At 39.6% G+C, this 60,948-nt stretch overlaps 3 protein-coding genes across 5 annotated transcripts; 1 reads left to right on the top strand and 2 right to left on the bottom strand.

Annotated features, from left to right (window-relative positions):
- The first annotated feature begins 2,423 nt into the window (after nucleotides 1–2,423).
- Nucleotides 2,424–4,241, top strand: fzd5 (frizzled class receptor 5). The gene has a single exon (XM_053328027.1). It carries the CDS (start codon nucleotides 2,424–2,426, stop codon nucleotides 4,152–4,154), a length of 1,731 nt encoding a protein of 576 aa, XP_053184002.1. The 3' UTR covers nucleotides 4,155–4,241.
- A 6,472-nt stretch (nucleotides 4,242–10,713) lies between these two features.
- Nucleotides 10,714–23,058, bottom strand: ccnyl1 (cyclin Y-like 1). The gene is made up of 10 exons (XM_053328028.1): nucleotides 22,069–23,058; nucleotides 18,683–18,757; nucleotides 18,333–18,376; nucleotides 17,184–17,284; nucleotides 16,838–16,873; nucleotides 16,706–16,757; nucleotides 15,584–15,703; nucleotides 14,623–14,789; nucleotides 11,287–11,449; nucleotides 10,714–10,961 (listed from the first exon to the last, which is right to left on the bottom strand). The coding sequence occupies exons 1-10, from the start codon at nucleotides 22,229–22,231 to the stop codon at nucleotides 10,845–10,847; spliced, it is 1,038 nt and encodes a 345-aa protein (XP_053184003.1). The 5' UTR covers nucleotides 22,232–23,058; the 3' UTR covers nucleotides 10,714–10,844.
- A 5,087-nt stretch (nucleotides 23,059–28,145) lies between these two features.
- creb1b (cAMP responsive element binding protein 1b) lies at nucleotides 28,146–31,324 on the bottom strand. 3 transcript variants are annotated; one of them, XM_053328373.1, is made up of 7 exons: nucleotides 31,215–31,324; nucleotides 30,914–31,088; nucleotides 30,719–30,819; nucleotides 29,651–29,805; nucleotides 29,362–29,547; nucleotides 28,478–28,631; nucleotides 28,146–28,290 (listed from the first exon to the last, which is right to left on the bottom strand). In XM_053328373.1, the coding sequence occupies exons 1-7, from the start codon at nucleotides 31,322–31,324 to the stop codon at nucleotides 28,146–28,148; spliced, it is 1,026 nt and encodes a 341-aa protein (XP_053184348.1). The 3 variants fall into 3 exon arrangements, with proteins under 3 accessions (XP_053184348.1, XP_053184347.1, XP_053184349.1); XM_053328372.1 differs by having other exon boundaries at nucleotides 30,719–30,867; nucleotides 30,914–31,060; nucleotides 31,220–31,324; XM_053328374.1 differs by having other exon boundaries at nucleotides 30,914–31,060; nucleotides 31,220–31,324.
- Nucleotides 31,325–60,948: the final 29,624 nt, after the last annotated feature.

Raw genomic sequence — 60,948 nt, 5'->3', positions numbered from 1 at the left:
TGGTAGTGACATCAAAATTGGGGACAGCATTTTTTACATCAAATTTCCTGAATTACAAATTAAATGTAAAATATTTTATTGGACTTAACTTTCAAAAAGATCTACTGAGAAACACCAATGGAAAAAATTGGCAAAAATGATTTCAGTATGATTTCCACTCATTGAACTGTAAGGGTTAGGGTTGGGGACAATAGAAAGTACCCCAAAATAATGATTTTATATTAAACTGACTGCTATCTCAAATATTATTTTGGGTTTCAATAGATATTAGTAGGATCTTTGTTATCATCTAAGATTTATAAACTTCAATGCTTTTTAAATGTGTTTTTTTGTTGGGGGACAACAGTTCGATTCGGTAGAAAAGGCCCGTAAAGGAAACAGAATTCAAAAAGGTTTCAGTGTGGAAATGAAAAGCAGCTTCTGTTTTTAATAATCTTGTCTGTTGTCCTTCGTGTGACTTTGCTGTGGCAAAACTTTACTAGCTGCTCTGTGGATGAGCTCTGACTGGCTTTCACCTGACATCACATCACATGGCAGCGATGAGACAAAAAGGACAAGAAGAATGATTTGTGTTTTTGTCGCTCAGTCTTCAATAGAAAGTGTGTGTGTGTGTGTGTGTGTGTGTGTGTGTGTGTGTGTGTGTGTGTGTGTGTGTGTTGCATGACATATACCTTTTAATAACATATCCTGTTCAGCTGATCACTGAAGACACAATCTGACTGTAGGAGGAAGTGATCAGAGTTAAGTCAGAGAAATTTATATTACACAATAAACTAATGCACTGCTAATTCAAATTGACACTGACCAGGAACCAGGAGGAGTACAGAACACATTACTACATTACACACTGTGCCTACTTGTATGTGTGTGTGTGTGTGTGTGTGTGGGGGGGGTCACAGTGGGCGGGGAGAACCTTATCCATCATCTACTACCTTTAAGCTCTCCTGGTAAACTCCTACCTCTTAATGCAGGAAGTCATAAATACAACTTGCTGATGCGTTCAGGTGCAGTTAGTAGAATTCATTCCATCTACATGTCTTCAGGGTTAAGTGTGTGTATATAAATGATAAAACCAGATCAGAGCTGGGAATTTTTAGTATTACACCAAACTGAAATTATTATTATAGTTATTATTATTATGTAGAATGTACTCTATTAGATTAATGGATTATTAATAGTGCTTTAATGTAGCTGAACTCTTACATGCTCTCTAATCTCTATATCAGTGCATCATATTACATAAGGTCATGAATTGTAATGAGGTGGAAGAATAAAGCAGCAAAAAATGGTTTTACTCAAATAAAGTACCTCAAAACAGTTTTTCACACAATACTTGATTACTTTCTACAAATATACATAATCACAATCAGTGATGTGTTCAGGTGTTGTGATGTAACTCAACTGAAACTGTTATTTTCTACTTGCCTTTTGATTTCCTTTTTTAATGTTGTAATTCTGTTTAAGTCTGCTTTAACTAATTAGATTTTCTCATCCTTCTTCTTTTCCTCCTATAAATCACTCTGAATTGTTTGATAGGAATAAATATGCCAATGTCTAATAATGAATCACTGAGAATTAAACTTAGAAATAAATATTTTCTCTTCGTTTCTTCTTCTCCTTCCTTCATTTTCCTTCTCATCCTCACTTGTCTATAGGTCGCTTATACTATTCGCGTCGTGTGTGTATGTGTGTGCTGATGGAGTCACTGACATGTCCGACGGCCCGTGAACGCAACCGCAGTGTGTGTGTGTATGAGGAGGTGCTGCAGCTTCAGACGGACCTCACTCAGTCCCGGGGCTCCGTGAAGGCTGCAGCCGCACCTGAAACAACACGGGACGAGTTTTTACCGTGAATGATGCTCCGCTTTATTTCAGTGTTTGATTTAATTTCCTCCCAGCGGCAGAGGACGAGACTGTTGATCAACTTTAATTTCACATTACTGACGGAATAAACCGACCTGAGCTGCAAACGTCAAGTGGATTTTATACATCGGGGAAATATTTGGAACTGTGATTTCTTGCTTTCACACATCTCCTCCAGCCCAGGACTTATTCCACCTGTTTTTCCTCTCCTCTCAGTCTCATGATGACACTTTTTCTATCTGTTTCGAACTGTGTGGAGCAAACTTGAGTTGGTTAAAAATGTTCCAGGGTCGTTAAATTTATTGGACGGTGACTGCCGGAGATGAACTTTCTCCACAATGATTGCAGAGAGCTGGTGAATGATTGACAGCAGAGGCCCTGCGGACTTTACATTGATGGCTGGATTTCTAACGTCAGTCCTGTTTGAATGATTAAGAGGAAGGAACCAGCTGGAGACAATGACACTTGATCTATAGTCTAAAGATTTACACTTTATTTATCCAGTTTGTATGACTCCATGTTAATATTTTTAGAACAGCTTTAATTATTATTATTATCTAAATGGCATCTACGGTGGGGCACGCGGGGCCCCTCGTGCTGCTCCTGCTCCTCTGCGCTCCTGGTTTCACATCAGGAGCCTCCAAGGACCTGGTCTGTGAGCCTATCACTGTGCCCATGTGTAGAGGTATCGGCTACAACCTGACTTACATGCCCAACCAGTTCAACCACGACACCCAGGAGGAGGTGGGGTTGGAGGTGCATCAGTTTTGGCCTCTGGTCCGAATCCGCTGCTCTCCTGATCTCCTCTTCTTCCTGTGCAGCATGTACACCCCCATCTGTCTGCCGGACTACCGCAAGCCGCTGCCCCCCTGTCGATCTGTGTGCGAACGGGCCAAAAGAGGCTGCTCCCCTCTCATGAGCCAGTACGGGTTCGAGTGGCCTGAGAGGATGAGCTGCGAACAGCTGCCCCAGCTGGGTGACGAGACCCTGTGCATGGACCAGAACAGCAGCGAGGCCACCACCCTGGCTCCACCGTTCCCCAAGCCCACCCCAAAAGGCCGGACCAGACCTCCCAGCCCACCTCAGTGTGACAGGGAGTGTCGATGTCGAGACCCTCTTGTCCCCATCAAGAGGGAGTCCCATGCTCTGTACGGACGGGTCCACACCGGCCCCTTACCCAACTGCGCCCAGCCCTGCCACCAGCCCTACTTCTCAGCAGATGAGCGGGCCTTCACCAGCTCTTGGGTGGGACTTTGGTCGGTGTTGTGCTTCATCTCCACCCTGACCACCGTCGCCACTTTCCTCATTGATATGGAGCGCTTCAAGTATCCAGAGAGACCCATCATCTTCCTGGCTGCCTGCTACCTCTTCGTATCTTTGGGGTACATCATCCGGCTGGTGGCGGGTCATGAGCGGGTAGCTTGTGGTGCCAGCAGCAGCAGCATCAGTAACGATCATCTCCACATCCTTTACGACACCACCGGCCCCGCTCTCTGCACCCTGGTCTTCTTGTTGGTCTACTTCTTCGGCATGGCCAGCTCCATTTGGTGGGTGGTGCTGTCCTTCACCTGGTTCCTGGCTGCGGGGATGAAGTGGGGCAGCGAAGCCATCGCAGGCTACTCTCAGTACTTCCACCTGGCCGCCTGGCTCATCCCAAGCGTCAAGTCCATCGTGGTCCTGGCTCTCAGCGCTGTGGACGGGGATCCTGTGGCTGGCATTTGCTACGTTGGGAACCAGAACTTGGAGAACCTGAGAGGGTTCGTCCTGGCTCCTCTTGTGGTGTACCTCTTCACCGGTACGCTCTTCTTACTCGCGGGATTCGTCTCTCTCTTCCGCATCAGAAGCATCATCAAGCAAGGTGGAACCAAGACGGACAAACTGGAGCGCCTTATGATCCGGATTGGACTCTTCACGGTGCTCTACACGGTTCCCGCCACCATCGTAGTGGCCTGCCTGGTGTACGAGCAGCACTACCGGCCCGGCTGGGAGCGTGCCTTGGCCTGCTCCTGCCTGTCTGAGCGCGAGCGTTCAGGCTTGGGTCCAGATTACGCCGTGTTCATGCTCAAATACTTCATGTACCTGGTAGTGGGCATCACCTCAGGAGTTTGGATCTGGTCTGGTAAAACCCTGGAGTCCTGGAGGAGGTTTGTTGCTCGCTGCTGCCCCTGTTGGTCGCAGAAAGCCACTGCGCCACCCTCCATGTACAGCGAGGCCAGTACTGCTTTGACTGGGCATACTGGGAGCGGGCTGACACCAGGGATCTACCACAAAGCTGCTCCATCACATATATGAACTAAAAGAAGAGTGTGCAGTCACATCTGTGCATGTTTTAATATGGCCTGAAGCATCCAAACAAGACAAGTGTGTGAACACCTTGCTGCTCTGAATGTCAGCTCTCATAAAAAAGTACTGTGACACACAAATGGGACCAAAAGATTCAGAAAAAGGAAAAATGGAAAAACAGAGTGTGATCTTTGTGAAAACTGACTGCCACTATTTGATTCAGAGAGTGACCCGGATCCATAACGGAATCCCAAATATTTCTTCCTATCTGATTATCATGAGCACTGAAAGAGAGAAAGAAAAAAACATATTTATTTATGTATATATTTGTATAAATGTACTGTTAAAAAAAAAGGAAAATGAGGTGTATAGTGTGATATGTTTAGTTTGGAAGTCACTGCCGCAAAGTTAAGTGTGAGACGCCAGAGAGACACATGTCGTCTGATTTGAAGTGTGTAAACTTGTACATATAATGTGCTGTTTCACGTGAGAGAGAGAGAGTGTGTGTGTGTATGTGTGTGTGTTAATTACAAACTGAAGCAGGCCTGAGAAATCTTTATTTGTTTTATCGGTTATCAATCCAAACGAAAACCAGCTCAGTCACACCTGAAGTCACAGTGTGTATGTGTGTGTGTGTTTGTGTTACTATTGTGTTTCTCTGTCAGTGTTCATGTTGTGTGAATTAACAGACAGGATGGAGGCTGATGTTGGCCTTTAGCACCACCTGCTGGTTCACAGTGACGCTGCTCACTTCCTGTCCTCCACATAAAGGCCCCGCAAATCAAACGACCACAGACGAACAACTAGAAGATTTGACACCAGACTCATGATTACATAATGATTAAATATCTAGCAGGTATTCTTGAGTTTTCCCAATTTTTTTAATGAATTCTGCTTTGGACTCAGATACCAGCTTATGGACCTCCTGGAGGTCCCTGAACCTCATTTTGAGAATCATTGCTCTATTTCTCTATTGATTTCACACCATTGACTCATGAATCAGTACCAATTTTATGATCAACTTATTCCAATTTCAATGATTTGAAATTATATATTTGCTGCTTTTCTCAGCTTTTATCCAGTTAATTGAATCACTTTAAGGGTTGGACTGCTGAGCACAAGCTATTTGAGGACTGTATCAAACATATATATATATATATATATATATATATATATATATATATATATTTACCTTTAATGTCATTTTCATACATTGTCATTTTAATGACTTCAAGCTGAAAACAATGCTGAAATATGAAGTGAAGTATTTGAGAAGGAAAAACCTGCTCATCATTTTAAAACATCAAATATTTGCTGGTTCCACCTTCAAAAATGTGACTCTCTTTTAATATAATTTGAACATTTTATAGACTAAAGAAAGTAAATAATCGTACAAACTGGGCTGTGTGGTCTGATGTGGAGAGTGTGTTTTTTGTGGTGTTGACATCATGAATTTAAGGAACCTCTTCTCTTCTTACAGAGGCCTTATCATTTAGGGTTTCTGCTGCCTTAACTCTCAAACTATTTCTTTAAGTTGGGTGCCAATATGTTGAAAATGAATCATATTTAATGTTAGATTTCCTTCTTTCTCCTGCCCTGCTGTGACGCTGTGCTCTCATTCAATGTCGTTGGCCAATTGTGTTGTTTAGACTACTGTGTTCCACATACTAGATGATACCTCTAATTTATTAGCCTGATTTATGTATGAGTGAGTGATTGTGTGTGTGTGTGTGTGTGTGTGTGTGTGGTGATGGATGATGTTTAGTTTAGGTTGATCCTTTAAAGAGTAAATCTGCTTACACGCTGATAGATTTCCTCAGAAGGATTCAGACAATGTTGTAGATTTTGATTCATAATTGTGGAATTAAAACTTTAAAATTTTGCCTTGACTTTGGTGCATGTGTCATGTATGTGTGTATCTGTCAAGATTGTTCATGCCTGTTTTAGACAAATTGAGCGAGCATCTTCCAGTTATTTCTTTTTTTAGTCTGAAATTCCTGCTCAGTGGAAACACAAAGAGGGAATTCTGTACTTTAACCACGGCATCTACACATTTTTAAATACACATTTAATGACTGTTAAGACCTTTTTAAAAACTCTTTCAGGAAAAAATACCATTGCAGCTTCTTGTATTAAAATTGCTCAGCAAACAGTTGTGGAGGAAGTAATTTAGATCCTTTAGATCCTTTACTTGTGTAAAAATACTAATGTCACTGCTGTAATAGTATAGTATTGTATTGTATAGTATAGTATATGGACTGTACTTATATAGCGCCTTTCTAGTCTTTACGACCACTCAAAGCACTTTACATCACAACTCATTCACCCATTCACACACATTCCTGCATTGTATAGTATGGCATAGTATAGTATAGTAAAGTATAGTATAGTATTGTATAGTATGGCATAGAATAGTATAGTATAGTATAGTATATTATAGTATGGCTTAGTATAGTATAGTATAGTATGGTATAGTATAGTATAGTATGGCTTAGTATAGTATAGTATGGTATAGTATAGTATAGTATGGCTTAGTATAGTATAGTATTGTATAGTATGGCATAGAATAGTATAGTATGGCTTAGTATAGTATAGTATAGTTAGATTTTATTCATCACATAAATAAATAAGAACAAATAATATAATAATACAACTGAACAAATATAATTACACTCAAATTTAACACATTAACTCCTACACTTCCAGACATGTTAAGACATTATCAAAAACTACATTTAAGACATTTAAAGCTAAACTAATGTTAGGAAATATCACATATATATATTCACTAACAGAGACAGCTGAAGTTACATATAAACTTGTGAAACAGTTAAACTCTATGTCACTTACACTAGAATCTCATTAAAAAGCACTCTCTTAATAGTCAGTATGATGAGGAGGCAGCTGTTAAATAAGCACCTGACTAGAGTTTCTAGTACAGTGAAGGTTTAAGTGTCCAGTGATATTTCACATTGGTGTATTGTGAAGAAATGACACACTTTGTTCTTTAATGTCAGCAGTGTGACTCGTTCTCCTCCAGTGTTGCTGCTCTCTAGTCGTATGACATCACAGCGGTGGCTTGATTGTAGTCTGGTTCTCCATCTTTACACCGCCTCATACACCAGTATACAGTGAAACATGGCACACACACACACTGGCTGCACAAATCACTCCTTCTTTATCTTTATAATTAGCTTTAAGTTACAACTACACTTCTGAACTGTGATAACAGGTCGGCACTGACTGGTGACTGTAATCTACACATCTATTAAAAGGCTAAGCATTATTTTGGGATATTTTTATATTCACACATCCAATGATCTCAGATACAGGTGTGCTGGAGAGTGTTGCTTCAGTCTTGAGAAAAGAAGAAGCTAGAGTGTTTCTATAATGCTTCCTTCTTCTAACAGTATGTATAGAGAAACAAGGCAGCATCATAATCTACATTTTAAATGTTGTGTTCAACACCTGAGACAAAGGAACATATACTAATGTCTATTTACATTAATAGTATTATTTATGAGTGACATTAGCCTTGCAGCTTTTATAAATCATTAAGTCATGTGATCATATGAACGACTCGTATCTTGTGCATCGTCTATTTGATCTCAGCAGGAGTTTCATCAATGTTATCACCTTTCTGACACAACAGTGAATGACTGATGAAAACTGAAAGGCTGTTTTTATTCATTACACATTATTTCTATAAATATTCTTTCCTTTACCTTATGGCTCTATTAAATGTGACAGGTTGAACACGTCACTGTCAATTATTAAGAGACGCTCACACCTGTGCACACACACACAATAGGATCTTTATCTATTTATGATCAATAGATGGTTGTACTGAACAGGAGCAGAGAGCAGGATCTAGCAGGAGGGAAATGTGTGGACTAGAGCCTGACATATGGATTTTTGGGGCTGATACCAATATAAGGGAATAAAAAAAATCTCATATAAATATATTGGCAGATAATCTTATATACACAAAATATATAGCCTAAACACTTTTTTTTCCAAATCACCAGACATTTGTGACAAAGATATGTAATGCCATTATATTTTTAAGTGATTTTTTAAATAAAATGACAGTGCACTTAAATGTGTATATTAAACTTGAATTAGGAAAAAGGATCACGTATACAAAAATGCTGCCTTTATATTAAAGAAAGGCACATATTGGACAGCATTAGGGCTGCTCGATTATGGAAAAAATCATAATCACGATTATTTGGGTCAAAATTGAAATCACGATTATTGAAACGATTTTTTTAACTTTAGAAACATGCTGCATTTCTTATCCATTCGGCTTAATTAATTTTCTCTCCCAGCAGCAGCCTTTTATCTGCCGCTAACACACGCTAACACACAGCAGAAAATGTGCAGAGATATTAGAGCTGAGCGAGTTACCATGACGACAGTTCACACATCACTTCCTGGTTTTTAATAATTAGTCAGTAAACTCAGCTTCGTCTGACGCAGGCTGGAAACTCTGCACTTTTATTTACAGTTAAAAGATTTCGCCGTGTGTTTCAGCTTCTGTCAAGCTAACTGTGCTGCGGCGGCTTCCCGTTTAAGCTTTTCAAAATAAAACCTTTGTTATTGAGCGCTATCTCATTATTATTAAAAATCGTTTCCCCTCGATTTTATTAGTTTTGAGATCGTTTGGCCCCTAAATCGTAATCATGATCAAATGTCAATTATTTGAGCAGCCTTAGACAGCATAAACACTGATACTGATATATCTGTGATTGAGTGATATATTGGTCAAACTCTAGTGTGGACATTATGAGAATTCAGCACTCTCATATTGAACAGTAGAATATAAACTGATATTATTTAAAGCAATATACATAAAATTATCTATCACAGTACAGGTTATTTAACTACTGTGACATCCACATAAATATCATGATATAATCCTTTTCCATACGTTATTATAAATATACTGCGCTAATTCAGCTAATGATAAACCCAACAAATCAAAGTGATTCATATTGATGCTAAAACTCATTGATTTGCAACACTGCCACTGTAGTGTGTAAAATGCTAATATTCTAATATCTACACTCAAGTACAGTAATGCTAAGATGTTAGTTTCCATTAGAATGAGTTTCTAAGTGAGTATAAAGGGAATTGTTTAGTCATGGTGGTGTGACGCCCAGAATCCTGACACGTTTATTTAGTGGATGACGGCCTAAACATCTGGCACACTCAACACTAAACATCTGTTCTTTGTGTTAGTGATGAGGCGGCTCAAACCTGACCGTACACTGCTGCTACTGTTTAGTTTAACATCATCATCATCATCATCCATCATTATCATCATCGTCATCTCACACAATAACCACAACAGAACTCTGTTACATGATTAGTGTTTATTTAAAATACTCCATCTGCAAATGGTTTTCAATTAAAAACAAGAGAAATTTCACAGCTAGTAGCCTACATAGTAAGCAAAAAGGAGAGGAGTATCCATCAGTCTCTTTTTTCTCCTTTTTTTTTTTTACTCCCCTCAATATCTATGTAGTGTGTTCGAAAAGCTCTGGTCGGGGGGGTTGGGGCGCCTGGGACGAGCACAGGTGTAGTAATCTGTTGAGGAGGATTTGAGGGGACGATACTGTGTGTGAGGCTGAACCACATGGACCCCGAACCTACATTACATCCTCCTAACTGTATCAATACTGATCCACTATCTGTGACTTGGCTCCTTTCTGATCACCTGAAGAGAATTTGAAAAAGTCAAAGTGAATCCAGACTGGTGCTCCTGATTCCCTGATGGACTGTCACAGACGATGGCCGACTGGCAAAAGTCTTCAGCCAAAAAGTCTGTTTAAATACTCCAAAGTGTAACACCTTATTATGTGAGACGTGATGTAATAATCCATCCAAGTCTAAACGCCAACAGAATCCGACACCACAGATATTAACAGTAAACAAGTCTGATTTACACTCTCAAAAGTAAAGTTTGGTATTAACTCTAATTTACAAGGAGGTGTGATGTGTTTGTTGACATGATGAGTCTGGTAATATTCTATATCTCTATTATTGTCTACAAACCCAATGAAAAGACCAATATCAGAACCGTTCCTGTCTATGAAACCTTCATTTACTCATATATGCTTCTTTGCCATGATTTGACATTTTCCTTTATCACCATGGATACATTAATCCACCACTGATGGATGATCCTAAACAAACAACAAGCAACAGCAGCCTCCATTCTGTTGTGTTAGCTACAGTGCAAGATGTTGGTTTTGGTCTTTCCATGAGATTTGTTTTGTTGAGAAAACACATCAGCCTCATCTTTTCATGCTGTCATTAAAAAACAATCCAAATTCCTCCTTCAAAAGATCAGATACGTTAGAACCATTCCTAGTTGATACTCTCTCTATGGAGATAAGGGACATGTTAAGTATAAATAGGGAATTTTGTAAAAACAAGAGTTGCATGGTCACATTTTTAAGTTTACACCTTAATCTTCAAGTTTCGGTTGACAAAATCCTGTGATGTCAATTAGTGTTTTGGGCCGGTTTTACAGTAGAGGTTCACGCTTGAATCCTGCGTGACGGTGGGGGAGAGGGGATGGGGGGGCCGTGCTGACCCTCTGAGGCGGCCGCGTTGGTCTGCGGCTGGCTGTGTGGAGTAGCTGGGCTTTGGAAGTCGGGGGGGGGGGGGGGGCCGTGGCAGCAGTCTGGCCTATGAGAGCACAGCGTTGGAGTGTCGTATACCTATCAGGTTGTCTGCGCTGAGGGATCGTCTCATCGCTGCTCGACTCAGGTCCTTATACTTGTCTTCACATAGTCTGGAAATGGCCTGAAACAAAACAAATGCAAACTCAGATTCAGTCCATGGAGACCCTTTCTAAAATAAACACGGGTCAATAAATGAGTTTATTTCTTGTCAAGTCTTAAAATCCACATTGTAAAGTGAATATTTTTGAGATGTGGACTGCTGAAATGGACCAAAACAACAGTGATCCCCAAACAACTCATCCATTCATTGAGAAAATATTCAACAGAATTATTCATCAATAATGAATGAAAAGATAGTAGTGTCCCTCATGTGAAGTAGCCACTAGCTTCTCATCTATGTATGTAAACAGCTGCATGATGAGTAAACAAAGGCAGGGTTAGCTCACCTCTAGTTTCTGGGCACGCTGGTTGTTGAGGGGCTCCAGAGGAAAGCTGAGGTTGTTGTCGTCGGCCAGCTGCCTCAGATCAAAGTAGTACTTGGCGTACACGCTGGCTGGCACGTTGATGTTGAACTGGAGGAGCTCTAGGAAGTGGCGCTCCATCTCATTCCTGGGAGGTAGGAAAAATACCTGAGGGTTAATCCAGACAGCCAAAACTTCCTGACGGAGTCCTGACTCTGCTCAAAAACCTACTGCTGATGACAGATTCTTCGGGGGACTTTGATCCTCCGCTGCACTCATCTTGCAATCATAAGAATTGATGCAAATTCAACCATTATGTGCAAGAGCTTGTCATTTTGACACTGCAATCATTCTGAAAAAATACTGTTTAATTTACGCCTTACATACTGTTCAGGGTCACATTTGACCCACTCTTTACATATTAGAGCTGTAAAAACTTCTTTTAGCCAGACTGTTCCTACACACATTTTATATATGTACTTATTTGATGTGTATTTATTAATAAAAATTCAAAAATCAGCATTCAAACATGTTGTTGTATTCATCATACACATCTATTAAATGTTCTCCTGGAACATAAAATAATGATTGTGAATGTCTTTTTTCACACAAGGAAGAATCAATCATGTATTAATGATGGTGTAGACCTTATTATGAGTCAGAATATGAACAGTATGCAAAGGGTTAAAGAATGTTTGCAAACGTCAGCCATATCTACTCTTTCACATTAAAAACAATGAATTCAGACGAGCCGAGGTCAAACTAAAATCAACCATCCAGCTGTTTGAACTCCACAGATGCAAATCTGTGGAAAACATTTCTTCTTGTCTGTCTCCCTGCTTTCCTGATTGGTCATGAGAATCAGAGCACAACAGGTGATGTGATCTTGTATTACCTGTTAGTGAAAACTCTTCCAAGGTAAGAGCCATACCTCCCTCTCCCCCCCCCCCCTCTCTCTCTCGCTCACACAAACACACTTCCTGCATGTACACCCGGCTGGAGTGTGGCAGCTCATCTTCTCTTGACTACAACCTCCATCATCCTTCCTCATCATCACAGCCATGAGAAAAACTAAAGGGGGAGGTGGTCGCCAAGGAGACCGCATCCAGGATGCTTTGTTGGTCAGCAAAGGTGCTGCAAGTGTGTGAGTGTGTGTGTGTGATATCTGGTCTCCCGGGGCAACTAATGGAGTGGGCGAGAGCCAGGGGCCATTATGTAGAAGCAGTGAGAGCACTTGAGACCCTCCCCTCCATTTCTCTCTGTTTCTCTCTCTCTCTACCTTTCTTTCCATCCCATCCCTCGCTCCAGACCCGACCGGGCTCACAAAGACACTTCAATGACGGCAATGAAAACAGAGCAGGGAGAGTGGAGGTCAGACATATGAGAGGGGGGAAAGAGAGAGAACACACATGCAGGCAGAGCACGTACCTTTCCAAATCACAAAAAAACAAGGAGGCACTTTCAACCTCTTACACACACACACACACACACACACAAACGTGTTTAGGTCATTTCTGGGGACATTACATAGACTTACATTCATTTCCTGGAGAATTAACCATAACCTGTACCACTCACCTGAAAATCTACATTTTACCAACTGGAGACACTCTGTTTTGGTCTCCAATTAACTGGCTTTTAGTGTGAACTGTGTCCTTGAAAGTAGCTTATGGCAGCCACACGCAGGAGAAAACAATAGGAAATAAAGTCTGGGTGCTCTGAGTGCAGCTCTTCACTGGTTTATAGATGGAGTGACAGCACAGATGATACAGCTTCCTCTGTCTGCTTTAAGTGCATCTTTGTTGTTACATTTTTTCATTAGGGGTCAAACAATATAATGCTGTACTGTGACATGTGTCGTCTTTGTTAGGGATCTTTCTTTTTCTCCACTTGGAGCATCTCGGAGTGCAAAGACTCAGAGCTGCTAGATTTAGAAGATGAAATCGGAACAAAAATGAAGTTCTCTTATCCTTGCATTAGGCATTTCCTGGAGTATTCAAGGTGTGTGCAGGACATGTAAGGCTGAGATAGGGATTCTTTTTGAATAGGGATGTCCCGATATGACTTTTTCACTTCCGATACGATACCGATATTGTAGCCTTGAGTATTGGCCGATACCGATATCAATACGATACGATATAGGCACGAATCATACATATATTTATTCCTTATTTTGTTGTGTGGAATGTTAGAAAAGGCTTGATAAAGTGATGTTACTGTTACTGATGTTGTAGTGATATAACAGAAAACAATAGTCAGCAACAGTAGGTATAGGAAAAACTGACCCATTTATTATTAACCAATTGGTTACATAAATTTTAACCTTCAACATAAATAAAAGAGTATTACCTCAACAAATCCAATAAAAACAAAATGTTATATTTAAAGTGCAAAATAACCACTGGTTACCAACATCATTATACAATTGAATAGAATAAATTAAATTTTAAAGTGCAAACAATTCAAGTTCACTCCAGTTATTTTTTTTTACTGTCAGCATATGTTGGAAACAACTGTGGGCAGGGACAAAAACAACAACAACAACACAATATTGTCCACTGTCCAACTGCTCTAAGTTAAGAGTTCACACAGCTCCAGTTTCACTGACTGACTGTGCCCAAAACAATGTAGTAATTACTCTTAGTCTTCACTGAAGAATAGAGTGTAAACACAATAAACATATCACTCTAATAACAAGAGCATAAAACAAATAATAATCAGTCAGTGCTGACTACCCTTACTACTCCTCCTCCTCCTCCACTTTCTGCAGTCCGAGCATAATGTGGAGATTTTTTTTTAAGAAGATAAGCATTTCAGCATGCTGTGCTGTCAGCCTGCTCCTGTGCTCCTCAATGATAATTGACGCTGTGCTGAAGAGTCTTTCACTCTCCACACTCGTGCGCCTGACAAATGTTGCATTTAGCTGCAACGTCTTTGTCCGAGTTTACAGTAAAATACTTCCACACAGCCGACATCACTACACCTTGCTGCAGGCACACACGTTGTCGTTGTTGTGATCACGTGGGCTGTGCATGCTGGATCAGAGACGCTCTTCTTCCGCGGCCGGCACCAACGTTAATTAAGGGGCATAACCGCTACCTACTGTGTTGGAGAGTGATCAAACCAGAGTCACCTATTATTATAGAAGTGCTGGAGCGGTAAATGGACAGCTTATATCGGAGCGTTTATATCGGAGTTTTTAGATTCAGTCCGATAAAATCCGATATTCACTTTTTTGGCTGATATCGGACTGATTTCCGATATCAATATCGGATCGGGACATCCCTATTTTTGAATCTTTTAGTTTGTGCGTTAACTCACATGTCCTCCACTGTGATGTCTTTGAGGATCTGGCAGTAGTCGACGTTCCACACGGCCTGGTCGTCCCACACTTTGGAGGCCAGCAGGATGGCTCCCAGGACGATGCGCTTCCAGTTGGAGGGGCAGATATCCAGCTCGGCGTAGGTCAGCAGGCGCTCCAGGTACACCTTTGATTGGAGCAGGTGTTTGAAAAGTTGAAGAGATTTTAGAAGTTTGATATTATAACACTACAGATGTGTTTCATTTGCCTTCAGTTTCTTAGTGTTGCAGTGCTGCAGAGCTTTTTATTCATGTGTTAGTGTGAATATGAAGAATGATTTGGGTGCATTTTTATCAGCAAACGACAGTGTTAAAAAGTAGCAGCTTCTCATTTTTAGCAGCGCTGACTGTCGCTTCTCTCAAGTTTATTATAAACGTGACAAAATGAATTAACATTACCTTCCTGAGTGAGGTCATGACTGACAAAAATTAGACTTGTCCGTTGTTCAATTCTTCTGCAGTCAAGATACATATTTTATTAACATTACGTATCATATCAAATGTGACCTGACCACTATGTAAGGGTTAAGGATGGACATGACTATAAAATACCTTGTTAATTATCTACATTACAACAGGAGCAAAAGTCCAGTTTATCCTAGACTACTTCCTGCATCATTTATCAGAAACTTCATCTTCACAGGCAGCACTGTTACTTTGACTGTTGATATTTGAGAGTGATGGTTCTCTGCATGACTCAGAGTGTTTAACTATTCCTCTGCTCTTCAGTAACAATGAGTGACATCCAGCATGTGTCCTGATCATCACCTGTCACAGTGAGTCTGTGTAGCTTTACTGCCCTCTAGTGACCAGGTTTCTCACTTCCTAAAAACTGATCTAATATTGAACTTTTTATTCTCAGAAGGGCAAACGTTTGGTGTGAATAGCTTTTAATGAAAGAAAAAACAAAAGAGAGACTTACGAGAGTGACAATGGCACATTCAGCAGTGAGCTGAGCAGCACTGAAGAGTGTTCTAACGAAGCGGTAGATCAGTTTGTGTTCTGGGTCTACGCGGGAGTAGTCGTCTGGCACTGGCTCTCTCTGCAGGACCAACACACAACAGCTGATGAGTCTGATGTCATGACGTCATCTTTAAGTATATGAACAGCAACATGAAGAAGAGCCTGTTTGATTATGTCATTAAAATCCACTGATGGTGAATTAAAATTACATTTGCACCATTTTTTTAACCAAAAATAACACTGAATGCTCCTGAAAAAGGCAAAATGGATAAAATATTCAATATTTTATCACCTACAGTGTATTTAAGTGGACTTATACTAATAATGATAAATGTTTCCTGATCTCCATGATCCTCCAGATTAAATGTAATATTTAGAACAATTGTATTCCATTAGCTTTATTTCATATAAAAGTTATAATGTAAGATCATGCCAAACTAGTTGCTATGGTGATTTATTGACTATTTAGTGTTTTTAAGTAAGTTGAATTATTTGGTACAAAGTTTTTATGGTTACACCACTTAGACATTTTTACAATAATCCTCTAATATATTCTCTCAAAACGGATTAAAAGCAGAAATTTGATGCTGAGTCCACAAAAAAAGAATGAGTGCAAGTTATTCATCATTCATTTTCACATTTTAACCCTTTAAATTTAAACTAAACCACATGGACATTAAAAAGCTCACTGACCCATAAACAAGACCAAAAGCTGCAAGTAGTAATGTTTATTTGATCTATGTGCTACTTCATCCCAAATGTCCCTCTTAACCCTCATTATTGTCTTCTTCAGTTTGGAGCCTCCAGACTGAGCTATGAGAGTCTTCATATTAGTCATGTGTCCTTATCAGACGTCTACAACTGAATGGAAATTTCATTTATAAAGTCTGTCAGAGAGGAGGATACAGGATTATTGGTTGCTTTTACACCTTTTACACAGACATGGAAATAATAATAATAAACTATTACTATATAAACTGTTGGTTAGGAGAAGTGACTTTCTGTCCATGTGTCTTGCTGCTGGAAGCCAGATAAGGAGCCTTTGTGACAGTTGTTGTAAACCTAAAATCATCATACTCACTGATAAGGGGTGCAATTTCTCATCAAAGATGTCCAATGACTTGTCAGAGTCCCTAAACAGCACACAATGCATTTGTCAACACATTATACAAATGATAACAACACTATTATAATAGATGAAGAGCTCATTTACCTGTTTTTGATGTGGTAGTATATTGCTAAAGTGACACTGGAGAAAAGAACAAAATACTTTATTAGTTTTTGTTATATTAGTAGTAGTCTGTGTGTGTGTGTGTGTGTGTGTGTGTGTCTGTGTGTGTGTGTGTGTGTGTCTGTGTGTGTGTGTGTGACTAAATATTTGCAGATTTTCCTCCAGATAATCCTCATAAAAATCTGTTTATCCACACTGAGTCAAATATTAGAGCAGGCTGTGCTACATTAAGCTCTGGATTATCTGTGTTAGTCACGCATCCACTAATTACTGCAGCGCTCCATCATGATGCTAACAGTCAGATGTTTACGAGCGCGTTGTCTCTCACCACTTGATTGTGCTTTTGAGGTTGGGCTGGCTGACGGTGCTGTCGTCTATGAAGATGGTGGAACAGGAGCTGTACTTCTTTGACAGTGGACCAGGAGATACCTTTAAATGTAGAAAACACACATAGTTAATAACCTGAACTGACCACAGGACTGTGGAGGCAGCATGGTAGAATTTATTATATATGTAGCACATAGCTTTAGTGGTGTGCGTTTACTCTGAATGCTCAGGTTGTCAATATAACTGGTATAATTTCATTTAAATGAGGTCTATTGACCATCACTTTCCTTTAATATGTGTAAAAGCTGTGGGAAGTTGGAATGAAGTTGGATAAAAAGGTGCAACACAGAATTAGGTGATGATTTCTACCTTATGCTTTATAAACAGTCAAACCAGACTGGAGGAAAAACATTGCACAGTTGACAAGAAGACAAGAAGAGGTTTAAGCTACTTTTACTAAGTGCTTCTCCATCTTCTGTTGGTTGTTTTGTTGTTGTTGTTTTAACATTGCCATTATGACCCTTTAAATGTGACGCACTTAGTGTATGTAATTGAATTTGTTGTAATGCACTTTGAGCTGCGTTTATTGTATGAAAGCTGCTATACAAGTAACGTTATTTATCATCACAACCATCATCTAGAAAACCTGCTATATCACAACATACTTATGTAAATATTATTATTAATATTATTATTATCATCATATATCATTAGAAAATCAGCTTTTTCATAACATACATTATTATTATTATTGTTATTCTTAGTAGTAGGAGTAGTCATAGTAGTGTTATTATTAGTAGTATTATTATCATCATCATCATCATCATAGCTTATCTAGAAAATCTGCTATATCACTACATACATTTGTAATTATTATTATTTTTTATTATTGTTACTATCATTATTCTTAACCTTTATTTTACCTGTAAAGACCATAGAGAAGGAATCCTCATTTACAAGAAATAACAATGCATAACTATATCAGGTAGATAAATAAAACTATTGAATCAAAGTAAACATAAGATTATTGTGTTAAAGACATCTGCAACCAATGAAAGAGGTCTTTGAGCAGTATAAAGCTGCATATCTTGTGATAGAGGACTTCCTCATGTGATGCAGTGAATGGAATGAGTTTAGATTCAATACTTACATGACTGATATGGTTTATGTGGTTGCTTTTCCTCTTGTCTCGTACTGTGAAAGGAAGAAAAACATGTTTAGCACAGCTGAGATACAAATGCTCAACGTACAGTACAGTACATGCTTTCATTAACAATGACTAGACAATGTACATTTACAGCAACATTACAGGCTGAGCAAACTCCATCAAACTCTACATTACAGTGAGTAGTGATGTTTTAATACCACTGCTAGAATTCCATAGAAAATAACACAGAAAATGATTCCAATTCATACAGTTAAGTGTATATTGTTGTATCGATCCTGTAAATCCTGAGTGTCAGATGTGTGTGTTAATATGACTGATGGACTGCTGCTCACCGTCTGTCTGGGACTTGCTGAGGAAGATGGTGCTGGCTCTGGCGTGGTCTGAGGGGTTGGACTCCTGGGCCAGCTCTGAGGAAGCAGGAAGTGGGTTAGCTGACTTTCCTAATATTTTCATTATACTTCATTATCAGGTTCAGAGCTGCTGCAACCTCCTGTCTCACGCTTGAAGTCATGATCTTCTTATATGAACACTTTTGGATGTGTTTTATACAAACAGTTTGAGCCTATAAGATTTCTCCAGCCAACAGGCAGCTATTTAAAACCCATGTAATTAAAATATTCATAGTTTTAATCCAGTGCTCCTGTGGTAATTATTCATTTATCTCATTATATCACTATCAGAGTATTTCTGGCTTTGTTTGATGACTCATCCTGTGCTCAGGGGTCTTTACAAAAAGTAATCATGGTTATATAAAATCACACCACACACAGACAGGAGGTGTGTGTTTGGCACCAACCTCAAAGTGACAGCCACTTTTTAATGGTCCAGATTTGATGGAAATCCCTCTGGAAGTGTACACCGCTCACATATTGTGTTTCACTGTTAAATACAGAGCCTTTAAGACTTCTCTGACAACTACTTTTTACACAATTATCATATTTCAACACTGGTACTGCTTCCTGTGTCTAACTACTGAAACAGCTGTGTAAAACTGGTGGAGTTGACTTTTGAATGAAGGGGTTTATTATGAAAAACTGGCAGAAAAATTTGTATAAACTTACAATTATTTTGGCTGGAAAAAGGTTACAGTTCATCACTTTTTTTTTTAAAAACAGGAATCATTTGGCAGGGTTTTATTTCTAGATCAGAGGTGTGAAACATACGGAGTTGAAGAAAGTATGATGGCAGGTTACAGGAGCATGGTCAGCTGTGAGGAGGTCATGTAAAATACTGCTTCAGAGGTTTTTCTAGCCTGACCACAATACAGTTCTATATAATATATAAAACAATGGCTACATATTGTCGACAGTTGATGACTTTTCCTAAAGTGGCCGAAAATGCAATGAAAAAATATTATACTTTTATATAGGTGCTACACATGTTATTCCATTGATGTTGTTCTGGGTCAAATTATCTCTGTATCTATTGACATGTATGTTAGTGAAGTGAATAGTTCATAGTTTTAATAAGATAGTAGTTTTTATGATGTAGCAGTGAAGACTGATGGTTCTAATGGTTATACAATAAAGTTCTGCTCATTTTACCTTTACATGAAATACATTTCCATCATTATTGCTATGTTATATTTTCATGTCTTAGGTAAAATAGGACATGATATTGTGTGATAGGAGCTGTTTTTGGTGTAAAAGCTAAAAAATACACTCTCTCTGCTCTCTGAAACATGAATCAAGGTTTAATCACATTTATTGATCAGTCAGATCGACTATTGATGCTTTATAAACACATCTGTGCTTCAACATAGTATAGACACTTTCTATGGAGGAGATTTTTAGACTGGAACATATTGCAAAGATGTAGAATATGAACAGTATGTAAGGCTTAAAACATCTCAGGCTATTCATCTGTTTTGTAAATAGATTATTTATTATAGTAAAGTTATAGTATATATTATTTATAGGTTATTATGCAATGGTTTCACTCTTCTGGCCCACTTCAGATCAAATTGGGCTTGAACACACCTCTGATCAGGACACAGAGGTCATGTTGTGTATGATATTTACATTGTAGACTCATTGGTTTTTAGCATGTGAACCACTTCTAGATGTTAAGATAATTCCAGACAGAGCTTTACATTGAAGATCACACTTGTTCATAAATGAAAGAACTGTTACATAAAACACGAGGGATTAGGAGATGGCAGCATGTGTGAAGTGACGACAGCCAGAAGAGACACAAGGAATGTAAGGAAGGACTGCTGGACTGATTCTGACCCTCACCCTGCCAACAGCTGGCCTCACACACACACACACACACACACACACACACACACACACACACACACACACACACACACACACACACACTAGGGCCCACCACAACATGAGTGGAATGAACAGTGTGTGCGTCTGAGAGTCTGAGGAGTGGCGACACAAGGGCTGAGAGTCCAACGCTGAGCTTCAGCCTTTATCACAGAGAATGATTTGAGATGCTTTCACCATCAGAGCTCTGTCTTACTGAGGTCATTTCCTCTTGTTCATACTGACCGCTACAAGACCCCTTCCTAATCTGTTTCCAATGAAAGTGATGGGGCAACACATCCACAGTCCACCTTTAAAACACAGCATTGCGCTTAGTGAAAAAAGTGTGTTCAAAAGTTAATCTGAGGTTTATATGAGTTAAGTGGGTATCTTCCCTCTTTGTGTTACTCTCTCTTCACTGAAGCTCAGCAAGGATAGACTATGACACAAACCCACACTGTAACCTATACACTGATATACACTATTAACCCTTACATACTGTTCACGGTCAAATTTGACCCATTTAACATTTGAGAGCTGTAAAAACACCATATACACTTATTTTAGCTGGGTTTTTCCTAATGTGACCCACAGTATACAGAAATAAAATGCAGAATTATTAATAGTTTTGTGCAGCTACACATTTTTATATATGCAAATCTACAAGTTTGAACTGTGCTTATTAAACAAAATCTAAAATCATCATTCAAAGACGTTGTTGTATTCATCATATTCTGTAAAATGTTCTCCTGGATCATACAATAGTGATTGTGAATGTCTTTGAATTAAACATGAATTTATGAATGTGAATTGGTGTAGAGACTAATTATGAGTCAGAATATGAACAGTATGTGAGAGTTAAATAAACTCTAGGCTGTTAAGAAAAGAAATTGACAATAATAATAAAAGGGGAATGTTTTTATTGTTCTATTTCAGCGTGGTTAATAAGAGTGCCAACGATGATGAGCGGCTTGTTTTCATTGTTCGTTTCCGACTTGGTAATGTGACGCCAGTGGAATCAATATGATGCAGTGCCCAGCTTAAGAGTGCCAAGAATGTCCTCATCATGGGTGCACTGCTGGCAGTAAACACGCCTGGCAACTTGGCAAGACTTAAAAAGAGGGCATCTGTGTGTGAGTGTGTCTTCTTTAAAGTCCTGACATAGGGCTTTAACATTATATTGTTATTTATTACAATAGAGATCTGCACTCTATGTGTTTAGGTTAGCCACATTAGTGGTGTGGTCCCATATCCAGGCAAGTATAAGGGCGTGTGTGTAAATAAGCAGTAAGTATTTTCTGATCTGTTGAAGTTGTGTATTTAGGAATCATATGAAGCTCACTCGTCACTATGACAGCGCCTTCTCCCTATTAACAAACAATATGGGTGTGTCCAAATACAGGAAACCCTAATGATGTTTCAGGTGATAATAGGAGGCAGGTATCAAGTAATACACGTACCATCAGGGACTTCTCTGTCGCTTATATGTTGCAGGTAGGGCGCGGTGTTATCGTCGCTCACTTCGGTGCTGGTCTGGAGCTCCTCCAGCCGCTCTGCCGGTTGCCTCGAAGGAAGTTTGGGGCTCGACTCGGGAGAGACGCAGCATGACACCGTGTTGCCCATCCCAAACGCCGGTGTACGCTTAACGCTATTGCAGCTAAGTCCAAGTAGTGCAAATATGTGTGGCTAGCTGAAGTTAGCTGCACCCAGCTTTTTAAACATTACCGAGGCTATGTGGTACTGTTAGCACAACACTATGTTTGCGTGCTAGATCGCCGCCGTCCAGCGACTCCCAGGAACCGCATTCCTGTCCATTTGTGGGTCTGCAGAGATTTAACAGTCACACAAGAGTTCGCCCCCAACAAGCTTAATTTGCTATGTTGTATAAAAATCAGCGTTGTCTCGTCTAATATTCGACGTGTTCTTGCATCGACATCAGCAACCAGTACTTGGTTAAAAAGCAGGGGGTTGCCAATTCGTTCATTCATTCATTACGCTAGAGTTTCGCTGCTAGGTAGCTAACTAGCATTTTAGCATACTAGCTAACTAGTTAGCATGTCTCTTTAACTTTTTTATACTAAGTTACACATTCATTTCCACCTTTCGGTATAAATTAAACACAAATGATGCTATACAAATAAATACGTTACGACTTCCAAACGTCAAATCCTGGTGAATACATTGTACGAGACTTTCCAAACAATCCCACTGATGTCCTCGTCTACTCAGTTCGGTGTGTCGCCAAATCTAGCCCGAGGCTTCTGCGGCCTTCAGTAGACAACCACGATTTAAAAAAAAGGATATGAGAGACAGACAAATCCGTCACTGGGTGCAAAAAATAAGGTTATAATGGCGAGGCCCTCTTCTGGTTTCTCTTCAGGCAAGAAACTCTAATAACCTGTCCGGTCTCTCCCATTAGTGCATCCACCCCGTCTGACTTCTACCGTAGGTGCTTCTCCCCACAACCGCCATCTGTTACCGGAGCTCACATTCAACACTAGCTGGCACAGGGATGTTGTAACCCCGCCCACTTATGGATTCCATTCACTCCAATTGGCGGAGAAATCAAAACAATGAATTTCTTTAGTCGCTCATTGGTTGAAGGAGCCGTCTGTAAGAGAAGATTTAAACCGATGAAATGTATTTACAACGCTGCTATTTTCGTATCGTCACTGATCCGCACCCTTTTTTGACAGTGAAAACTGAATCCCGCCCCTTTGCCTGTCAATCAACGTATCCCATCTCATTCAAGAAACAGTGAGAGGAAGGAATGACACTTCACATTTTCGTCTCTGATTTAAATTTGTTCAAAAATTATGCTGAAAACATTATTACGGTGGAGGATTAAGGCATAATGAGAACAAAATTAAGATCTGAGTTTCAAATCAGAGTTATGGCTTTAAAGTCAGCACTCAAATAAATTTTTTCACAAGTGGTCCTAATCCTCTTCCATACATAACATATTTGTTTTCAAGTGTTTCAGAAAGAAAAACTGTAAGAAAGCAGTGGTAGAAATATTGTATATAGATCCTATGATAGTTGTTACAACATTTGAGGTCAAAATGTTTCTGTAACTGGTGGGGGAATAAAAATAAATAGATAAATAAAGCAAAAATGCAAAATATTTTCTAGCTCCAGCTTCATAAATGTCCAAATTTGCAGTTATTCTCTATTATTACTGCAAATTTAGTACCCATGTCTATGTTTGGGACAGTTCGTCAAACAAAGAAAAAGAAAGAAACTTGAGAAACATCACCTTGGATTATGTAAAATGGAGTTGGGGCCTTTTTTCTTTATCGTGCCTTTCTTTTTAAAGGCTAATTTTATCATTTCCTGTCATTCCCTGTCATGTATGACGAGTAACATACAATAAAAAAAACACTTAACAATCTTCAAGAGCAGTTTATTGCGTCATAGCAAGTGTTTACAAAAGAGTGATGCAATGTCAGAGTTACAGCACTTCCAAATAATGAGCTGGTTTTGTTTTACATGGTGACAAAAGTTGAAACAAACAGTATATTAACGCATCGTATGGTGACCTCGTCCCCACAAGATACAAGATACAATACATGGCATCTTTAAATCCATAACTTGTAAAAGTGGCAATATAGAAACTCATCACATGAAAAGTTAGAAAAAGATTATTATTGTTCTAGAAATTCTATATATGTACTTTTACACACATGAATATCAATCTGGTTCATGCACAAATGAGGGCTGTGGCATAGAAACTATTCTGGCACAAATGAAAAAACACTGTTGGTATTGTTGGTAAAATCACATCACATAGTTGAGCTCACTATATCAAATCAACATAAATAGATTATTACTAGATTCTTTTTTCAGCACCAGTACAGTATGTGTAAGTTAAAAAAAAGGTGACACCTCCCCTCCCCAACCAAACAATAAAATTTAAATTTTCATCTTGGTAACTTGGGGATCATAATGACATCGGTATCAAGAGTTTCGGGTGCTACTCCGCCCTATACACATTTTTTTCCAAAGTAGTGATTCTATATCAGATTGACAGCTTCCTGTCCCTCTCCTATGTACAACATGTCTACATTGACTTCTCCAAACCACACAGTGACAGGTAAGAGGAGAACAGGGATGACATGTACAGTACATGTTAATGTGTTGTGACCAAAGCTGTCTGAAGTATGAGGTGCTGTGCAGTTTCTTAAGCCTACTCAACCTTAAGACATGTTTAATCCTCCATACTTTACAAATACAAACAGTATGTATACTGTACAACATGACAAAGAGCTACCACAAACTGATGTCTGCTGATATCAATACAAAAGAAACAAAACACATCTTTAAACAGGTTCGGTTGTTTTTTTTTGGAAAGGTGTTTAGAGGGCAAACCTGAATGAACAGTCATTTGAATAAACCCACTCTGATTGTTAGCACCTCCTTTAGTGTGTCCAAACCCCTCAAATTTCCTCTTAGCTCTTTAGTCAACTTCTGAAAGTCATTCACAAAGCACAGAAATTGAATTTCAGACAAAATAATCGAAAATCACAGTCCATTTTACTAGCTTCCAGAGCTTTCAGCCAAACAAATCCCAGGTGGTTATTAACTCCTGGTTATATACGTCAGTGTAACTCAAGTTATCAGGTAACTTCAGTTAGTCTGTAACAAGTTATTGCGTACCTTAAGTTATCACGTAACTTAAGTTCCATACTTAGGTCAGGTGAATATAATTGAAAGCTCTGGAAAAAGCTAGCGTGACTAGTATTCTGCCTAAGCACTATTTCCAATGTAAAGAATGCAGTTGTAGTTGTAATAGCACGTTGAATGAGCTGGAGGAAACTTCAGTGATTTGGAGTTACCAGGACAAAATCACAGTGTATCTTTAACAACAACAAAAAGTCAAAAATCTTTTAGTTTCAGGGAAGATTCAGGTCAGATATTCCAGTTGAAATGAGCAAATGTACCTTACTAAGAACTGATCAACATTTTGTGTAGCCACCACACTACCATGTAGTACCATAAACAGTTAAAATACAATAAAAAAAACATAAAAAAGTGCTCCAGTTGAGAGTTACATTGTGCTTTCAATAGATTCTCAGGTTTACAAGATAAAAACAAATTTACAACTTACTTACGTAACTGACTTGAGGGTTCTACACTTGGCTGCACTGGTGGCACAATTTATTTATCAGCTGTTTTTTCAAAGAAACTTAACAGATAAATAAGAAAACCGATGCTGCTCTCCACAGACTCATTCTTCTCTAATAAACACTGTCAACCATAAACAGAGCACAACACTCCAAAACTATCACATCTCCTACAAAGGCCTCTCCTCCTCGTACACTTAGCTGCCATAATTGCGGTAGGCCCGGTGGATCACGTGAAAACACACACACACACACACACACATACACACACACACACACACACACACACACACACACACACATTGTCTTCTATTATACATCGACGTATGTTACAAATATGCAAACTTGGGTTCCATACAAGCCATAAGAACTTTTTTTATATCATATATATCAAATAAACAGAAATACATGATGTCTACACATGCTGTAGAGTCTATGTACAATCATATAAAAAAATAAACAGACTACTACATAAATGAACTGTAGATTCTCAAAAAGTGAGCGCAGGCCCAACAGAATGTGGATTATTAATGTTAAATTGCTTTTCCAACCTGTATTCTACCACCAGTTCTCACACTTCCACATTATAAGACAGACTGCAATATTATAAAACACTGAAAAATTAATTTCATTGAACAATTTCTGAATGGTGGTTATTTCTTTCTTTTTTTCTATCCTTTAATTGTGGCAAAATGATGACGTTTGGCCTCAAATTTAACTGTAGTTGAACAACCTGGCTCTGATCATCAGACTACATTGGGCTCACCCAGTGAACTGCTGATATCTGTGGATGCAGTGAGCAACATGAGCAAACACCCAGTTAAGTGAACACATCTGGATATCCGTTAAAATTGTGCTTTGTCTTCAAAGAAACAAAATAAATAACTGTGTGCATATTTGCAGCCAGTTGTACCTGGATGGAGGTATTTTGGATTTTTTTAAATGTATTTTAGATGGATTCATTTTCCCTTCCAATATAATTTAGACAGTGTGGCTGCTTTCTTACATTTACAGACTTCAGTAGTTAAGTCAGTGAATAAAATGTCACCACAATGAATAGAAAGGTTGGATAAAACTATAAAAACGGACACTCCAGCTTTCTTGAAATATGTGGCTTTGCCTGCTTATAATCTGATTTAAGGTGACTGACAATAGTGTGTTCAGTAGAAGCGGAAATGCGGAGATAAGTGGAACTGTAGTGATCCGCTCTCTGCCCATACACTGTACACACACTCCCATTACGTTAGGCAGTTGGTAGCATCTTTAAAAACATTTAGAAATAAAAAACGGACTTGTCTGTGCCCAGTTGGTTAAAGAATCCTCACAACAAGGGGCCTTATTAGTGGAAAGTTGGTTTACATCAGAATATGGATCAAGTAGAGATTCAACATTAATTCAAAGTCTTTGAGTGCGACTGAGCTCACCTCATACAATAACATCAGACTCTCAACTGCTGTATGAATTGATTTTGATATAAAATATGAACTGAACTTGCTGTTAAATGTAGCATAAAGCAGCTCATTGCTGTTTCAATGTGTTCAATTGCACTCATATTAAAAGGAACTGATGTGTTTTTATAAGCTGGCTCTTGCTGTCATAGTAGCGGCTGTTTGCTGTGTAACACTGAACTCACCACCCTGAATGTGAAGCTACCGTGGCAACACACACAAAACAAACCATCTGATTAGCTGTCATTAAACATGACAAGTTAAAAATAATTGCATAGTGAACATGAGAATGCACTAGTGGAATCCAATGAGACCAATGAAATACGAGCGTCAGGCTCTTATTTTGAAAGTCTAAACAAAGGTAACATTAAAAGTTACCGTAGTACTCCTATAAAACCATTATGAAGCATCTGAACCGGCAGATTCAAGGACGTTTACTTACTTATTGCAAAGATTAAGTAAAACTGAGACGTCCAACAAAAAGAGGCTTGTTGTCTAAAGAGAGTTTAAGGCTTATAATTCTTAAGTCTGTCTCATTGGACTCTTTCTGCACTTCTGTTCACAATCTGTGCGATGGTGATGAGTACGATGTTTCGCTATTAGCCAAACCTATGACAATAAGATGCAGGCTCTGGATTACTGGATTATATATGTAGGTGAAGCTACATGTTAACAGCTGATTGGACCATCAGGACTGTAGCTAATGCTTTTAGGCTCAAACATTTCCGTTCATTCATGTCTTGTCATCAGACCCGGAAGACAGCAGACACAGTAGTATTTTGTAGTGTACTGATAATAACGAACTGTGCGTGAAGGTAGCATGAATGTATCTGGATTGGGGGTGTCGTCAAAAAAAAACAGAGCCAGCCGTGTGCAAACTGGAAGGCCGGATGTGCGGGATCAAACAGTCAGAGTGTTTTTTTTTTGAAGGGACTGAAATGCTACTAAGCCTGGTTTGGCGTTCAGTTACTCAGATTTATGGCAGTAAAGGTCTTTAAGGGCTTTGAGTTCTTCAATAAGAGTCTTGTTTTGGTTCTCCAGGACGGCCACTCGGTTCTCCAGACACTTAACATACTCCTTCTTCTTCCTGCGACATTCACGAGCTGCCTCTCTGTAGGAAGGATAAGACACAGTTTGTCTTTTTTGGGGTTGAGTTTTGGAGGGTTTTAATTTTTAAATAAACTTACCAGAGCGTTCACAGCAGTAAAGCTAGCGCCAAGCTGGAATTCTACCGCATTACTGACTAAAATGGGTTTTTTCTACACCTGCTGTTGATGCTGAGACAGCTTTGTTCTTACCTGTTCTTCATGAGGCGGACCTCACGTTTGCGGGTCACCTCCTCGGTGGCGCCCTGGGTAGGGAGGGCTGGGGAAGAGGCCATGACCACCCCTGGGGCGATGGTGCTGGTGGGGGCTGCTCGGATCTGATAGGCCTGGACGTCACCAGAAGCAGCTAGGCGGTTTTGAAGGGAAAAAAAGCAGAGATTTAAATTCTTACTTCTTGAGAAAAAGCAGAGTTTCGTTAGCTTGTTCACTGGAAAGTTGTTATTGTTTCATCATAACAAAGTCTGGACAATCAGATAGATTAGAAAAACTGGGGTGCATTAAGTGAGAAAGATTGTACAGATACTGCTTGAGATAAAAGAGACAGGTGCATGCTACAGTACTAAAAAACAACAGGAAGTTAGTTATTATACTTTGGCCTTTGGCTCCACTTCAGCTGCATATAAACCCAGCCAGCAGATGGAGCTACAGCAGTGTTTATTATACACAGGTCTCACTGCAGTTTACATCAAAGTCTGTATTCCTTCTCAGGGTCCTAAATGTTGACTGTATATAAATATGGAGTCATGCCAACTCCCCAAAAATGAAGCCAACACATCTGGGTCTCCCCTTGGTGACTGGCTACGGTATAGGTCATTAGTCCTGAACATAACAGATAGGACATGAGCCAACATTGAAAAAAATCAAAAAATTAAAGTACACACAAAGTAAACAGGAGGTGTGATATAATGATTGACAGCTGTTGACAGCCGCTCGCAAACCTCCGAATGAGGGGGCGTATCCCACCTCTCCTGCAGACTCTGGCTCCAAATGACATCACAGAAGCAAAATGGAATACATATTACATATTGATTTTGGAGATATGAAAACAGCTCCACTATCTGTGCGCTCTATCTCACCTTGAACCACCACCTGGTTACTGGGAACCAGTATCTGCTGGCCGTCGCTGGTCTGTGCATACTGGAGGATGGTGGCTCCGGGCTGAGCGGCTGCTGCTGCGTTGGTCATGGTCAGAGTCTGGATGCCCTGGACCCCGTCTGTACCGTTGTTAGCCAGCTGGATAGCCCCGCCCTGTGTGATTGCAACTGTGTGTTTGGTGACGATGGGGAACAAGTGAGAGGAAAGAAAAAAGAAAAATCAATAATAAAATCATCTGTGACGTCACACTTGTGGCGCACGGTCACCTACTGTATTGGCCGCTGCTGGTCTGGTAGATGGGTGTAGGGACTGTAACCGTGGTGATGGAGGGCGTGGTGGCAGCAGCTGACGAGTCCTCCTCCGCCTTTTCCTCCTCAATCCGAGGGACGGCCGGCGCGTCTGACGAGAGGTCGTTCAGGATTTTTCTGTTGAGACAAACAACCACAGAGGTTAAAGTTCCAGTTTGTCAGACCACATGTGTCATCAGTGTATGAATGTGTGTGAATAGGTGTCCATTTACCATTTATGTTTATATGGAAACAGTTTTTATCCAAGTGCCATCAGAGAACTAAACTGCTGAATATCAGGCTAATAAGTACAACTCTGTACCTGTGATCCTGTGCAATATTATCCGTGCAGTATGTGCTATATAACTGAGTACATGTATTGCTTTTACACCTCTGTTTTATACTATTCATTGTTTGTTTTTATGTATCATTTAGACTGTAATGTGTCTACTGTCTGTAGTTTTGTGTTACTGTATGTAGTTATGTTTACTGTATAGAGACACTGTACATTGTACGTAATGACAATAAAGGCAGTGAATTGAATTGAACAGCTTTTTTTTGGTAGCATTATAAGTTTTCTTTAGTTATGGGATGTCATAATTGTGACTGATAGTGACACATCAGGTGTGTATTCATACAGGTGTGATTACCTGTATGAACACTAGGGCTGGGTATCGTTGAAAAAAAATTATGATACCAGTACCAAGCCAAGTACCCATAAAGTGATACGGATACCCATCATGTGATAGAAGCATTAAATTGTATAAATGTCACCACTCCTCCACATCTAAATGATTAGTTTTTTACACAAATGCATTTTGAAAGTCTTCAAATTATTAATATTTCTTAATTGAAGAACCCTTGTGTTGATTGGATGTGAGCAAGTCTATATAAATAGTCATATTTTCTAGCTCTGGGTGCAAAAAGGATTGATTACAGGTATTGTTTGACGGGAGATGTTTCCATACTACTTGATATCAATTTATTTTGGTAAAGATATTGGGTACCGATACCCAGCCCTAATGAACACACACGAGGTGTGTGTGATTACCTGTATGAGGGGCGTCGGGAAAGAATCTCTCTGCGTTTCTGAGAGTCGGTCACACTGTCTACTGACTCCTGTGAATCCTCACTTTCTGCTATGGTGGAGATCTGGAATAAACAAACACACACATTAAAATACATCATGAGAGCGTTTAGCTTTCATGTATCTGATGTTACAGCTGTAACACTGTGTGTGTTTCACCTGTACAGCCTGGACCTGTGGAGACTGGATGACAGATGGCTGTGCAGCCTGGATGACGCCGTGCACCTGAACCGTCTGTCCGTTGGGAAGCTGCACCAGCGTTACCGTGGGACCCGTTGCTGAAGCGTGGCCTGTTGTCATGGTTACCTGAAATTTAAAAAGCAACGTGACATTTCTACACTGAAGGATTGTGTTTTTTGTTCAGTTTTCATTTAGTTAAAAGTTAAAAACTAAGCTTGACTAAAACTTGTGGATGCTTCGTCAGCAGTTTTTCACAGCGTCAGTGACATCATCCAGTGACGTTACCTGTGCCAAGGTGGCGATCTGTCCCGGGGTGATCTGCTGGTTTTCCGTCTCAGTCACAGCAGTCTCCGTCCCCTGCTGAGCCTCTGCTGCTGACTCCATCTTCATTGGCTGAGCTGAAGAGGAGGGAGGAGGGAGGGGTCACCAAGGAGTCACATAGGACAAAACATATTAACCAAATAACTAATATCTCAGAAACCCAAATTTGCTTAATTAGATGGGAGAACATTCCTGGAAGATCAGCACATACTACACATACAAGTATGAATGTTATGGTTCTAGGAGGTTCCATTCAGTCTAATCAGTTGTGGTAGGGTCTTTTTTTTTTTACATTTTTTTATTTGGTGTATGTTAACCTGTAATAATATTCCCAGAATGTTCCCACAATCTAAAAAGGTTTGCAGATCCCACTTGGTGCCCTCGAAGGTATCTTACTGTAAAAGATCAAATCTTTATCCATCTTCAAAAGTTCTGATCTACGGTAAAAGAAAAGTTCATATGAAAGTTGTTAGCACAGTCAGAAAAGCCTGATAGGAAGTTACAGTGGCTGAACTTCAAAATAAAAGTCTAGGAAATTGAATGAGTGATAAAAACACTTGCACCTTGATGGATTATATAGTGGAGTAAACTGCTCCAGTGGAACATTCAAGAACTATTTTAATGAGAGAAGAGAGAGAGAGAAAACTAATGCTAACTAATCATATTGACTGTGTGAGTGATTAATGTCTTGAATCCTGTGTGTGGATATCCAGAGCACCCAGAGCCAAGGACCAGTTTTAATGTGCAGAATGGAATGTCACTGCATTGTATTAGTGGGATTAGTAGTAGTAGTGACTTATTACAGTCCCTATTAACTATTTTCCAAAAAAAATGCACATAGAAATAAATAAAATAACAATAAAAGTTGTTTAATCAAAGGGAAAACCAAGAAAAATTTGACATTCAATTTTCATTACATTTCAATCAGTAATAGGACTGTCACTTTTTATTCTATACACTCTAACAAACTGTGTGACATTTTGTATTCGTTTGACCTGACTTCTGACAAAAGTGACAGCCCTGCTTAGTAATACTGACTCTTCCTCACTTTTATCTACTATTTATTATTGCTCATGTTCTAGGACTTTTTAAAAAGGTTTTACTTTGTTTTTCAAGTAGCTTATTTATAGTTATTATTTTCTTTTTTACCTTGTGCCTTAGCATGTCCATGTTTACTTAGGAATACATGTAATATTTAACTATGTGCAATATGCAGCTGAATACTGTGAAATCATGTCAACTCTATTATGTTATTGTGTTCATGTGTCTGTCATGGATGTTGTTTATGTGCAGCTGTATTCAGCACTTTTAGTCCAAGACTAATTTACTTCAGGACAACAAAGTCTTATCTTATCTTGTCCAACTATTTATTTAGTCAGCAGCTGCTTGAAGTCACTGTTTGGAAAAAAAGTGACTTTAACCAGATTTACAAAAAAAGAAAAAAATTGGACTGCAGCCCTTGAAGCTGCTACTGGACTCAACACTGAAAAACAGATAAGTGCTCTAAGAAAATACATTCATCATATCACTAAAAGCACATCTTGTTAGAAATATGGATTATGCCTTTTTGTTGATGAGTTATAATAATAATAATAATAATAATCATATAATCATATCAATTGGTACAATGTATTTTCACTTAAGTGTCTCAGGAGGGATACATGGCTATGTATGTGGCAGTGATGCATTCATGTTTTTGATGCATTTAATAATGTGTAAAAACAGCTTTGGGTCAGGTTTTAAAAGGTGACAGATTACAACCCATTCAACTCATGCTATTTTACTGTCCACTTTATATAACTTTAATATACATTTTCCCATCGTGGGACTAACAAAGGACTATCTTATCAGTTGGAGACAGAGAGAATCTAACAGCAAATGACTATTTCTCAAACTATCAGTGTTCCTTTAGCACAATTTAAAAGTTTTAATGACACCCTTTATATAAAATAGCTTACTTGTATTAATAACCCTCATTATTCCGCAAGCTGATAATAACCACTGTTAGCACGAGCTCTACAAACACGTATGTCTTTTATATCAACATAATGAGTGTCCTGGATGAATTCAGTATTACATAGTGGCAACTAACAATTTAAGTGAATATAAATTAATTTGAGTTTAATTAACCATTTAATGGACAGGAAATAAAAATAATACTTTTTTTCTGATGTGTATATTTTATTTTGTCAACTTATAACATTTGTCACCTCTTGGATTCAACACTAACTAAATACTAGAAAGGAGAAACTAATCAATCATCTGAATCAATCCACCTGCATATTTCATCATTATTATTATTACTACTATTATTACTATAATAAGTGAGCGGTGTTTCCTGCAGAGATGTGATCCCTTGCTGACTTCCGGCGGTACAGTGAGTGGAACTGAGTGATCTCACACTGTGCGTAGCTTCTCTCCGCTGTATGATTGGCTTTACACGTTTCTCCCTCTGCTTTTCAAAAATCACTGGGATGCTCCGTGTGTGACAGCAGCGGAGCCACATGGCCGGGCACCGCCCCCTCACTGCACACCGGTCACATCCCAGGAGAGAACTAACCAAAAGTCTAAACTCAAACTATGTGTGTGTGTGTGTGTGTGTGTGTGTTACATTAACAGGCCCGAATTCATGTTTACAAGCAGCAACCAAACGCGGCGGCCTGCAATGGCCGATTTCTGTCAACGCCAACCGAAGGAAAAATAGGAAAAAGATAGCTATTGAGTATTTAAAGATGACATGAGTCGGTGTGTGGTAAATAATAAAAATGTAACATCTAATAATGAGGTGAAAGTTGCAGAAAAAAAATGAGAATATCGCGCTGTTAATGTATTCATTGCGCCATTAAGGAAAAACAGCGCAAAGCTGCGCATAAAGCTCCGTCTAATTAGCATGTTGTGACAGTTGAACACATTAACACTACTACAGTTTGTGCTGTGTTTGAACACACTCACTCCCCCCTAGCTCACTAACAGAGCCGCACACTTGCTCCGTTTATCCCGAGCAGCCGCAGCCGCAGCCTCCCCTCCCTCCATCCTGCTACAAACACACCGCGGCGCCATGATCTCTTTGTTTCCTTCGGGCCGAACCCGACCAGACCGACCCTTTCTACAGCCGCGTCCCGTCTCTCTGAGCCCCGGACGCGACTCCGTCCTTACCGATACAGACTCCCTTCGTCACTCCCGGGCCTCCGCGGCTCCACTTTTATTCTGGCCGACACGTAAGAGCCCGCGTCAGGCTACACCTCCGCCGCGTCACCGGGAACAACAACACGGAGATTGGAGAAGGACGAGAAAGCAGATGGCGATAGTGGGCGGAAATGGTCGAAGTGCCAGCGGAGAAAGGCGGAGAATACCGACGAGAAGCGGATCGGAACGATGTGCTGCTGCCTTGTGAAACGTTTGGCAAAACAACAAAATTGTACAATAAAAGTAGTTTTTGTAACGTGTACTGCAATTACCTGCTCGATGGTGATGTACAACTGTGCCATTGTCGTTCAACTGAAGAAATAGGTAGAAAAGTAATTAAAGTCCCCCTCCACTCAATATTTTCTTGTTCCTTCAGTTGGATAGGCTATTTGAGATTCACTGTGCAGAGTTTGTCTGTGCTCACCAAAAATGATTAGTCTGACCAAAGATAAAGCCATGTAATTCCAACATGATTTGTGACATCACAACTAGTCTGGATCCAATTGTGGTCCAGTAGTCAACTTACAAAAGTGTGATGTGGAAATACGCGAACCATCAACTGCACATATGGAGTGTGCAGTGAGGTAGCTGACATCTTTTGGCCAGCAGTTCAACTTATGACAGACATGTCCAAATTATTCCATAAAGGCTGTGTGGGCCAGCAGGTTTTTGTTCCAACCAATCAACTGTCTGAAGACAGAGATCAGTTGATTTAATTGAGTCAAGCCTGGTGTGCTCCTGCTTGGTTGGAATGAAAACCTGTAGTATGGATATCCCTGACTTATGAAATGAACATGAAAAAAAAATGTAGACATAAATTATTATTCAAAGTAGTGCATTGTATATTCATTGTAAAACCATATTCATCATCTTTAACATTTGCAGTATGGATGAAAAAAAAAACGTAGGCTACTGATTTAAAGGTAAGATAAAATGGTTTCTTAAACACTCTAACAGCCACCTGCAGCTCTTTGATTATGACTGTGATTGAGTACACTGTGTGCAGGCAATTTTGTGTGATGAACTAGTTAAAGTTTTAAAAAATGAAGGAATTAACAATCCACCTAGTTTCAAGTTTATTTGTCATTTACATGTTTGCACATGAAAATGAAATTTGTACTCAGGTTCAGCAGTGTACAATACAATGAGTCTAAAAATAAGCTATAATAAATAAATCACAGGCTCAGGCTAAAAATATATATAAATAAAACAACACTAATATATAATAAATAACCAGCAAGGAACTCAGTGTTTTGGCTAATGTCAAACACAGTTTGATTATTGGATGTAGATTGTCATACATGAGTTACATTAGTTTCTTTTAGTTGAGTTGCTTTGAGTTCGTTTTTATTCAGGGAAGCACTGACCTCACCTTCAGATGTTGCACTGCTCAGTTGTTGACATGCTGAGTCATTGTGACAGAATGCGGTTGCGTGTTTGGCGCAGTGCCGTACAGTTTTTGGGGGCCAAAGTCTGCATTATTAATTATGGATTTTCTTTCCATTTCTTCCATAATTAAATGCTATGGACAGCTGGGACATAGTGGTGACCGAGGCAGATATCAAAACCACATAGCACAGCACATAAAACATAAACTATCTACCAAATAGTGTAAGTGAGAATTTATGTTTTATGATATTTATAATCATATATCAATCAATCATGTAATCATAGCATCCCACTATGACATTACAACTCACTTATCACACCCAATACAACACATCAGTATGGGGATACAGTATATCATAATGCCTTAATCCACCCTTGATAACGATGCTACCCACATCACCTTTCCCCTGAGAGCACAGGCTGAGTGACATCTTAGGCTGTCACCTCTAAGCAATAAAACTTTATGAATGCGTGTGGAGTTGGCCCAACTTGTGGCGGAGCAGATGTCCTTCCTCAAAACACCTTAAAAAAGAGTCCAAAACACTGTCATGCCCCTGATGGAAAGCCCCTGCATCCCACTGGGCATCTGTAGCATAAGGATAGAAGTTGACCTCTCCAACCCAGTGAGAAAGGCGTTCTTTGGGAAGTGTCCTCCCTTTTCCCCGGAGAGCTAGGTGGAAGACTGCTCCCTTTCACTTACTGTAGATGATTTAGAGGCTGCTGTTCATTTCAGGACAAAATAATGCTTAGCCCACACACAGCGCCTCAGGCTCTGGTAGTGGGAGTCAATGGCCGATGAGAATAGTCCCTGGGGTCAGCAAGAGAGAATCCCTGGTACTTTACTATAGCATACTCAAACATAACACTATCCTTCTGTTTTTTACTCTCATCGAAGTCAATCTAAATGTTCTCTAAAGTCTGTCTGAGCAGGCCAGAGGATTCAATGGCTTGATGAAGAAATAAAGAGTGGCACCTCTGTGAGCACACAGATGAGACTGTGTGACCACTGTCCAAGCCAAACCTTTCCTTAAGCCTACAGCCTGTGTAGTGGAGAGTTTAGAATGGAATCAGCTGTTCTGCATACCTCATTCAATACCCCAGCCAGATTTTCTGTACTTAACAGGGTCTCATATAGATTCCACCACTTCTCTGCCTGATAAATAGCATCAAGGCCATACTCAACAAACAAGCGGTCAGCCACTGCTTTTGTCTTGAGCTGACAGCAGATAATCTCGCTTGCCTGCTGGGGTGAGTGGGTTTTCTGCTTGCCAATTTCTTTTGTTTTGGTTCCAGGTGGATAGCAAGCATCTCGTCCTTTGGAGTACTGTTGGCTAACCTAGCAGACGCCATATCTTCCAAATCTGAGAACTTGGGTAAACAGCAGTGAGAGCGGAGCACTAGCTCCAATCTAGTATAGGCGTCTACGTTAAGGGACGATTTACTTATGCTTCCCTTGGGGTTGATGAAAATAATCCCACGTGAGGTGAATTTGCTGTTGGTGGGGAGATGGAGGTTTTTTAATTCCAAGGTGTTTTCCATTTGTTTTGATCAGACGATTTATTGCTCCAAGGACTTAGAAAGGCTCCTTTCCCCTTTCCTCCCCTCCAACATTGGCCTCCCCTTTAAGAAGTTCGGTCTAGACCTGTTCTATGTGTAAAATGCCTTGAAATGACTTTTGTTATGATTTGGTGCTATATAAATAAATACATATTGATTGATTGATTGATTAACTAAGAGAAACTGCCTAAAGCTCAGAGACATTGCTCATTGTCAGACAGTGCTGGTGGTGAACTGGGTCTTCCATAGCCAGGTACTCAGCAGCACGGAGGATATCATTCATCTTTTTGTTTCACAACTGCCCTGCTCTCTCCTGGTCCCCCCCACTATGGATCTAACCTCCACTGTGGAGCTGATAATTTTGAACAGCAGAGGGTCTCTGATTGGCTGAACTTCCTAACACCTTTGACAGGACTGCCACATGCTTCTCCATGGACGGCTTCTAGAGTTGGCAGCAGTCCACATCCGTGTCAGAGAGAGAATATTCACAAGCACTATGTCATGGGTGATGCTTTGCCTTCCCAGTTCTGCAAGCTTTGCTAGACCTGCAGGGGAGGGTTTCTGTTTGTCTTTGGGGTCATTAAACTTCATGAGTTAGCAAGCCAAACAATCGAGTTGTTAGCAACAGGTGTGAAAGTGGCAGTTGGTGATGCTAAACAACTATTCATTATTTTGATTGAACAGCAAGAAACGTGGCTAGTTACCAAAACAAGCACAGCACAGAACATATCATGATAGTAATAACCTGGGTAGGGAGCAAGCTTACCAGTTGGACAATGAAATCACTGTCAGGGGTCATGTTGAGTGAGGTGAACTTCAAATAGACTGAGGAGAAGACACTTTTGTAGACCCTGCAACTCTCTCATTGGCTTTGTCAGGTTTTGAGAGAGGTTCTTGAGAGAGAGAGAGACAATCTGATTTGGCTTTGCTGGTACTGTTTCACTGTTTATGTAAAATGCATTATATTTAATCAGTTCAATCAATATATTTTTTAAACGGAGTGGCCTAGAAAAACAAAGCAACATAAAAGGAAAATCTCACCTCACTTGAGTAAATTAATTTAGTTATTTTTTAATCGCTGGTCCAGTGGGCAGATCATGAGGAGTGACTGCATCCATGGCAACCACCAACCTACTTATCAGTGGTAAAACATATCAATGTACCAAAATCAAGTACATTTCCTGAAATATTATGCTAAATTAAGCATGACTTGTGCTTTACTTGAATATTTCTTTTTAAAAAAAAAAACAACTATACTTCACTACTAGTAGGAGGAATTCAGTCCCCTCTATTTCAGAGAGGAGCATTTACTTGTTACATTTATCACCAGTTACCAGTTACCTTTTATAAACAAATATACAATCAACAAATAAAATGTAATACATTCAATTAAACAATCCTGCACAATATTAAAACATTTTCTTGAAACAAAAAGTATGTATTTTTACATATATTATTTTAATTGTTTTACTGAAATGAAAGGCCTGAGTACATATTCTACCACTGCCAATATCAACATTCTCAAATAGATTAAGAGTGAAAGTATGGCACAATGCGTCCAGTGCCTGCCTTTGCCTAGGGCCCCCAAATCACTAAATAAAAAAAAACTTGAAGTAAAATGCCCAGTGAGTGTTCAATCATCTCTTGATTTATGAGTTAGGTTACAGCAGGAAACTACAGCTCGTTATTCAGGAGGATGTGTGGGCTCCTTACTGGAGTGCTCTACACCTGCTCATGTTCATGATTTAGAGGCTGGAGACATCCTGGCTCACGTTGGGGAAGAGGTGGAGTACACCCTGGACAGGTTGCCAGACACTCATTCACACCTACATGCATGGGGAATTTAGTCATGTGTTTAGACTGTGAGAGGAAATTGGAGCATCTGGAGGAAACCCACACAGGCTCAGGTAGTACATACCCAGCAGGTTAGATCCCAGGACTATCGTACTGTGAGGTCACAGTGCTAACCACTACACCACCGTGCCACCATCTGGCTCATACACTAATATAGAAATATTTCTATATATATATATATATATATATATATTTACTCTCTTATTTGATATAGATGGTAGAGATTCTGACAGGAAATGCAGAGAAAGATCATTAACAGGTACGGTCAAGTCAAGTCAAGTTTTTGTGTATATAGCCCAATATCACTCATTTGCCTCAGGAGGCTTTACAATCCTTAAGTCCTCGATTTGAATAAGGAAAAATTCATTAAAGAAGCTGAATCTTCTACATGATCAGGAACTAGAAGTGGAAAAGACACCGATAGCCACGGAAACAATCAATCAATCTTTATTTGTATAGCGCCAAATCACAACAAAGTCATCTCAAGGCACTTTACACATAGAGCAGGGCAGTACCAACGGTCCAGCAAAGAGACCCCTGAGATAAAACAGAGGACGAAGAGGAGAAGGAGACGCACAGCTCAGACGGTCATGTTCTTATGGAAAACAAACAAGCTGAAGGTTAAAGAGATGTCATGGTTATCAGAATAATTGAAACAATCAATAATCTTGTTTGCAGGACAGACAAGGTTTTTAATTAGTCAAACTTGATAAAGTCATCGACATTTAATGGAGTCAGATTGTCTGATGTCAACAGGGAGAACATTCCATAAAAAGCAGACTCAATAAAACTCCCTGCCGCCAGCTGACTTCTTTCTACCTCTGGGGACACACAGAACTCAAGGATGGAGCTCAAGATAGAATAAAAGGCTGAAGATCACTAAACAAAAGAGACTACTTGACACTTTTTGTCTGTTCACATGCACCACAGTGTCTGTGTACATGTACATGCCTGTTAAGAGAAGCAATATGTTGATATGCCATTCTAACTGTAACCTCCAGGAGGCAGCATAACACCAATTTAATACGCACTTGATCTGCAGGTGTGTAGAATACGCTGGAATACTTCAATAAAATACACAGAAATAGTAAGAATTAAGTCAAGTGTCTCATTTATAGGGATCTCAAAGACTTTTTTAGGATAAACTCACATCTTTTGCTCACTTTTGCTTTGTGGTAGTGACAAGATTTAGTGCAATATTCCTCCCCTCTACCCATAAATGTGTTGTTCATACAGTTGGATGTTTGAGTTTCACTGTGCAGAATGATGTATGTGCAGTTTAAATGCTGGAAAGCTGTTTTCACATTCATCAGCTAGAGTAGAGTTTGAGGAGAGGTCTATAAATTAAACTATAAACTAATGACACAATCGACATTTAGAATGTAGACTACTGTGCATGTCTAAAAATAGCCAATGCTCTATCTGACAACAACACACAACTCTCATTTAAATGTGACAAATGACTGTAATGAAGAAAAAAAAAAAGCTACACAAACTGAAGCAGCACCAACTGGCTGCTTATGAAAGGCATTCTACAAAGAGCCTGCACTGATACTGAGAAATCAATTGCTTCATTAAGACCTGAAAATGCAGCAGCTTTTACAACCGAAATGCAAAATGTCTCTCTCTGAAGTCCATCTCCTTCTACTTTCAAGCCTCGGACTGGAAAACATCACATATAATCTGATTTTAAAAATTAAAAAAAAAGAAAATCTTCTCTTTCTCTTTTATGGACTCAGTGTTTGACACAGAACAGAGAAGGCAGTCTAACTTCCCTCCCCATGGTGGCGCTGTAGAGCTGCGTAAACCCTGTGACCATGTGGTCCTCAGTGTCTACCCCCCACCCTCCCTCTCCTCCCTCTCCTCCCTCTCCTCCCTCTTCCACCTGCCCAGCGACAGAGAGGAGAGCAGCGAGTGTGTCATCGCACAAATATGTGGAGTTTATCAAGGCAATTCCTTTTATAATCCTCCTGATGCTCGTTGCCGGTGTTTTATCTGTTTAATAGCATTTTACTGCTACGCGCCATAAAAAACACCCTTTTTATTGTGACACCAAACACATTGTTTGGGGAATTGACCCTGCCTGGGTAATGAACAGCAATGAATTTGCAGCCAAATATAAAAAAGAGAAGGAAAAAAAAACCCAGGAGAGACATAGGGGGTTGAGGGGGTTGAGGAGGGAGACAATTTTGACCTGAAGAGGAGAGGAGGAATATTTTACAGTGGGGAGGGGCAGGGGGAGGAGGAGGTAGGGGGTTCTTTATGTCCCATTAGAGGTTTCAACAATGCTGATTTTTACTTGTTTGCAGAGTAGTCGTCAACCAGTCCGCACTCGCTTAATTACATAAAACACGACTGAAGCAGGTGTTATCTGCCACTTGCTTAAACGCTATGTTGTAATTTGAACATTCTGCATCACCATTAGCTGCAGGAATACTGCAGTCATAGAGAGCTGAAGGCAGTCACAGGTAATAATCAACTCACAGGTGACAAAAATAGAATAAATGAGAGGGAAACATAAGTTATATAATAAGGGCTCGCTGTACAGTTTGAAGAGTATGATAATAATGTGAATATGCAGCCGTCTTCACAGTCATCACATCTCAACCCGACTGATTAAGTATGAGAGTGTCATGTCAGACAGTGCTCTCCTCTGCATCATCCGCACTGTGACTGGAGAAATGTGTTCAACCCTCCAGTGAAGGTCTGGATAAAGAGCATTGACGCTGATCTGGATGAACTAATAGTAACAAAAAATAACACACAGTCATTGTCTCTGGTTCTGCATTTGAGAGTTTCTGGAACTTAATTTGAACACTACTAAATGCAGTGTGTGTGTGTGTGTGTGTGTGTGGGGGGGGGGGGGGGGGGCGGTGGGGGTGAGGGGGGGTGGGGGGGTTGCTGGCAGTGCTGCTGATCATAATTGGTCAAGTTGATGTGTTGTCACACCACAACAAGGACAAACACAACAATAATCACATCAATAATTACACCTAAATGTCTATTGACCGAGAGAATCAATATACATAATAATATAATAGCAGGGAAATGCAGGACAATGATATGTATGCTGTTCCTTATATCAGTAAGACATCCAGATTCAGATCCTATTAGCTAGAGGTGGAAATGAGGTAATAATGTCTAAAATTGTTGTGAGTGTTGAGAGTTGCAAACATAAAAAGCGAGTATTGCTTTGTAAAAAGAGGCAGGATGCTAATACAGGTCTAATGTTTCACAATATCCTCATATTTATTTTACATTTTTCGTGAACAATAGCACCTCTGTGTTTGTTTTCTGTGTTTTTAGGCAGGCAACTTTTGTTTTTTTCCCCTCCACCCCCCATTTTCACTGGATTCAGACCCCCGCTGCTCAGTTTCAATAACACTTCGGTGTGTTTTTGACACTTTGACGAGAAACTGTGAACGCTACCTTTCTGGGCGAGATTCTTGTTTATGTGTATAATCAGGGTCTTTCTAAAGGTAGAAGAGTTTTATTTGGGAGGTATATATTTTTTAGGAGTTTAGGTTTCAGAACTAGGGTAAGGATGTGAAAGAAAGAATAACTGAATAACAGACCCGTACATTACTTACTAAAATGGAGAACTAGTTAGATTTGGATATAGATAGAAGAGGAGGGATATGTTAGAGGGGGAGGAAAAAATGTTCTCTGTGTAGAAATAAAACTGATCCTACATGCAGACGCACTCACAGACAGACACAGAAAGAGAAAGAATCAATAGAGGCATTTGGTCTATTATCATAAGTACACAATGTGTGTGTGTGCGCGCGCGCGCGTGTGTGTGTGTGTGTGTGTGTGTGGGAAGAATGGTGTTTCTATCTCCAGATGGTTGACTGAGACTTGGCTGGTTGGTACAGAGAATCAGAGAGAAAAGCAGGCAGAAGGCGTCTTTTCTACTTGAGCTCGACTGAGTGTGTGTGTGTGTGTGTGTGTGTGTGTGTGTATGCGTGAGTGTGTGTGTGTAACATGTCTGCCAACCTGCCTGTGTGTGTGTTGGTGTGTGTGTGTGTTGGTGTGTGTGTGTGTTGGTGTGTACCATGTCTGCCAACCTGCCTATGTGTGTATGTCTGTGTGTGTGTGTGCGTGTGTGTGTGATTGACCTTGAGGAAGGAGGCTCAGTTGGAGGAGAGAGGGATGAACAGCCCACCACACCCCCCCCACCCCCTCCTCAACCCCTCCTCCTCCTCCTCCTCCTCACCCCCCGCTGTGCCTCCCCCCCTGGGTAAAGAACGACTGGCTTCTCATCCTCCTCCTGTCCTCTCTCTTTTCTTCTTCTTTCTTCTTCCATCCATTAATTTCTTCCTCCCCCCTTTTCTCTTCCTTTTATGCACTCTCCCCTCCTTTCATGTGCTTGTTGTCCCCTTGTCTCCTCTCCTCCCTTCCCTTTCTCTTCCACTTATATTTTCTCTCCTCTCATCCTCTTTTCTCCCCCCCCCTCCTCCTCTGCCAGCATGCCATCTCCCTTCACATTGAATAACTGTGGACTCCCTTTCAGCAGCCAAGGTGCTCTGCATGAAAGAGGGGAGAAGAAGAAGAAGAAGAAGAAGAAGGAAAAAAGAGAAAGAAACAGACACGTCTAAAGAAAAGGAGAGCTGGGAATCAAATGCCAAACTAAAAGCTCTTTGAAAAGCTTTGGAGACGGCTGAATGTCCGGGGGGTAATTTAAAAAACCCTGCCACTGGAAACGGTCAAAGAGAAGGTGTGACAGTCAGTCTGCGATATGCTTCATATTCACAAAAGGGTCTGAAAACAGCACTTTGATACTCTCGCAAACACTTGTATCAGCATGTTTCAGTCCGTGTGCTTTCTTTCACATGATCTGGTGGTTTTTGTTCTGTTTCCCTTTCAAATAAAGCCATGATGGATTCAGTCTCTCCACTGTGTATTTGCTGCATCACACTTTCTTAGTCACTGCCCACCTAAATGGCTCATTTGAATGTCTTCCACTCTGGCACTCTCATCAACTCTCAAAAATAACAGGGTTCAGAGCAAAAAAAGGGATGTGAGGAACGGTTCAGTATTTTGAACAGATGAAAAAACAACACTGAAACCACTGAACCAGTCACAATCAGTCATTGGTAAACCTTAAAAACCATTAAAGATTTATTGGATTTCAAGGAGCTTGACTTATCATGTTTTATTCTATTTTGCTGTCAACCATCCAGATTCAGTCATACAATATTATCTAATATCAGTCAATCAATTATTATTTATATAGCACAAAATTACAACAAAAGTCATCTCAAGACACTTTTCACATAGAGCAGGTCTAAACTGTAATTTACATTCCCAACACCCCCCCCCCCCCCCTTCATTTAGTTTTGTAAAAGCTTGATGATACAGCAAGTAAGTTCATCAAAAAAGAGCCATTTTCTGACATGTGGCTACATTCTGGAACTGCACATTAGAGGAATTCACCAGACAGTAGTGAAAAGTAGTTGTGAAAAGCGTTTAAATCTCTGTAAATGACTGTCCTCCCAAGGAAAAGACAATAGGTTGTAATGCCAGATGCCCAATAGTTATGTCTAAGAGACAGATGCCATTTATAGCCCAGAGCAGTGGCACAATGGAGATGATGTCTATATCTACTTCTTTCATCTGTTCCCATTATGGGTCACCACAGTAGGTCATCTGTTTCCATCTCTTCCTCTGACGAACCAGCCACCTGCTTCCCTCACCATATCTATCTTTTCCTCTACCCTGGCATCTCTATCTTCAGCAACCTTCTCCTAGTATAACCAGCATCTCTCCTTTGTACATGTCCAAACCATCTCAATCTAGCCTCTCTCACTTTGTCTCCAACCTGAGCTGTCCATCCAATACGCTCCTTCCTAATCCTGTCTGTCCTCGTCACTCCCAACAGAAACCTTCAACTCCATCACCTCCAGGTCCAATTCTTGTCTTTTCGTCAGTGCTTCCACGTCCAAACCATACCAACATAGCTGGTCTCACTACCTTCTTGCAAACCTTTCCCTTTCACTCTTACTGGCACTCTTTTGTCCCACATCACTCTTCTTCACCCACTCCACCCTTACTTCCAAACTCCATACTTTCAACAGTTGACCTTAAGTATCTAAACTCTACTTACCTTCTAAACCTTCCTCCATCCATACTACCTCCATTTCACTGTCCTCCCTCTCATTCATGCGCACATATTCCGTCTTGCTCCTACTGACTTTCATTCCTCCTCTCTCCAGGGCATACCTCCACCTCTCCAGGCTCTCCACCACCTGCTCCCTACTCTCACTACAGATCACAAAGTCATCAGCGAACATCACAGTCCACTGAGACTCCTGCCTGATCTCGTCAGTCAACCTGTCCGTCGACATCGCAAACAAGAAAGGACTGAAGAGTCGATCGTTGATGTAATCCCAACTCCACCTTGAACCCATCCGTCACTCCAACCGCACACCTTGCCGCTGTCACACGGCCCTCATACATAACCTGCACCAGTATTACATACTTCTCTGCCACTCTCGACTTCCTCAAACAATAACTCACCTTCTCTCTTGGCACCTAGATCCACAAAGACACAATACGGCTCCTTCTGACCTTCTTTATACTGCTCCATCAAACATCACATCTATGCTGCTCTTTCCTGGCATGAAACTGTACTGTTGCTCACTAATTATCACCTCTTCTCACAGCCTAACTTCCACTACTCTTTCCCATAACTTCATGTTGTGGCTGGCCAACTATATACCTCTGTACTCTTGAAAATGGATACCAGTACACATTGATCTCTACTCCTCAGGCATCCCATCTCTTTCCAAGATTGTAATGAGATGATGTCTACATAAATTGACAAATTTCCTCATTTGGAAGAGCTGGATTGATAAAGGTTATAACCCAGACCTGCAGGGGCAGTGCCTGGCTGTGAAGCCAATTTGACATAGCAGTGTAATTACAACTTCCATCACATGACGTGCCCAGCCCGAAAAGTGTGCAGCTATAAACCCCTGTGAAATTACCCATTTTATTGACTTTATAATTTTTGGAATGTCCGAAAGGGTTGAATGAAGAAATTTGAAGTGAATGATTTCATTTAAGTGAGCAAGGAGCTAACTTGGATGTGCTGGAGAAGTATTATCCATTCGCTGAATAATGAGGAACTCCCATGGAAACATAGCAGAGATATGACTCTTTTATATGATTCTTTTTGGCTTTGTGCACCACTGAACAACATTCATAGGAATGAATGGGTGCGAGTTCTTCTTAATACTGTACATCCTTGTTATAACCCAACAATGTACAAGTGTCACATTACCCTACATTAATCCCCTAACCTTAATCACATGGTTATTATTGTAGCTGTGATAATGACGGTTGCCTAACTTTAAGCAAGTTGTAACTTTAACCCAAACCACATGTTTCTCTAACATTAACATAGTGATCATTGTAACCTAAATCATAATCTTTCTCTAAACCTAACCTGACCATACCTTAACTACAGTGTTTTTTTTAAAGGATGGTAATGATGGAAACTAGCTTTCGGATGGATTGGGGTGATGTTGGACCCTCCTTTGCTGTAAAAGTACTGAATTCTATCTCATTTGTCTTTTTAAGTTATTTGAAAATTTTAAAGTGGCGGCTCAAGAGTCGGCGCCATTGAGGCAGAACCCCTAAGTGTGTCATACCAGAGAGTCAAATCAAAAATACTGCAAGCTTTAGAATGAGCGCACTGCTGCCAAGAGCTACTTCAGGTGGAGATGTTGTGTAAGGGAACGTGCATTATTTATTAGGTTTATTAGGTGTATTCTGATTGGCTGGAGGTGAATTTGTGGGCCACAATTCCAGCCAATAGGAGTAGGTGGTTATTAATGATGGTGATTTTCTGTAAACAGCTTCTGAAACAGTCTGCTGGAGGACAAAGGGAAATCTGGGCTGAATGCAAAGATGGACTTTGGATAAGTTTAAAATAGAGTTATAAAGACCATAACAGATCTTTAACAGTGATTTGTAGCAGTTTTGGAAGGCACAGACAAATGATGTCCTGCCGATTATTGCTGATAGGGTTGCCAGATTAGATTAGTAAATGCTATTATATGCTTTGGAGTTTGGTCAGATGATGTATTTGGTCATTTAATTTGGAAGACTTTCATCATCAGCTCATGTTTGTGAGATTGTCCACATATGTCCATGGCATTAGAACCTTGAACTACTCCAAAAGAGCCATAGCCATTTTTTCCATATCGGCCTGGCACTAAAAAAAGTGATGTCCATAAGGCCAGACTGCTACCTTTTTCCCTAGAGTTTAAACTATCATTCAAAAAGGGAAAAAAGTATGACCTGGCAACCAAGCCATGTCATGTTCTCCAGCTGGGATGTTTGTAAAAGGTCCTCAAGATTCAAGATTCAGGATTGATTTATAATCAGAATTCTACAACATAAAGTTAGATAATGAAATGTAGTTTGTAGTCCCAAGGAGGATTTATAGTAGGATTAATAAATAATAAGTCTTAAAAATAAAACTTTTTTATATTGGAGTGCAGAAGATGAATTGAGGAGTCTCACAGCCTGAGGAAAGAAGCTGCTCTGTAGTCTGGTGGTATAGCAGCAGATACTTCTGTATCTCTTACCAGATGGCAGCAGGGTGTACATGCTGTGGCTGTGGTGGCTGTCTTTTTAGTATCCTTTGGGCTCTGTGCAGACACCTCACCTCACTGATATCACTCATGCTCAGTAGATGGGTACCGATGATGTTCTGGGGTTTTTTAATGACACGCTGCAGAGCCTTCCTATCATGGGCCCTGCACATCCCCATGCCAGTTTGTGATATTTCTGGTCAGGATTATTTCTATTTCTCCTCTTTATGAGTTAACAAGTGACAGTAAGTTGTTTGTAACCTCTTCTTCTTTCTCTTCTGCAAGATGGTTGATTTCCCCCCGATATGAGCCCTCAACATTGTTTGAAACCTGTCCGATGATGACGGTGTCATCCACAAACGTAACAACAGTTTTCTCCATGTCTGGGACTGCAGTCATGGGTGTACAATGTTAATAGGAGGGGTCTCAGCACACAAACCTGGGGCTCTGTATTAAGCACTACAGTGAAGATGGTATGACCACTAATCCGAACTGTCTTGGGAATATTTGGGAGGAATTCTGTCATTCTGATCTGTTGCATGCCCTGTTGTCATAACAGTGAAACAGATTATTGTTCTCTTCAATGAGTTAATCAATTTGACAGTAACTTAGGATCAGGATATGTTGCACATGACTCAATTAAAATCTCATTCATTTTAACTGGATTTTTGTAAAAATGACTGCTCCACTGTTTGCTCATGGGTGCATATATTCACTGACATGAGCAGCTGGCGAAATTCACATTGCATAATTCGCCCTTTTAGTTTTGTGTCTATAATGTTTCAAGCTTGTCCAAGATTATTGGACAAAAATGTTGGAAAATTGTATGTCAGTGACTATTTGAAGAAGATCCTCTTTATTCATCAGACAGAACATGACACAACAAAAGCCTTGAAATGATATCAAAGATTATCTACACATCTAACTGAGCTAAACCATGAGGTGTGACAAAGTTGTGACTCAGCAAGACCTATCACACCAATCCATTATTATATACTGTATGACATACTGAACATATCTCAAAAACATTGTCACCTTGAAAGAGATTTGGGTCCCTGGCCTTATGCTACTTTATTTTCATCCTCTCTCTCACAGGGCTACCATGCATCTCCCTCTTTTCTTTTTCTGCACTGACTTATGGGTACAAACAGTGGCATACTGTCAGAGGTTTTACAGTTTACGCTCCTCTGTGCGCGCAAACACACTCATCTAGAGTTGTACCAACATACCTGAAGTCACAGTTTGACATACTGTCTTTCCACAGCCACAATTCTGCTTTATGTGTTTGTGTCAAGGGAATCCTGCTGGAGGAGGCTCACTTCAAACACCTCTTCATAGGACAACGTTCCAATACACTTGTTCTGTCTGCTTCACCTAGCTTCTCCGTGTTCCTGCTGTGACCTTTAAAAAAGTGGAGGAAGAGAAATGAAAAGAAGACAGCAGAGACCTTTCTCCATGGAGTGTATCCATATCTTATCATTTTCCACTTTGTCTGTCTCACTTAAGCCAAATATGAGTATTCACAAACTAGACAGATCTCTGCTGTGTAGAAGCTGTTATCATCCTTTCATGAATAGCTAACTTATAATATCAAATGTTAAGTAAGTTCAAAGATGTGCAGTAAATGTTTCATTAAGGAGTTTTATGTTACTGAATGAAGCATTAAAGACACAATGAATAATTTACATTTTATTTGTGAATAAAAACTGTTCTCGACTGATCAACGTTCCAATTTTTCAAATGAGTGTACACATTACTGTGACATCCTTGGCCTATAGGTCACTCTCTTGTCTCACGTTACACTGACAAGACAATGCTTAGTTTTTATACTTATGAGGTTTTACTAATCCCAAATATGTAAGAGAATTTAAAACTGCATACCAAAAAAAAAAGCTCAGTTCTTGGGAGGTTTAGTTAATGATAAAAAAAATCACTTTATTTCACTAAATTCAAGTATGAGCTACGCTGTGATGAATATTTCTGACCTGAAAAGGTGGATACATTCACTTTCCTGAATAAATAGCTGGATAAAGTAAGTTCATGCAGTCACTGAGAAGAAACTTTATTATGGAGCAGGCATCTAATTTTTCTGTGCATCCTAGTTTCTTCATTTAATGTCTGGGCAGAGCAGTTCCTAGTTTCCCCCGAGCACAGACAGAGTGCATGCAGAGCAGGAGTGGGAGGCAAGAGCAGGCGAGCGGCTATTTTTATGAGACAGATAATAAAGATATGGAGATGAAGCATCTATATGCTACCTGAGGACCTTCTTTCTTATCCCAGTCTGGCTCGACACCCTCTTCGCGTGTTCCTGCTCTCTGGCCCCCATGGAGGATAGAGAGAACAGGCTGAGATGAATGAGAGTAATAACCCTACTGTCAGGAGAGAGAGAGAGGGAGAGAGCAGTGGGGAGGGTCATGATGGTGTAAACACCAGAGCGAAAGCTTGCAGGTCTGTGCTTCTATTTTTACTACGGCACAGGGGGGAGAAGGAGGAGGAGGAGGAGGAGAAAGAGAGATGGAGGGAGGGAAGAGGAAGTGGTATGAAAATGTGAGTTCTGCATTATTCATGGCCCCAGAGGAGGAGCATGGATGTCGGCTGGGATGCCTTTCACAGCCTAAACACACACGTTTGTACTTCTATACTTATGAGGATGCTCATTAATATAACACATCCCCCTGACAGTAAACCTAAAGGGGAATTTCCCTGAGTTTTACATATTAAAGCTCCACTAATCCTACTGTATGTTAACAATACATCAAATGCATAATATGAAAGGAGACAGTCACAGGGAAAAAACCACAGAGGATTCATCAGCTCTGTGGAGCCTTTGAGCCTCTTTCAGCTCATTGTTTTGGTTTTACGGCACATTTAATGTATTTCACCACTTAGTGAGAAATTTGAGCCTGTTTCCCTAAAACTAAGGACCAGACTAAATATTTGCAGTCTCTCCTCCCATACAACCATCTCAGAACTTGCCCTAAGCGCTATACTTGTTTCACATGATAACTAAAACACACTTGAGATGCAGCCGAAAGCTCAAAAAGAAATCTTGGACAAGTGGACCTTGAGTTGAGAATGTTTTGTCAAACTGCTGTTTTCTTTTTTCTTTTTTTTTCTTTACCTTTTTATTTGACATTCTGCAATTAAAATGTACTTTCATTTCCATTATTGGTCTTAAAATATCAGCATGAATGTCCTTTTTTTATAATAGTAAAGGAACAAGAAAATAAAATAAAAGCACAACAAAAACATGAACATGTAGGGAGTGAGGTATGGTCATTGTTATTGTCATATTATTAAATAAAGTTCACCAATTCAAAATCCGGTCTAAGTGGTGCCACATAGTCCATCCATTTCCTCCAACGTGAGGCAAACAAGTCCATCCTGCAATTCACATCCGCAGTCAGTCTCTCCATTCTGAAAATGTCCATTGTGATGTCCATCCACATGTTCAATGTTGGACTCTCCTGTGAAAGCCACTTTCTTGTGAGGGCCTTTTTTCCTGCCACTAGCAAAATACCAAACAAATATTTGTCCATTCTTGGCCATTCTTCACAAACTGCTGTTTTCAAAGACAAAAATGAACCATTATACTATAAAAACATGTATTTACTTTTCAGAAATGAATTGACTGGTCTGTCTACAACTCAAACTGATCTCTTTGTTCCTTACTTTTATCATTATTTACTCATTTCTTTCCTTTTTTCCCTTTTCACTTTATCTGAAAGTATAATTTGAAAGTTTTAATTTTATTATGTATATATATATATATTTCTTTCTGATAATACCTTTAACTTCACTTTTTTAAATATCTGAATGTAGAACCTTGACTTGTATTGGCATATTCAACATTCTCATACTGAAGTGTCAGTACTACCATATTAACCACTATCTAATGTTTATATGTGCTGTCTTGTATAATACAATATGCTCTCACACACCTTCCTACTAATGTGAAATATTCTGCCTTTTTTAGGGCATGTGTACATATAGGGACTTTCCTCTGTCACCACTCTAGCTGCTGCTGTATGATAGACTAGCATTGCCCCTTTGCTTTTTATTATACTATTTGCAATTCTTTTTTTGTGACCATATTTTAATTTAATTTTCCAAGTGGAGGTTACAACACAAGCCAACCAGACAGTGCACTTTACAACAAGCATACATTATATAGTCAATAAAGTCAATAAAATGTGCATGTGTTGATATTATCTGCAGCCACAAACCACCAAAAAATAATAAACAATCCCCATAACCATGCCATGGGTCCTCACTCACCAATAGCCTCCTCCATCATCACTCCCCTCTTAAAGAAAAGGGGAAAAAAGGGCGAGTTCTTATGAACTTTGTGATAATGATGAATCACTATTGAATCAGAAATATATTAATCAGTGCAAGGGTGATTATTAAAGTTGATTGGATTAGTTGTTATTCTTAGGTTACTGTCTATTTATTTGACATAATTTTTTTTTTAACATGAGCACCAACCAGAGGACGCCCCATCTAATATATGATTGGTTGCCTTACAAGAAGCAATACCTACCCTTTTAATTATATTGAAACGTCTTTTTATTTTGCCATGTGTTGCTTTTATATTCTGTCTTGATGAATTTTATGTTTAATGTAAAACTATTTGAATTGGCTTGTTGCTGAAATGTGCTATACAAATAGATTGGTCTTGCCTTGAATCACATTGCTACCTTTCAGAGATTTTCAACCAGAAGCTTTCAGTGCTGCCACACAAAGCAATAATGATATGCAGCTCTGGGGCACCACCCTGGAAGACGGAGAAATTATAACCAATTCACTAACACACTGTGAATTAATTTAAAGAGTACAGTCTAGAACTGCTCTGTTGAACTGAATGTTGTGATTGATTGAGTGTCATGAGTGATTCCAAATTTTTGGTAGGCCTATCCCAAGAGCGAAATCTGGTTAAGTGATTAATACCCATATTTAGTCATAACATTGTTATAGCTGAGTTTGTAGCAAATTATAAAATTGTAAATTGTAAATGTAAATTTGGAGTAGGCTACTTTATACAGCTTCAACAATATTGTGGCAAAACCCACCAATGCTACTTCTTGTTAACTATGACAGGGTTTATTATACAGCCAATGCTATTCAAGTGCAACAAACTGAACAACATATATGGAAGTCCTAGCTAATGTTGTGATTATATACACTGTGTATGGAAGTTGAGCGGGTTTAGCAGGGTCACTTGGTGTCCCCTCCCTCATTTGGATCCCTGGGCAACTGCCTATGTGGCCTTTGTCAGAAGCCGGCCCTGCTCTGTTTTATTTACAGTGACATGAGTCCATACAGAGTTATTCAGATGGATGACATTGACCCAGAGACTGAGGTAAACTGAAGGCTAGAGGCTAAAAAGTTAGACGGCGTATCACTGCCCATGTTTACTACTGTTAGTGTGGCAGAAGACAGACATTTCTTACATGATTTAAATCAAAGAAGAAGAAAAATATATATTCCTATTTGCAGCTGAATCATATCCACTTGGCTTTGTATTGCAGTGTATAATACATATTGTGTTTGTGTGTATCTATTTATCAAATTGTTGGATAGGGAGAGATACACACCTCCAGTAAAGAATCATCCGTCACTCTCACAACTTTTGCTGTTCTGTTTCAGAGTGCATGTATGTATATGTGTATTTATATGTATGTGTGTGTATGTGTGTGTGTGTTTGTGTTTGTGTGCGCGTACATCATCCAGATTTCAATATATATTTACGACCATGAACTCTCGCTTTAGAGTCATATATTCATCTCATATTTCACAGCATGTTTATGGATTTATTCATGCTCATATCTGATACTTAGTATGTATTATTGCCCTACTGTGTGTGTGTGTGTGTGTGTGTGTGTGTGTGTGTGTGTGTGTGTGTGTGTGTGTGTGTGTGTTCATGGATACCATATTATTTACATGGATGAATGACCTTCACAGTATCATGTCACGCTCAGTAAAACCCTCTGTGCTGTAACTGTGGACTATTTTCTTTTCTTTCTAGACTGGCAGGAATATCATGTTTTGTCACGATGGAGCTTCAGGAATCACTACAGCTTCATGTTACACACTGAAGTCTGACAAACTCACATGGCAGAAGTAAGGTTCAGCATGGGTGTAGTAGTATAAATAGATCTGCCTTCGTATGTGATGCTTCATTTCAGCAAACTTCAGAATAATATATTTGTTATCTTTGGAAACTTGGATGGAAGATAGAGTCACCAGTGTGTCTGGCAGAGAGTAGGAGGTTAATTAATCCCAGCTAAATGAGGCGTTAACGTGATTTTATGAGTGGTACTAAAACTGTAAAATACGCTTTACCTTTCCACCTTGTCAAACTCCTCTTAACCGGCATCTCTCCAGTTGTGCACCTCCTGGCACGCACTTGTGAATTTATTTGATAGTGTAATGGGAGTTTTCATTACCCATGATTCATCGGTGGCTGTGGTGGAACTGTGGCGTCGTGCCACCTGTCCCCCTCACCTCTCCGCTCAGCTCGCCTCAACCTCCATTCGACCCTGGGACCCGAGCCGACAGAGCAGGCAGTGTCCTACGGAGATGCGGAAGACAGAGAGACGGAGAGACAGAGGGGAGATAAACAGAGAGAGACAGAGAGAGAGAGAGAGAGTGTGTGTAATCTATCTGCAGCCGCTCGGATGCTGGACAGGATGCTGCTGCTGTAACATCCTTAATCTGACTGGCAAGGCCTGATGCTGATCTGACAGCTCCTGCTGATGTACTGTGGAGAGAAGAGATAGGAGCTGCACACACTTACAATCACACACACACATGCACACACACACACGCACACACACACACACAGAGTCATTCTTGTTCTGTTGCAGTGCCCCGAAATTCCAAAGACTTTCAGGATTTCTGTAAGTTTGACTAAAATTAGAGAGAACTATTTCAATTCTGCACTGAAAGGGATTCCCTCAATTTTTTTTTACACATGAATATTAGTTTAAGGGTTATATAATGTGTTCTGTGGTGATGGGAGGCTTTGTGGTCTCTGAGAAAATAACTCAGAGGCTGCATAACAAACTGGAGGTGTGGAATTTGAAAGATGAGGATCTTTAGAAGATTTAATGAAGTAAAAACATTGAATACAACATTTAAAGCTCTTCTAGGTCCTGCATAGACCTCATATCAGCCATGACATGAAATGCAATAAAATGACAGATCAACAGATAAATGAGCTTCTATACCTGCTGAATCTAATCTGATCTAATCTCACATTTACAACAGGAATTTACCATCAAATAAGCTACTAAATATTATATATATTATAATATGATATAGTCATTCAGCATTGCATCAATCCAGTAACTGTTTCTATTGAAGTATCAGAAAAAAAAGGAAAAAAAAGAAAAATACTGCAAAAAGGAAAGAAATACTGCAAAGAAAGTAAAAATACGGCAACAAAAGATAGAAATACTTGGCAAAACTAAGACAAAATTTATGGCAAAAAAGACAAAAATACTACAAAGAAAGACAAAAATATTGCAAAGAAAGATACAGATATTGCAGACAGGCAGTAAGACGAAAAAAAACGGCAAATAAAGACAAAAATACTGCAAAAAGGACAAAAATATCCAGTCTCAAAATTGTGGCTTTCAAATAAAAGGTCCCCTGCTGGTTTAACTGTGAACTACATGTATCTGATCATATCAGGTTTCTACACTGATGATGTAGAGCTCTCTAATTCTCATGGGTCAAATATAATTCACTTGGTGTTACAGGGTAAATAAAGCACCAATAATGAACATGAGCTGAGGAGAGTAACAGCTTATGTCAGTGTGTAGATGTTTATCTTAGCATCAAATATATGAATAAACTCAACTTCAATAATGTGAACTATATCATGTACGCTATAGCCATCTGTACATCATTCACTAACATCAGCAACTAATTAAACAGTGAGGATACAACCAGAGAAATGTTTAATGAAGCTAATGAACTTCATAAGAACAGACTCCGCTGTTGTGGCAGTCCCAGGTGATCACACACACACACACACACACACACACGTTCTTAATTAGAATAAAAAACACCATGAAGGTTCATTTATTTGATACTCATCTTCAGACTGCAGTTTCATCATAGAGTCACTTTTTGTACTACATTCCTAAAAGGCACTTTCACCTCGTCAAACTCTAGGACACTGCTGCCCTTTACTTGAGGAGAACGTGCCGTCTGATATGTCAACAGATTTGACATCAAGGTGACACATGTCATTGAGTGTTGTGCACCTGCTGGCTGATGAGCGTGTCACGGTTACCGATGCTAAGAAAAAAAAATGCGATGGAGCACATCATCAAAGCAGAGAGAGTAGACACATCCAGAGAGTTCTTCATCAGTCTTCCTCATCTTCCTGTCAGGCTAGTTTTCTCTTGTGTGTGCTGTATTGTGTGAAGGTTACATACCAGTGACCATCTCCTTTTTTATCTCAAATTGCACACACACACATACACACACACACATATACAAAGTGAGCTACGTATGATTCACTGTTTGGTGTAGAAGATCTTGACTGACCTGCACAGAGCTCTGACCTTTAACCTTAAAGACAACACCAGCTTTAGAGCTCATCAGTGCTCTTAATGTGAGCCAGGTTCCAACATCTGCTGCAAAACCTGAAACCAGAAAAGTGGAGGTTGTTATAGCAATAGATTCATGTTGTCTGAATGATCAAATACCACATATAGGTGTAATGTTCTGGTGTCCACATACTTTTGGCCATGTATTGAATTTGAATTTGAATTTTTGTTGATTGATAATTATATGGCAGTAAATGAAGTTTACACATCCATCCTGTGGAATTTGGACAAAAGCTGTTTTACATCCTATAAGTTCCACATTTACACAGATCCATCAACATCATATATATTAAAAATAAAAAGTTACAGTTATAATATTGTATTGAGTATACTGTGCATCATACCGTGTATGTATGTATGTATTGTTTGTTAATGGGTGCATATGCGCACATGTATAGATGTGTATGTATGTGTATATGAGTGGGTGGACATATATACTGTATGATAATATAGGCTATATATTATTATCTTATATTATACATTGGACTGATTATAAAGTGATATTACTGATCTATTGAATGATCATACAGGTTACTGATGTTAAACACCATTCATTTCTGTGGATTGCTGATGATATGAAAGAGCAAGATATGGATCAAATGTTGCATGTGAGTGTGTTTGAGGAACAGACGACTGAAAGAACATTTATGTAATTGATATTTTCTGAAAAGACTTCTGTATTTTGTTTTTATTATTATTTCTATGCATATGTATGTGTGTGTATGTCTATGTATGTATGTATGTGTGTATGTATGTATGTATGTATGTATGTATGTATGTATGTATGTATGTATGTATGTATGTATGTATGTATGTATGTATGTATGTATGTATGTATGTATGTATGTATGTATGTATGTATGTATGTATATATGTTTGTATGTATGCATGTATGTATGTATATATGTATATATGTATGTGTGTGTATGTCTATGTATGTGTGTATGTGTGTATGTATGTATGTATGTATGTATATATGTATATAGGGTTGGGAAGGTTACTTGTAGTCTAGTTACTGTATGTAACATGTAAAAAGTAATTTAACTATTTCAATGACTTCATCAAAGTAATGACTTTTGATTACTTAGTGTAATTAATTGTCTAAGTAATCTCTTTTTCTGTATATGATATTGCATTATTTTATTAAGCAACAGATTTGATAATTGTCTGATGGATTTCACATGTAAGATAATATCACTGATGCTGTCTCATAGATGGGCTTCAAATACTGAGTTGTAATGGTTTACTGATACTGTTACATAAAGCAGAGACACACAACACAAAATGATGCATAATAAGTACTGACAGTCTCACAGCCCTCTGATCCTTACTTTGTGCTGTGTGTGTGTGTGTGTGTGTGTGTGTGTGTGTGTGTGTGTGTGTGTGTGTGTGTGTGTGACTGGAATAGCAGGTGACTTGTTTTGGTGCTGAGCCCCATATGTGCTACGTAGAGGGGAATACGTGTGTGTGTGTGCGTGTGTGTGTGTGTGTGTGTGTGTGTGTGTGTGTGTGTTTGTCTAGCTAATCATGTGTGGCTGAGTGCACTCAACAACAACAACACCCCATCACCAGACAGACAGGCTGGCCAGCAGGGACCCCTGTCCACCATCTGTGTGTGTGTAAATGACACACACACACACACACACACACACACACACACACACACACACACACACACACACACACACACACACACACACACACACACACACACACACACACACACACACACAACACACACAAATTCGCAGACTGGTGGTAGTGATGGTCTGGTCTCCACCTGTCCCCCCTGTCATTACCCGGGAGGTGATGGAGGGGAACAGAAAGAGGGATGAGGGAGGAGGAGGAGTAGGAGGGGGAAGAGAAAAAAAGAGGAGAGAATAAAGGTGGAGAAAACACGAGAGATGAACAGAAGAAGAAAAAAGACAGAAGGAGCGGGGAAGTCAGTCTGACAGAGTCTCAGGAGGAGAAACTCAGAGAGAGACATTGAGAGACTGTAGAAGTGACCTGATGTGACAGAGACAAAGAGACAGGATGAGGATGGACAGACTAAGATAAAGAAGTGGATGGGGAAGAAAAATGCAGATAAAAAAAGAGAAGATGGAGATAAAGGAAGGTGAAAGCAGAGTAGAGGGGAAAAAACAGAGCATTTCTTGGACAGATGACAAAGCTTCACAGTATGTTAAAGGAAAAAATAAGAAGTAGGAAAACAGAGGGTCTCTGACTGGAACTGAACCAGGGGCATTGTGGTTTTGTGGCATGGACAGTAGCCATTCAACTATTAGAGTGCACCACAGTCACACAGATTAATATCACAGTATATATATATAGATGGATTTTTATAACGGTAACAGCAAAGTATAATACAATCATTCCTGGAGACATAAATGGCATTAATCTATATGGAATATCAGTTCTTCAAATACTGCTACTGATGTAATTAAACAATCAATCAAGTAATCAATCAAACTTTTGTATTTTTGTATTTTTGTTTATTTGTATAGGACCTTTTATGGGGGTTAGTGTGAATCAAAGTACTTAGTTTTATACATCGTAAAACATGTCTTAAGTGGATCTTCAAGTAAAACTATTGGAGGTTATGGTTATGGTTAGTAGCAATAAACTAAATATTTAGATGATGTTTTAATAGATCATCTGAGTAATTGTGGTTTGGAAATCTAGTGTAATAAGTTGGAATCTTCTGACCTGTGGAGTTCCTCAAGGCTCAATCCTTGGACCTGTTTCATTTTCCCTACATGCTCCCTTTAGGTCCCATTATCTGTGTGTCATGATATGCTTTATTTGTGAAACCTTGTTACTTGATGAAATGGCTTATGGAATCAACACCTGTAGTCACAGCTTCAATGAAGGACATTTTTAAACAGGTCTTGTCTTTGTACCTTAGGGGGCCAGATGGTTTGTAACACAGAGCCACCTAAGAAGTCATGCATGGGAACTGTTTGGTAAAGGACAGGCACTTTCAGAAAGTAATTGGTAGGCGACTGGATGAATGTCCATAACATTCTATTACCGTCTTACCATGTGAGGTAGCTGGATTTATGACCCTGATTGATTGGAACCACCGGTTCAGTCACAAACACATGGATTCTGAGGTGATCTTGTGATATTGTGATCTCGTGAACCCAGCTATCTCACAATGTCCTTGTCCTCAAACAGACCTTGATGTTCATCAGCAATTTAATTGCCTGGTACAATGTCAGTCTATGACTCCCAGATGAACCTTGCTAAAAACTCAGACTATTACAAAATACACAACTTCACCATTTATCATTAAATTCAAACCCAAACTCAAATCACCACAAAAGTTCTCTCTTTATCAGAAAGGAAAGTTTTTATCCAACTCTTAAATGTAGAGAGGGTTTCTGCCTCCCAGACCGACACTGGAAAATGGTTCCACAGGAGAGGAGCCCCATAGCATAAGGCTCTGCCATTCATTGTACTTTGGAAACTCTACCACAAGTCAGCCTGTATTCTGTGAGCGCAGTATTCTTGTGGTGTAATAGAGTACTATGAGCTCTTTAAGATATGATGGGGCCTGGTTGTTGTGGGTGAGGAGAAGGATTTTAAATGAAATTCTGGATTTTACAGGAAGCCAGTGTGGTGAAGCTAAAATGGGAGTATGATCTCTCTTTCTAGGTTTTGTAAATATGCGTGCAGCTGCTTTCTGGACCAGCTTGAGAGTCTTTAAAGACTTTTTAGGACAGTCTGACAATAATGAACTACAATAATCCAGCCGAGAAGTAACAAATGCTTGGACTAGTTTTTCTGCATCATTCTGAGATAAGATGTTTTATGTGGGAGTTGAAGGACATATCCTGATCAAAGATAACTCCCAGATTCCACAGCTTCTGTTTTTTTGGAGTCTATTAAATTGCAGGTCATCCAGGTCTTTATATCCTAAGTTTAGTTAACTGCTATATAATTAGGTATCATCTGCATAACAATGAAACATTATTCTGTTTCTGAATAATATTACCTAGGGGAGGCATATATATGGTGAATAGTATGGTTCCAAGCACTGAACCTTGAGGAATGTTCCAGTCTCTGAAATAGGATGTGATGGTCAATAGTGTCAAATGCGGCAAAAAGATCTAACAAGGCAAGTACAGAGATACTCCTTTTCAACCAAAGCAGTTCTAGTACTGCTGCTGGGCTGGTCCTGGTGCTGGTTCACAGTCGGTTCAACTGTGAACCAGCTGAGAACCAGTTAGCTTTTCCATGGCTCGAGGTGGTTAGGGAGCCACATCATTACGTCACCGTATACATCAGTTATGTTGCTGCTTTCCCATAAAGACTCGCGCCAACTTCGATGCAACAATAATACAAAGAAGAAGAAGAAGCAACAACAATGGCAGACTACACGTTTGTACAGCTGTTGCTCCTGGCTCGCATCCAAACACGGCAGATACAACGTATTTGTGCTGCTCGACAGGATTGAGATGGTTGTTAGCCTTTGTTG

The sequence above is a fragment of the Scomber japonicus genome, chromosome 11 (assembly GCF_027409825.1).
Source record: "Scomber japonicus isolate fScoJap1 chromosome 11, fScoJap1.pri, whole genome shotgun sequence".
Lineage (NCBI taxonomy): Eukaryota > Metazoa > Chordata > Actinopteri > Scombriformes > Scombridae > Scomber > Scomber japonicus.
The sequence above is the reverse complement of the archived record's forward strand: the minus strand, read 5'-3'. Positions and strand labels throughout refer to the sequence as shown.

Coding starts and splice junctions, on each gene's coding strand:
- ccnyl1 (XM_053328028.1), bottom strand. CDS start 22,231: ATGGGCAACACGGTGTCATGCTGCGTCTCTCCCGAGTCGAGCCCCAAA. Junction 15,704..16,705: donor AGAAATTGCACCCCTTATCA/GTGAGTATGATG, acceptor TTGGTCCTGCAG/AGAGAGCCAGTGCCAGACGA. Junction 11,450..14,622: donor GACATCACAGTGGAGGACAT/GTGAGTTAACGC, acceptor CCTACCTCCCAG/GAATGAGATGGAGCGCCACT.
- creb1b (XM_053328372.1), bottom strand. CDS start 31,324: ATGAAGATGGAGTCAGCAGCAGAGGCTCAGCAGGGGACGGAGACTGCT. Junction 31,061..31,219: donor AGATCGCCACCTTGGCACAG/GTAACGTCACTG, acceptor TTTAAATTTCAG/GTAACCATGACAACAGGCCA. Junction 28,632..29,361: donor TAACCAGGTGGTGGTTCAAG/GTGAGATAGAGC, acceptor AAAACCGCCTAG/CTGCTTCTGGTGACGTCCAG.
- fzd5 (XM_053328027.1), top strand. CDS start 2,424: ATGGCATCTACGGTGGGGCACGCGGGGCCCCTCGTGCTGCTCCTGCTC.